This window comes from Artibeus jamaicensis, unplaced genomic scaffold, assembly GCF_021234435.1.
Source record: "Artibeus jamaicensis isolate MK-2021 breed Jamaican fruit bat unplaced genomic scaffold, CSHL_Jam_final contig_2259, whole genome shotgun sequence".
Lineage (NCBI taxonomy): Eukaryota > Metazoa > Chordata > Mammalia > Chiroptera > Phyllostomidae > Artibeus > Artibeus jamaicensis.
The window spans coordinates 7477977-7547995 of NW_026521468.1; positions in this window are offsets into that span (position 1 = coordinate 7477977).

The window sequence follows — 70019 nt, forward strand, 5'->3', positions numbered from 1 at the left end:
GCGAGAGAGATGCGTGTCTTGCTCTCTGCACCGTGACCCATCTCCGCTCCCCGAAACCGGATGATAAATTACTCTGGCCGAGCGGAACACGCCTGGACAAGCCTCCTCTCCAACTGTAATTAATACCCCGGGGAAACAGACCGGGGCTTACACTTTCGCACACACACAGGCGAGTGCACGGGCCCTGCCGTCCTCCCAACCCGGCTCAGGTGCCTCCCGTCTTGCTGCTTCCGTGGGCGGCGCCTACCACCCCACTGGGGAGACCCTGAAGGCCACACACGGGAGGCCTTGGGGCCCCTTTCCCCGTCCTTGGGATGCAGAACTAACCGTCCTGGAGCTGACTTTTCAGCAAGCTGGTGCAATGGAGTGTACCCTCAGAGGAAATGGCTGTGGGTCTGGGTGCCGTCTTGGTGGTCAATATTTTGGGGCACCTCCCCACCAGGACAGCCTGGCTGATGCACTAGTCCAGACACACCTGTGCACAGGTACCAGCGCACTCCTGGCGTCTGACACTCCTTAAAAAGCTGTGCAGTGAGTCACAGGGTCCATGAAGCAGGACGGCCGACCACCCTGACAACGGACATGATCTCTCAGGGGACAGGAGAGCCGTACCAGGCCAGGAAGAGTCCAGTCCCTGCGTCCTGTGCTGGTCAGCCAGCCCCTTCGGTGTGGCAGGTGGAGGCATGGATGGGAAGGGCTCAGAAGGTCAAGCTCCACCCAGACAGGGACACCTCCCAGTCCCTGGAGCAACGGGGCGAGGGCTCTGGGGTCTTGCCTCAGCTGTGGGACCATCAGACCCGGATGGAGCACGGCCCAGGTCCCATCTAACAAATCCCAGACATGAGACTGGAGATGATGAAGCGGCTTCACTGCATCCCGGAACACAGTAGGACAACACAGGAGTGAGAGTACCCAGCGCCCGACGAGGTAGCACGCACTATGTCCAGCACCCAACCAAAGACACACGAGAAGCAGGGAAACGCCCCCAAAGTGAGGAGGGAAAGGCACCCTCTGAAACTGACCCGGACCCGACGCACAGTCGGGGTTAGCAGAGGAGGCTTGTTCCCCAAGTTAAGTGGGGACCAGGGAGGCCCGAAACGGCGTGCCCTCGGAACTCACAGACACGAACACGCCAACGTCCGAGGTGAAAACGTGCCCGGGACGGGGTCCGTGGCAGAGTCAGCGTTGCAAGTCCCTGAAATGTCAACGGACTTGAAGACACAAATGGATCATTTTCTCTATTTTAAGGCCCCAACACAGAAAAACAAGAACAAAAAAACCCCAACAATTTAAGAAGAAGAAAAGAACACCCGTGAGCTGTGGAAGGACTTGGAGCCTCTGAAGGTGGCGGGGAACGGAGGGACGTTTGGGAAAATGACGGGTGAAGTGTCTCCAAACCTGACGGGAACAGCAAACCCGGCGATCCAAAGAGTTCGACGAGCCCACGGAACGTGAAGAAAGCGACACCCACACAAATCGAAATCAGACGGCTCGAAATGAGTAACAACGAGAGAACATTCCTGCTCAGGCACGTGAGTTGTGTTCAGTAAATACATAAACTCCTGAGGCAGCAGCTCAACGATAAGGAGATGAACAACCCAATAAACACACACTGAAAGGTTTGAACAGACACGTCACCAAAGAAGACGTGTGGACACCAAACGGCCCGTGGAGCTGCGATCACCGTCCCTTGTCATCGGGGAAACCACACCAGAACACTGCACTCGGACAATGGCTCACGCGATACGCGATGGAGACCGCAGCCCCCAGAGCCGGTGATGACGCAGACCCGGCTTCCCACACCGGGCCGGCGGGAGCACAGAGTGGTGCCACCACTTCGGAACAGAGTTTGGCGTCGGCTTGGAAAGCTAAGCGCTCTTACCACAGGACCCAGCCATCTCACGGCCGGGCGCTTCGCCCCAGAGAAGGCCAGCAGGCGGCCGCGAGCAGACCTGGGTGTGAACACTGCGCGGCTTCCTCAGTGCCGGGCCCAAACTGGACACGACCCAAACCCCCTCCCAGGAGCAAACGGGAGACAGACCCCAGTGAGTTCCTAGCACGGAAACAACTGAGCAGAAAAGGGAAGGAGCTGTGGACGGACCTGAACCCGGAGGACTCGGGAAACAACGGTGTAAGTGAAGGCGGCCAAAGGAGTGTGTGCGGCCGATCCACGTGTACAGAACTCCTGGGAAGGCGACAGTTCTGCAGGGACAGACGCCGAGCGGGGCTCGCCTGGGACGCCGGGGTTGGGTCCAGGGGACAGGAAACTGTGCAGGGTGACAGACACTTCAGTGTCTTGATGGCGGCAATGATGTCGCCGGGCACAGTACGTCGTCATTTATCCGATTCTACGCTGAGCTGTGCACAGGGGGCTGTATGAGCGCTGTGGCCCCTCCCCCACGAGCTGTCTGAAAACAGGAGCGCACGAAATCCGAGCCAGCCTGTCCCTGCATCACTTCTTACAGCACAGGGGACCCCTTTATCCCACAGACGCATGGGCGGAGGGCCCCCGGGGCTGCCTCCCCGTAAATGGAGCTCACTTTACAAAAAGGGCGCGATGCCAGCTGCGATGCGTGGACCCCCTCGTGGTTCAGTGCTCAGATCTGAGTGGGCTGCCAATGCACACTGTCTGCGCTTCCTTTGTCCCCTTGCACAGCAACAGAGACGGGACGGCCACTCCCTGCGGACCCTGTCCTGCATGGCCCGCTGTGGGCACCCACGGCCACCTGCAGGGGCCCCCAGAGCTCCACCTCGTGTCCCCAATGAGCGGGACCTGAGTGTCCTCTGCACACAGCCCCTGTGGCCCTGTGGTGACCAGCTGCCAGGTCAATGCCCGCTTCCGAGCCCGGGGGAGCTTGCAACAGAAACAATACAAAAGACGTCACCAAACGAAGTCTCCAGGGTCTGGCCCAGGAACAGGCCGGGCGCCCCATCCAACCGGCTGTTTGGGACACGAGGCCCAGAGACCCGGGAGCCCAGAGGAGAAGGTCCCCGGGCACCTGAGTTCCAAAGACACGGCCAGCCTACCCTTTCTAATTTGTTCCCAACAAACATACATCAGTCCTTTAACATGTTTTTCCCCCACAGTACAACTGCAAGTGAATCTGTGAGGAAGGTCAGGTGCCGCAGCAGACAGCGGGTGGGCGTCAAGGAGCAAGGCAGGGACGGCTCGGGTCAGAGAGGCCCAGTCCCCCGTGAGGGTCAGCACTGGCGACAGAGCCGCTGCCCATGGCCCCCTCCCCGAGGAGACTCGGCCACAACGGGAGTCTGACCACCTGACCCAGCTGGACCAGGGAGCCGGATGCCCTTGAGTTCTTATGGCCTTATAGTTCCGGGGTGCACACCTGGGCACCCAGTACCTGGCACAGGGGGCAGGGACAGGAGGGCAAAGGGGGGAGGAGGTGGGAGGAGGGGCAGAGGCCAACAGGGAACCAGCCCACACTGCTTCTCTGTCTGCAGACGCACCCCTGTCCCTTCATTTCCCCCCAGGCCCCTCCGGCCCCCAGGCCCGCCTTCCCGCACAGGCTGGGCCGGCCCACTGGGGGCCACGGACTAGATGCCTCCCGGTACTAAGTGAGCAAAACCTTCGCTCTTTGCCCCGTCTCCCCCTGTGAATGGGACCCCCAGGAACCACACATTCATTGTCAACATCCCCCCAGATGCCCATCGTACTGGCATCCGTCAGAAACTACTCAGGAGAGAAAAAGAAGAAGTCCTTTACCTTTTATTCAGCCAATGTTCCCCGAGGCACTGCGGGTTCTCTGGGAAAAGAAAGAGGAGCAGAGTTACGGTCAGCTCGGGGCTCCCCTCCCCGGGAGACCTGCCCCCCGTGCTGTCCGCACGGGGTGTGGCCGGGGCTGGGGGCAAACACAGAGGGGAAGAGGAGGCCCGGGCTTGTCACCCAGGTTTGCCAGCTCGTTTCCTCTGGGACGTGGGGTTGTCCTTGGCCCCAAACTCTGAGTGACCCCTTTGCTCTTCCTCCCTGTCAGTTTTGAGGTGACCCTCTTGTGGGGAATTAGCAGGCTGCTGATGGTGGCGTTCAGTCCCCAAATGGCCACCCTTCAGGGCTTGTTCCCACCCCCAGGGGCCATCATGTAAATCGCACATCAGTCAAAGGGGGAGCAAGCGATGTTGCTCACCGAGAAGCAGCTCCCAAGCCCCAAACGTAGTGTTTCGGGGTTCTCACAGCCTCCGGGAGCAGCTCGGGGACAATGACACCTGGCAGGGACCAGGCATCCAGGTGTTTCACAGCCCAGGGACCAGGGGCCAGAGAGACCATGGCACCTGCCCGAAGTCACAGCGCTGATTCGGGGACGGGGACCGCACACAGGTGTCTGGACCCCATCCTGCCCTTTTCTTGCAGGGCCCATGGAGATCAGAAGTGTGTGTGTGTGTGTGCGCGTGCGCCCGTGCCCTCTGTCTGCACTTCACTCAGCTCCACAACCTTAGGTTCACACGCCTGCGCATCTTGTTTACTGTGGTAAAGTACATGTTAACACAAATGTACCGTTTTAACCATGTTCGAGTGTACAGTCCCGGGGCAGCGAGTACAGGCACCGGGTTGGGCGACCCTCACCACCACTCTCTGGTTCTAGAACTTTCTCATCACCCCGAAAGGAGACTGCGGACTCATGAAGCAGTTGCCCCCCCCGGCCCCCCTCCGAGCTGTGTCGGTTTTTGAGCATAGTGTAAACAGGACATGGAAAGGGCCTGTTTCCTGAGGTGCGGGAAAGTCACCGTCATCGTCACCATTGATGTCACCCTCAAGAGCAGGTTGCCGCCATCATAGATTTTGCACCTTTTCACGTGCCAGGCACTTGGGGACAGTGGCCTCATCCACCCTCACACTCCCGAGAGGTGGGCGTGGTGCTGACCACCCCCACTTTCCAGGAGAAAACACCGAGGCCAGGGTGGGTGAAGCCGGGGCGGCCAGATTTCCGGGGGCGGCACCCACGGCTCGGCACCCCCTTACCACGGTTGGGGGCAGTGAGGACTGACACCTGCAGGCGACGCCTGGCTCGCAGAGCCTGCTGGCAGTCTGTGCAGACCCCGCCCCCACTGTCCGCCCGACAGTGGGCACCCACCACCGTTTTCAGCTGATTTGCGGTGTTTCCTTCTTGTTGACTTTTTTCTTGGTTTCTTTTCTTGTAGTGAGTTTTCCTTCCAACTCAATTCAACTTAGCTCCCTGGCAATCGACCCAGCCAGCTCCAGGGAACGGACACGCAGCGGGGACTGCAGACTCCCATCAGGCCAGGCAGGGGGCCGGTTGCTGTCTCGATGCCTCTGCCCACCCCCACAGGCAGGGAGGGGACAGGAGGGCCCTGAGGTCCTGATCCTGAGTCACTCCCAATGCATGATTCCCGGAATGGTCCCAAGTGTCTTTACTTGGTCAGAGCAAAATACTCGGTGTGAACACAGGGGGCGCTGTGCTCTGGATACCGTGGGGGACTGGGAGGCCAGGACCACGTCCAGCTCCCAAGAGCCTCTGCTTTGGAGAAGGCCCCGGACCTCAGGTCAGGCAGAAGGGCCGGGCAAGCCGGATGCCCCCGCTGTGCCTGGCACTCGTGGTCCAGCCTGTTCTAGGGCTTCAGGCCAGCGGGCTCCCACCCTTCCTGGACAGGGCTGCCAGAGGACCTGCCGGCCTGGGCTGGAGCTTGCCTGGCGTGTTCCAGAGGAACAGCGACTCTCCCCACCTCCTTCCTGTCCCCAGCATCTCCCACCTTCCCTTTGTCCACCTGGCACACAGGCCCGCTGCCCAGTGTGGGGGAGGGGAGGAGGCTCCCAGGGCTCACAGCCCACAGGCACAGCTGAGTGCCTCCGCCTGTCCCTCCGTCTGTGGGCACGTGGGCAGCCCGGTGGGGCAGGAGGAAGCAGGGAGCTGATTCTTGGTCTGGCGGTCAGCAAACACGGCTCCCAGCTGCACCCGGGACAACCCATCATGGTGACTTTTGCTGCCATGACCAGGTTTCTGGAGCTCAGCTCCCGAGGCGTGGGTGCTGGCGTTGAGTGTCCCTGGGGAGGACACTTCAGCAAGGGCCAAGGCCAGCGAGATGCACTCACCAAGCTAGGGGTGGGGTCTCTGCCCAGACTACCCTCCACCACTGCAGCCTGGAGGGGAATCTGCTGAGTGGCAAGACGGCAGCCCATGGGAAGGAGGGGGAGGGGGGGCTTGCTGGGGAGGGAGCTACCTGGGGCAGAGTGAGTCTCCATCGGCTATGGCCAGAACCCCCCATTGTCTGGCTCTAGTCACCTACCCCCGAGATGGTGGCCCCCCCCACCGGTGCAGGTGTGTCTTAGAGACCCCATGCTCCAGAGCCAGCTGGGGCCAACTCAATGGGGGCCGGGAAATTTGCAGAAGGAGTGAACCAGCCAGGAAACGTTTGCCTCGAGGGATGGGAACCTGACTCCTGTTTGGAAGAGCGTACTTGGGTCTTCCCAGAGTGACATTCACTCCCGGGGTCCCTGGTCCCCTAGCAGGCCCTTTCTTGCCGCCTCCCTGATGCTCAGTCCTCCTCTGCACCGCACTCTCCCCAGCTCGCACCCTCACCCCAGTCCCCGCTGAGGCTCAGGTCCTTGCATGTTTCTCTATGACCCTCCTCCGGAGCCTGCTTCCGTCCTTATTCGACTCCATCCAAGTGACGGAGGCCGCCTCCTTCAACCCTGTTCTTTTCTGTCCACAAAACGCTCTGTTCTTCAGACAGTAAACCGCCGGCTGCACTGCCGTGGAGGCATACACACTCATCAGGCATACACACTCATCAGGGCTTCGCAGAACCACTTGCCAGAAAAAACGCGCCCATGGCGGCGACCCAGACCACCCCCTCGGCAGCGGCTCTTCGTTTCCACCACACGAGGCAGCTGGACTTTCTCTCCAGTCGGGGCCGAGTCACCTGACCCTGCAGCAGGGATGGAAAGGTATGGCGGAGGTGGACCGCGCAGCCCTCCTTTACAACCCGAGCACAGTTATTTGGTGGCTCACAAGTTGATGCTCTCTAGTCGTCATCACCGGGAAGGATCCTGGGGCCCCTAGGCCACGTGGTCACGCTGCTCTGGGGAGTCTGCTCAGCGGACCTGGCCCCGCCCCGTGGAGACCCCGCCCCTGCCACGGAGGCCCCGCCCCTGCTGCGGCCCCACCCCCATGGAGGCCACGCGGAGGGCACAAGGCAGCTTTAAAAGCTTTAAAAGCCTCGCCTGCCCTGCTCTTGAGTTACTGCTTCGTGGTCTCTCTTTAAGGGGAACTGGAGGTGAAGGGCGCAATTTTATACATAAAAAATTAACCGTGGGTGGCTTAAACACGATATTTGATAGTGATCGTGACAGCAGAACCATTTCGATTTCAAGGGCTTTTTTTTTCCTTTCTTCTGAAAAGAAATTCACCTTTGGAGGGCAGAGCAGAGCAGGGGAGGGGGCCCTTGATTTCAGGCTCTCGTCTCCGGCCCGCGGGAGAGCACATTTCAGCTGCTTGCAGCCCCCGTGTGTGGGAGTTGGCTGCCGCAGCCCTGGGACTTAACCCACTGGGGGGCCTTTATCCCACCCTTGCCTGCACCCCTCTGGCCCGGGCCCTGTGCAGCCCAGTTCCCAGGCCTCGGGGGCCCCTTCTTCCCCCTGCTCACCGACCCTCCGACCTCGCCCTCCCAGAGCCGACCTTCCTAGCGCCAACTAGGGGCCGCGGGGCCGCAGCTGCTGGCCTGGAGCAGAGCACTGCGCCCCCTAGTGTCACACGGATGGACCCTGAGGACCACCCCAGGAAAACTGCTCTTCCCTGGTTGGAGTTCTTGTTTGTTTGAGTTCTCGTTGTCGTAAAATATATGTATCAAAAATTCCCAATTTTCACCATTTCTAGGAGTGCAGTTCAGTGCTTCAAGCACATTCACAGTTACTGGCCCCCGTTGCCACTGCCCACCTCCAGGACTTTCTCCTCTTCTTAGAGTCGAACCATCGCCACTAAACACCAACTCCCCACCCCCTGCCCCAGCTCTGAAGCGCGCGAAGCCTCAACCTTCTGTCCCTATGCATTTGATGACTCTAGGGACCCCCTGTGAGTGGAGCCACTCAGGGCTTCGTCCAGGTGTGGCTGGCTCATTTCGCTGCGCATAGCGCCCTCCAGCGGGTGTCGGAATTCCCTCTCCTTTCAGGGCTGAGTAACGCTGTGCCGCAGGGATGGGCTGCACCACGTGCGCCCCTTGTCTGCTCCACATCCGGGTTCTAGGCCACGCTTTAAGGCCACGGGAACCATCTGACTGGCCACCTTCCCATTTGGCTGTGGCCGCCAGCAAGTCTGGGAGAAGGACCCCGGCCCAGCCCACAGCCGCCGCAGTCCCGAGCACCAGGGCCGCAGGCCCGTCTGCCTTTTCCATTCCCTGATCTCCTAACCGTCAATGCGTTTCCTCTTATTTTATGCGGTGGTGGCAGTGGACGCAAAACCGCCTCCAGAAGATACTGGGGACACACTGCCCAGTCTCATCTCGCACTGTTCCCCCAGTAGCTCCGCAGGCAGTGTGCCCCCCTCCGCTCCAGAGCACACGACGTTACAACTTGCTTGTCGCGGTTCGTTTGTTCGATCATTCATTCATTCAACAAACAATTCATGTGTCTGGCTGGAGGGGCACAGGGCTGCCGTCCTGCCCACTTTGACCACCTGGCCCCCAGTCACCCTCCTTGCCAGTGTCTGATTGCACTGAGGAGGCTGTTCCTTCTCAAGCGAACCAAAGGGCCCCCCAGGCCTCTCCTGGTGGGCAGCCCTCCCGAAGCCCCCTCCCCGTCCGCCATGTTCTCGAAAACACTCAGCTGAAACGGGGCTCAGGGGTGGCGATATCTGGGGGGCCATTCAGTCTCCATTTGGCTGCCGTCCCTCCTGCTTCTTTAACAGCTGGCTGCCGCTGTGGACAGAGAGGCAGCCCGGACGGCGTTCTAGAGCCACCGCTGAGATGTGTGTCCTTGGCCGTGGGACTTTAAGACCCATTCCGCATCCCTCATAGGGTGTCTCCTAAAACGTGAAGCTGGACCACCTCTGGAGGAGGGGACAAGGCCCTGGGCAGAGGCTGCGGGTGGACACTGCCCGGGAGTGACTGAGAGCTGCACCAGTTCAGGGGCAGGGGTGTCGGAGAGGGCGGGCACTGAGACGGCACACAGGACACGCAGCACCACGCAGCACCATGCAGCACGCAGACGATCCGCATGCTGGCTTCTTAGAAGAGCGTGTTTTGCCATCAATAATTTAGACATGCCCTTTCTCCTCTGGGAAATGGGCAAAATCTCATTTCCTGAGCAAATCCCCTAAGAAGCCAACCTGTTCATTCCTCTAAGACTTTCAGAAATCTGTCTCCATCAACCTCCTTGCAAAATAAAAGCAGATAAGAGGCCAAGAGGGCTGGAGGCGGGTGCCGGGAGAGCTGCCTGCGAAGCCAGGAGCGGGTGAGAGGTGCTGGCCGAATCCCGAATCCCAGGACCGTGGGGAAGCCCAGCCCGCCCCTTCGGCCTCCCCTGCGGGCCTCTGCGAAGGGGCCGACTCTCAGAGAGCAGGGCTATGCTGTTTGCATTCAACACAACGCCTGGAGAATCACTGGGAGAAACAGAGAAACGCACTGCAGAGATTTCCATTTTGGGAAAAATCGTGGGTCCGGGTGTGTGTGGCTTCTGCCAGCCCCTGTTCCAGGGAGGAGGAGATCCTGAGAGAAGGCAGGGGGTTCACGCACCGCCCCTGGCCAGCCTGGCACGGTCTCACACCTCCCGGGAGCTACGCACCCTCCAAGCGCCTTGGGTCACTCATCTGCACAGTGGAGTGATAACCGCACCTTCCTCTTGGTGCCCTTGTGAGGACGACAGGGGATGAGGCCTTAGCGTGATGCCCGGCGTGTTTCGGGGAGGGTCTCACCCAGTCGAGGCGTAAAGGGTGAATCTTACATCCGGACCAAGAGGGTCCTGTTCACTGAGCCTGTGCTGTGCTCTCTGAGCGTTGGAAGCCCCTTCTCAGAAATGATTGAAAGTTCAGCCCACAAGCCTCATGGATGGGGGCACCTGCGACCCTGGGTGCAGTCCTACATGGCTGGGGCCTCAAGTGGCTGGCAGGGGTGTCCCCGTCACTTTCTTTGGAGAAAGAGGTTGGAAAGGAGTGAGGTGTGTTGATACGCTGAGCAATTCAGCATCCGGCCCCATTAACCAGCCAGACCAGGCTCTGCAGGCCTTCGTCTCTGGCCCCAGGGCTCGGTGGGCAGGCGGCCGGCCCAGGGGCTGTGCCCACTGCCCTGTCTCCCGCAGGCAGACGACCCCTGCCAGCCGGGTCCTACTTCTGAGCTGGGAGCTAACACTACAGACTGGAGGCGGCCTTCCCACTGGCCCAGCCCCGGCCCCTAGATCAGCAGAGTCGCTGGCCTCCTGCTTCCTGCCGCTGACGAAGGGCCCCAAGACCTCGAAACCACCCAAGCCCCTGGAAACCCACGTGCGGAACGCGGAGAAGCAGGGGGACTCGGCACAGCCGCTGCCGCCCGCTGGAGCGGCACGCCGAGATCTCCGAGGCCGCCATTTGTGCTTGGGCTGCAGATCCGCATGCTAAGCCCGGCGAACACAGTCGGAGCCTACTCTGTGCCCCAGGCAGCCCTGCTCAGCCTTGGCCGCAGAGCCTCGTCTCTCGCTTTCTGCCACTCACATCTGGGGCCTCCTGACCCTGGAGGGAGGGACCCCCAGCCTCAGGGGCTGGCTAATTCCTAGAGGTAGTGACAACTCCCAGGAGTCTGCCTCTCATAGACGGACCATCCCCGCCTCCTCTGCGAAGCTCTCACGCTGCAGGTCCCGAAGCCCCGCCCGGTCACCCCGGGCCGGCGTCAGCGCGCAGGGAGGCCCCTCCACTCCAGGGCCGCAGCGGCTTCCAGACCAGCGGGTCAGAAGCCTGCTCGCCCCCTGCCCCCCACCTCTTCCCACGGAAGCCATAGCAAAGGCTCGTGCCCCCATCTTCCTCTGTTCCCTCGTCTTCCTCCCTGGCCCCGGTGCTGCCATGTGCGGCCCTGCGTGGCAAGTCTCCTGTGTCTGGGAACGGTGATAAATGCCTTTTGTCACCAGAGTCATTTCCGTGTCTTATCACACCTAAGACAAACGCTGGGTCCCCTACCAGGGGTGTCCAACCTTCTGGCGTCTCTGGGCCGCACTGGAAGAAGTCTTAGACCACACATGGAATACACTGTGATGTGTAGTAAAAAAATCTCATCATGTTTTAAGTAAATTTACGGTTTTGTGCGGGGCCGAGTTCATAGCTATCCTGGGCTGCGTGCCGCCTGCCGGCCACAGGTTGGACACCACTGCACACCCGCCCGTCTCCCTGCCTCGCTGCGCCTGCCGCTGTGCTCTTGCAGTCTCCGTTCTTGCAGGAGGCCCCTAAGGGGTGACACCGAGTGCTTTCCCCGGGGGAAGGGACGCGGCCACAGCTGAGACGCTGCCAGCTCAGCCGGGAGCCACCTGACAGAGCCTGCTACCTCTCGGCCGTGACCTCTAGGAACGAACACACCTCTACTCATGTTATCAGTTCCGGAGCCTTCTGCTGGAGACGGCCTCGGGAAGCAGAGCGGGAGCACGGGCTCCCAGCACACCCAAGTCCGGGCCCGTGTCCGCCAGCAACGAGCCGGCGCTGGCTCGCGGCTCATTTGCAGATTGTGGCTGTATCGGCAGGTCGGCTTACTTAATGACAGGTCGCGCTGTCTTCTGTTAGCACTGAGAGTCTTTGCTGAGATGGAAAACATGATAAATGGTGAATCTGTTTGCGCTCACAGCCCCGAGGCCCTGAGGCTGACGGTCGGGACTCTAAATAATAATAACAAAAATGGCTTTTGTCATAGGAAGGGTCCCCACGAGCCCAGTTAAGCTGGCGCATCGCGCGGTCTGGACAGACATGTCGGGGCGGGCGCACTGGCTTCGGTGCTGGCTGGATGCCCGCTGCGGTGGACCAGCGCGTCTGCACGCGAGAGGCTGGTGCTCTCGGCCGGCTCTTGGATGGCATCGACTTATGAAAACAACAGAGCGAAGGAAGGCGTCCCCCGAGAGGCCCCTTGGACACCCACCCCGTCCCGAGTCCCGATGCTTCCCTGCTGCTGGCTCGGCCTCCTCAGCCGGCCCCCGCCCCCAGGCTTCCCTCCGTGTGGCCCTTTGTCCTCCTGGAAACAGGACCCAGACCACCTGCCTGTGCCTCAGCTCCACCCACCATTCGTCCTCCAAGAATCTCCACGTGGGGGCCGCCAGCCCAGTGTGTCCAGGTCCCTTTGGGCATCGTGCTGTGGTCACCCGCACCAGGGTCACTGCCAACTCGACACGTGGGACAGAGACCTGGCAGTCACCCCTCCTGAGACGCCCCAGGCCCTGCGGTTCCTCCTTCAGCCCACGGCGTTGACCTGGGCCTGGCACCACAGACCCAGAACCTTCCGGCATCCTCGCTTGTCCCCTCCCTCGTCCCTGGTGCCCTACCCAAACTGTCTCCCTGAGTGCCATCCATTCTCCCTCCGCAACACCTTTGCACCTGACTGACCCTCGCCACCGCCACCTGGCCAAGGCCCCTGCTCTCCCCAGAGCCCCGAGCACCCTCCGACTCGCTCTTGGCCAGGTGGGCCCGCTGCGTGGGCCCCAGGTGGGCCCCGTCACACGCGGGGATAGCAGCCCATGAGCTCGGAGACGGTGCAGGACCGTGGCTACTCACACCAACTCGCCTCCCCACCCCTGCTGCCCTGTAACCCCCGCCCCATAGATCTGCTCTCTGGCCAAGGAGAGAATCTTCTGGTTCCCCAATGTACCTGTTCATGCTTTTGGATCTTCCCTCCCCCCCCTTCCCGGCCTGGAAAGACCAGCTCAGGCGTTGATGTTCTTCAAGAGCAGGAGGCAGGGCGGGCCCAGCCTCTCCAACACGGCGCGGGCACAAGGCATTCATTCAGGGAGCGGGGCTGAAGCTCTCAAAACCGCACAGACACCGGTTCCTCCCTCCCAGGGCCCCGCCCTCCCAAAGGGGGAGACCCCAGGCCTTCTTCCACCACACCCGGCACTCCTGGAGCTGGGAGCTCAGCGGCACTGCTCTGCGGGCAGCCTGGGCCTCGGGGTGGGGTCAGGCTGCGGACCAGCCACAGGGTGCTGTTGTGGAGGAGAGCTGGGAACCAGGGACACCGAAGTGTGGGACAGGCCTAAGCAGGACCTGGCGGCTGACAGACACCCCGGACGGTGACCCTATGTCTCCTCCAGACCAGCACTAAGCATTTCCCAAAGACTGTTAAAGCCCAGGGCGGCCAACTTCCTCCTTCCCTAAGTGCCCCGCCCCCGCCCCACCCCATCGGAGCCAGGGGGACCCGAGGAGTAATTTAACTTTTAATTACAGTCACTTAACAAGATTATCCAGCTGAGGTTAAAGAAGTCTGTCTCCCACATGAAAAAAGCCCTCTCTTTATCTATTTATATCCAGTATATACATAACCAGAAACGAATATTTCTTTATGGACCATTAGAGATTTAATGTTTAATTTATAGCCACTTTCTCTGGCGGGGTGTCCAGGCACAATGTCAACATTTTTAATTAAATGAAATTTCTTTTTATCGCAAAGAAGGTTATATATTTTAAAAGCCACATCTGAACCAGTTAGCCGCAGCCCTGGGAAGCGGCACCGCTGGGAGAGGGGCGGGGAGGAGGGCACAGCCCTGGAAAGCCAGGTCGCAGGCTGCTGGAGTCCGGCTGGGGACGCAGCTGCCACCGGGCAGGCCGGGTGGCGTGGCCCATCGAGGGAGGCTCCCGGCAGTTTGCTGGGCGCCTCCTACCTGCCAGCCGCTGTCCCAGTGTCCTCACTGTGTCAGGCAGGGCGTGGCTGTTGAGGACACAGCTCTGACGGGTGGAGCCCCCGCACGAGGCTGCTCAGCAGAAGCGGGTGGACAAGGAGCTCACATGTGAGTCGGGCCGGACCCCCAGACCCACGCGGCCTGCTGAGACAGTGTGTGTGGGGGGGCGGTCAGTTCTCCTTGGGGAGGAGAGCGCAGCCCCAGATGCGGCCTTTGACACACCTCGCCCTGCGCTCGGCCCTGCCTGCCGAGGGACAGAGAATTGACAAGGGACAGAGAGTTCTGACATTTCTGGTTTTGAGCAGGGAGCGGGCGCTCGCGTGGCCAGGGCGGCCGCGGCCGCGCAGGAAGAGCAGGCTTCGCCCAGGCGTGGCGCTGGGAATGCGGGGTCTGGGGGGCTGCACTTGATGGAAGAGGGTCTTTGGATGTGGTGTGGAGTGGCAGCTGTCACCGTCCCCAGAAGGTAGGCTGTGCTAGCCCGGTCGGCTTGGTCAAGTTCAAGGTAGTCCAGTGTCAGCCTTCTGGTTCAGGCAGAGTTCACACTTAGACTGTCAAGGTCTTGAGAGGCCCGAGGACGGTCACTTCCCGGGACGCAGAGTCGGCGAAGCGTGTGTGGCTGCGTCTTGGTTTCCCCTCGAGTGCCCTCTCGCAGTGGAAGGAGGGCGTGGGCCCCTGGGGTGGCGGGGTGGCATCAGGGCACCCCTCTGGACCGCCAGCTGGATGACAGAGCAGAGGGCGGGGACACCCCACGCTGCTCCCACCCCCGTGAGAACTTCTCCTCCTTGGGGGGGGGCAGATGACACGGCGGCTTCCACCCAGAGACTTTCTCCTCCCCACGGCCACGGTTCTGCGATTTACATCAGGGCTGCAGCAGGTCGGAGTAAATGGAGCAGGTTTGCAATTAGTTTTCAAAGTACTTATCTCATTAAAGTAAATGAATTATTGATTTAGTGACACTCCTGCTTTTAGTGAGTGGCGTGGTGCCATCCCCGCCGTGTGCCTCGGCTCCGGGAGCCGGTGGCCGGCACAGGCAAACTCGCTCTGTGCAGGGTTTGGGTTTGTGTTTTTGTTTTTTTAATTTTAACATTTCCCTCTCGTTATTTAGCTTTGTAATTAGAGTGGGTTCACATGAGTAATGAAGGGCTGGTTTATGGGAACAGAAGCTCCAGGGACAGTGGGCTCGGCTCCCTGCAGGGAAGGGCGGAGTGACAGAGGTGGAGGGAGTGGGGGAGCAGGGGAGCGGAGCCCCCCTTGGGGCCGGGGAGGGGCGGAAGGCTCCGCTGTTGCCAGCCCGTCCACCAGGGCCTTTTCTTTGGGAGCTCGGCCCAGACTTGGTGTCAATCCGGGCTGCGTCACGGCCCCCAGGGTGCCCGGCAGGGGCTTCCTATCCTGGGGTCCTCTGGGTTAGGTGTGGGAGAGGGGAAGGAGCCACCTGGTGGTGCTGCCCCTGAGCCTTCGGGCCCCCGGAGGCCAAGCCAAGTGCTGGTTTCGGAACGCGAGGCCCCGGCCCTCGGGTGCTGACTCAGCATCTTCTGGAGTCCTCCTCCTCCCCAGCCTCGATCTCCGGGGAGATGAAGCGGCCCATTAAAGGCCGCTGGCTCACGCTGGCCGCACTTCTGGCCGCCTCTAGTTCCCGCCCCTGGTTCAAGCGCACAAGGCCTTGCCCCTGAGTGCAGCTGGCGGGGACAGCGCTCTGGAGCAGAGAGTGGGGGGCGTGGGCTGCGTCCTGCGAGGCTCCTTCTTTAACGGCTGTGGCGGGACAGATGGCAAAGTGTCCGCATGTCACTCCCGGTGTCACGAGTGTCTGACCCCTGGCTGTGGCTCTGTCACCCGGACTCCCCCCTGGCACTGCCCTGTGCTCCTCTTGCCCCACCCCCAACACGCATGCTCCTGTGACCACTGCTAGTTCCTCTCCCGGGTCAGGACCAGGACCAGGACCAAGACCAAGACCAGGACCAGACTGGCTGGGAGGGATGAGGGCTTGGGCAGGACCTGCCGGAAAGTCCTGGTGAGAGGTCAAGGTTGGAGGTGGGTCAGCTAAGGTAGGGAGCTGAGCAGTGGGGCGGGGAGTTCGGCAGAGTCCACAACGGGCTCTCGCAAAAGGCATCCACTCTATGGCCCACTGACCGTCTCTGCTCAGTGAGAGCAGACAGCCCCGGGGGCACAGGGCTGGTCCAGACCCTTCCTAGCGCTACAGCAGGGGTGGGCAGGGCCCCGGGGTAGGTGTTACCCCACCCCCTCATCCCCCACAAGTGCAGCTGTCTCCCCAGAATGGCCAGCCTGTGGTGAGACCTCAAGTGGCCGTGACCCAGACCATCCAATACATCCGGCTCTCTGGCCCAGCCAGACCCTGTCCCCGTATACACAGGAGGGACACCTGAGCCTCACCTGGGACATCATAGCCGCTCTCGTGAACATCAATTTACCAAATGATTCCCGGGAGCCCCCGGGGCCCAGGTGCCAGGGACCCGACAGAGAGAGACCCCGAAACCAGGGGGCCGGGCCACTTCCTTGCGCCACAGACGGCCTGGGAAACAGGGGGGCACGTGGCCGGGGAGAGGGCTGTCCCAAGCTGGGGCCAAGGCTCCTTGGGGCAGGTGGCCCACATGGCCACAGGCTTTGGGAGGGAGCAAACCCTCCAAGCTGGGCAGCCTCGGGGCCAGTCCGCAAGAGCTCCGGCCGACGGCTGCCAGCTCCGAAGAGTTCATTAGCGGGAGGAAGGCTGCCAGCTGAGCTGGTGGCTGCTGGAGGCGGTGACAAGAGCCAGATGGATTACCCCGACCTCAGCCCTTTGGCTGAGCTGTGAGTGTCAGAGGCTGGAGACCTGAGCAAGCAGGTGAACCCTCGCCCTCCTGTCCCCGCCAGCACCCGGGGCGGAGGTCACTCTGAGAAGCTGACCGAGGCCCGAGCGCAAAGCCGCCCTTGGGCAAGGTCTCAGGACAGCGAGACCTTGGCCACAAAGCACCCACTCTGGCCCCTTTCTCATCCCTTCATCTCAGGGGTCCTGGCTGCTGAAGCTGGGGGAGCAGCCCAGTGGGACAGGGGGGCCCTGCAGGTGAGGCTGGTGCAGGTGGGGCATCAGCAGCCACACCCCGAGAGCGTGCCCTTGGCTGAGCTCGGGTAGGGCGACATATCCCGGGCGAAGGAAGCACTCCAGAGTCTCAAGGGCCATCCCCTGATGGGCCTTCCCCGCACTGTGCCCCGCAGGCCTGGAAACGTTCGGGCCGGCGTGAGGACCGCAGCAGAGGCGGGCTGTTTTGCAGTTTCTTTCCTGCATCTCTCTCCCAGCTCAGCATTTTGGAAGGGGGCCAGCGCCTTTAAGGAGCAATCCAAGCGAATGTGAGGATTTTATAGGCACTTTGTAAATTCTGTGGCTCTTTAAATTTATGTTATTTGCTTGGAGCCCTGGAAAGGCATACGGACTTGTCGTCGACTCAGGCCGAGTTCTCTGGGTTCCTAGCAGGGCCCTGCGCCCGGGAGGACCCGCAGGCTCTGCGCAGCCCTGCCTGTAGCTGCCGGGGGGGAGGCCGGGGGCAGAGCCACTCTGAGTCCCTGTGAGCTCCCGCTGCCTTCCTTCCAGGCTGCTCAAGTCGGGTCCACCTGGGGGACAGATCGAGGACGCCAAACGCTGCCCTCCCCCGCCCGGAACGAAAACTCCCAGGAGATGCAGACAGTCCGATTGTCGCCCACACCTCCAGCGCCTAGATTGGTGCCCCACACACGGTGGAACCAGTTTTGTAAGATGAACGTACGCTCCAGTACTCTGTGGGGGGGGGTGGCGGTCCCCACAAAATGTGTCCAAGGAGATCTAGGCGCGGGGGGTGCACCCCCCTGTGCACCACGTGGAGACAGGCAGAGATGGGGCGATGCGGCCGCAAAGGGCAGGGCACCTGGGCCGCTGGAGGCTGGAAGGAGCGGGGAAGGAGCCTCCGCTACAACAGGGAGGACGGGGTGGTGGTGGGGGCAGCGGCCCAGCGCGCACGTTGCTTTCGGACTCCTGGTCTCCAGAACTGCGAGAGGGGAAGTCCCCGTTGTAAGCCACCCAGCTGGTGACGATCTGCTATAGCAGCCACAGGAAACACACACGCTCTGAGCCGAAGCTAATCCTGCAAAGGCCGCTTCTCCGTGGGTCTTCCCCAGCCCGCCCCGCCCCGCCTCTGGGCCCTGCTCCGCAGCCCTCCGCAAACCCAGGCCCCGGGGACGGCTCTCCAGCTGGTAAGTTACACGCACACCTCTGGAGCGGGCAAGCTCTCAGGACAAGCGGGGCTGGCTGTCACCACTGCCCTGGGGGACCCTCGTCCAGGACGTGGCAGATCCGTGGCAATAAGTAACAACGGCAGTGACCCCACAAAGCAGACGGCCACCCAGTTCTCCTGGACCGAGCAACGGCCCTTCGCCCGTAGGAAGGCTCCCAGCAGAACCGGATCCCTGGCTGGATGTGAAGCTTTTGAATTGAGTGGCGGCTTCCTCCCCACAGCCAGCCCTGGGGAGACAACTGTTCACTGGCCTCAGTTCTGGGGAGCCGCTGGCCCCAGGCCTCGGAGCCTCTCGCTTAACGAGGGCTTCAGCTGCAGCTGCACTGTCCGCTCTCCCCGGTCCCCTCCCCAAGGCGTCTCAGGAGCGACTCATCAAAAGCGTTTTGAAAGCTCGGGTAAATGATGTCCGCCGGGTTGCCGGGATGCCTGCCATTCTAGGAACTTTCCAGAGTGCGCTAGTGAGTTCCAGAGCCCGGTTTCCTTTTAGACACGAGAGCAGGGTGACCTCACTGCCTCCTGGCATACGGCTGTGTCATTCCCAGGGTGCCCCAGGCCGATGCTAGCCACTTTCCAATTCCCCAAAGGGCTCACGTTCCGAATCCCTGTCAAGACCCCCTCTGTTTTCTACCCCCTACCTCCACCAGGTGGATCCGCTCCCACTCTGGGGACTGCCTGGGCTGGGACCTCACAGGTAAACCTATAAACCGCTTCCCCAGGGGCCTCGGGCGGCCCCGACAGCCTGCCGACCCCAGGGAAGTCACGTGCACCCAAGCCTCCAGCTGACTCCGGACAGGTGACTCCAGGACTGGCCGGAGGTGGGGGCGCCCACAGGGCTCAGCGTCCAGATTGCTGAGCCAGCTGGAGCTTGAAGTTGCTGTCACACAGGTACTGTGTCCGTCAGGGAGCTCCAGAGCAGAGTCCCCGGAGCAGAGTCCCCGGAGAGGCGTCTCCAGCGGGGCCACTGTCTGTGAGGACTACCTGCCCCTGCAGCGCTGACTTTCGTGCGGCTGCAGGAAGTGCCCGGGACAGCCCTGGGGGCAGGAGCAACCAGCCGACACTCGGGCTGCCCTCCTCTCTCTCGAGGACACCTCGGCCCTTTAAGGGACGTGTCTTGAGCATCTGGCCAGCGTCTTGTTTTGCTGTCCTCGGTTTCTGGTGGTGGCCTGCAAAGTTGGCCTCAGCTCAGGGACTTCGTGGTTTGGTGGAACTGAATCTTCTGGTCGTTTCCTTAAGGGACAGCATTCGGCATCCATGGTGTCCCAGCCGGATGGCTCTGTCCCAGCTCCGTGTCCAGAGAGCCACACTGGCAAGTCACTTAAGCCTTCCGGCCCCATTGCTGTGTGTCTAAGCTAATGGGGTAGGAATGGTCACCTCCACAGTCTCTGGGTTCTGAAACCTGTGCCCCAAGTCACCTGTCCCTCTGTGACTCCTTTTGGGGGAAGACAAGGCCTTGCCTCATGGTCTTGCTGCTTGGGACCTTGGGCCCTGGAGAAGCCTGGGAAAGGCCAGGTGGGCAAGCCCAGGGGCACCTGGCAGGTGAGGCGGAGGAGACGCTGGGGCACCCGAGAGCAGCTGTGGGTCCTGGCGGGTCTGGGGTCCACCCACACAGGGTCCTAATGCTCTCCCCACTTTTCCCCGCCCGGTTACAGGTCCGTCATTGACCCCTTTGCTCCAGGCGGCTTCTATCCTCCCTTCTCTGCTGCTCCGTCACCCATTCTTCCTGCTCTTGGAAAGCCGGGAAACGCATGTTCTGGCCGCGTGTGACTTACAAACAGATGAACACTCGGAATCTCTGCTTCTGGGGCAGGGGGTGCATGGGCCCCCACCTGGCCGCTGGGTGACCCCAGTGTCCCCAGTACCTCCCCCGACATCTGGTCCCAGAAACCTCCCCTGTCAGGAAGTCCTTCCCCCAAAACACTGAAAAGGGCCCCCTGATGGTTTCCCCATTGGACTGACCTCTGCCCTCTGGACTACAAAGGTCAAGTTTAACCCTTTCTCCAAGATAGACCTCTGGCCTTTTATCCAGATGGGAGCTGGCCGCTTGTCTTCCCCGTCCCTGTTCCTGCAGGGGCAGGAGTGTCGTGGCCCCCCAAGCTCACCCCCGCAGCCTCTGCCTCCGCCTCCTCCACCTCCGCGAGGACCGGGAACCAGCCTGCCCTTCTGTGACTGGGACCGCTGGCGACGCCCTGGACCACATCTCTTCCTCCTCCTCCTCAGTCGGCCCCGCTGGGCACCAGGCCACACCCCCAGCCTGGACGACTCTAGCCACTGGGATGACCCACTCGGTGGCCCTCGCTACCTGCACAGGCCCACCCCGAACCAGGAGCCCCCAGGGCAGGGGCACAGAGGAACGCCCGGTTTCTGGGGCTCTGCCTCCAGGAGGTAGGAGGGACTCCCCTGGGGGCTAGGGGCCGAGCAACAGACTGGCGACAGATGGCCGCTGTCCCTGGCAAGGCACCCCTGACCCACGGGGGCTGGGCACGAAGTGCTGGCTGGCTGGGTGGGCAGGGGCTCCCTGGCCTGTGACATCAGGTCCAGAATGGTCTCTGAGCCTGTCTGCTGTGGCTCGGGCCGAGCTCTCCACAACTGGCCGGCAAAGCCACCAGCAGAGGCCGAGGGCCACTGCACTTGTGGCCTTTTTCATTGGTCATGGGATGGGCAGGGCCAGGAGACGTCCGTGTTCGGAGCACCTGCCTAGAACCCCGCAGGGTAAGAACATTCCTGCTCGCTGGGCTCCCGGGCCCTGGGAGAGGCGCAGCCCATGGCATCGCGGGAGGACCTGCAGGAAGCCAGGCTCACTGGGCAGGGCCGGGCAGGGCAGGGGGATGGAGCAGCGCGAGGGCCGGCTGCGGTGGCCAGGGCACGGGCCGTGGCCACAAGAGGACTGAGGCTGGCTGCAGAGCCCCGGCCCTGGGAACTGGCTTCAGAGCAATGACAGTTCAGGTGACAGGTCCAGAGACCGACGGAGGGAGGCTGCGGGGTCCCACGCTTCCCAGGGCAGAGAGAGGCCCCCTCCCCGGCCAGTGCGGAGCTGACCCCGGTCTCCCAGCCACAAAGCGTTCCTGTGGACACACCTCTTCCAGGGCTGGTGACTCAGCACAGGTGTGCCCCAGATTAGGGTCCAGCACTGTGGTGGCCTGGAGAGGGACAGTTGGGTGTCAGCAGGACTGCTGAGCTGGGGGGTTCCAGCCATGCTGGCCCCGGCTTTCCTCACCAGCCCTGGGAAGTGGGGGGCACCGGGGCACCCCCATCCCTACCCTCCAATCCCCTGACAGCTGTCCCTGGTCCCTGCTCCCAGGCTGCCTTGGAGGAAAGAGGGTCTCCATCCCCCTCCTCAGAAGAGCCAAGGGCCCAGTTTTTGGTGCCCAAGTGTGGGGACAAGGCCCCAGCGCAGAGCCATCGGCATCACCCTACGAGGTGGCCCCAGTGCCTGCCACATACTGCTTGTCTCCACAGGGTGAGGTCACACCTTCCTGCCCCCGCCTCCCGCTGCTCCAGGCTGCGGGAGCCCCGTGGTCCCCAGGGTCCGCCTGGGAAGTCAGCGGGGGCCTCTTCCTGTGTGCGGTGGGTGTTGCCCCTGCACCGCCCGGCCTGAACCTCAGCTCGGGCTCTGCCAACGATAGCCCTCGGGCCGAACACACTGCTCAACAAAGCCCCGTCCCTGCCTGGACGGCCACCACTCCGGCCCTGGGGCAGGTGGCCCAGGGCTGCTTGGCTGGAACGGGGGTAGGGGGAAGCCATCCCCGGGCCCAGCCCCTCCGGGACGGATGAGGAGGCAGAAGCCTGGAGAGGGCAGGGCCAACCCAGGTCACAGGGCCGGTCGGTGCAGGGCCAGCCCCCGGGCCCCCTCCAGGCACTGTCATGTCGAGGAGAGGTGGCACCTTGAACCCCTGGCTCTGAGGGAGTGTTTTCACGATGGCGGTACCTGCCCTCACACGACCTCCCGCGCATTTCTCACGGACGGTGCCCCCAATGCTCTGAGCTACTGATACAGCCATTGCACAGATTAGGAAACCGAGGCTCAAGGGGCAGAGCTGGGGCAAGAGTCCTGCTCTACCAAGATGTAGCCCACACTGCGCAAGGGGGGAGATGAAGGGGGGAGATGAAGGGTGGCATGGGGCAGCTGCTGGGGGGCGGGTGGGTGTGGGAGGGGGCCCCAGATCTGGGGACTGAGCAGGAAAAAGACACAGAATCCAGTTAGCAGGACACGTGTCTCAGCTCCTCCAGGTCGGGCACTGGGGACATGAGACCGGGCACAATATTCACGGAGAGAGCTGCAGAGCGCTTGGCCCATCTACTTCCTCCTCCGACCCCTGGGTCCTGGGACCCCGATTATGCTGCTCGGGGGTGGAGCCGGCGTCTGTCCCACAGCAGGGACACAGAACCCGGCGTGGTGGGGGTTTGGAGACACTCGGGGCAGAGCGAATGAATGAGCGGGTCACCCTCCGGACACCTCCGGGGCGTCACCACCAGCCACCTCTGACCAGCCGCTCTCCTGTCCAGCTAGTGTTTGCTGCCCCAGGTCCCAGGCCCAGGTGCAGACCAGCAGGGTGGCCTTGGGGACTGACTCCCAGTCACCTGACCTGGGCCTCCCCGTGTGCGCGTGACCACAGCCTGGCAGGGTTCCGCGTGGGGGGCGGGGACGGGTGTCAGCAGGGCCTGGGCCCAGAGGGGCCCCGGGGCTGTGCGGCCGGTGCTGGGACAGCCCTCCTGTGTCTGCTGTGGCCCTGCCCAGCGACCAGCACGCTGGGGGATTGTGCTGGGCAGGGTTCACACCGAGTGGTTGTGGGTTAACCGCCCTCCTCAAGGGCTTTTAACAGCCAAAGGACGTTAAAGTCAGTACGTGGCCTCCAGCGGTCTTCTCCGAGTAAACGCGTGTGCAAGCTTCCGCCCGCCTGGTCCAGCCCACCGCCTCTCGCCCCCCGGGGCTGGCAGCGTGGCGCGCCAGGCCCCGATGAGGGGAGCCATCGCCTGGGAAATAAACAGCCACTGGGCTGAAACAGTCGTGTCGACGCAGGCACGACCCATTAATTCGATCGCCGATGAGCTGGTCCGTGGACTTTGCTGAGACAAATACATCCGGAAGGAGAACAGGGGCGGGGCGGGGCGTCGGGAGAACGGCATGGGGCCCAGGTCGAGCTGCTGCTTCATTTGTTTCTTAAGATAGTGCTGACCCAACACCCCCGCAGCCCACGACGAACCCGCAGTCTGGAGGGGGACGTCCGGGACACGGGAGGTGGGGGGTCTTCCCCACAAGCACACGGAGGGGAAGGCAACCCAGATGGGGAGTGTGGGGTGGGTGGGGGCCGAGCTGTGCCGGCTGAATGAAGTCGGGACAGCTTCCAAGTGGCAATGTTCCCCCCCAAGGAGATTGGAGGAGGCGTTTCCTCTCAGAGAACGGCTCTTTTCTGCTCTCGGAGCTCAATTTCCCTCGGAATGAAAAATGGCTGAGTGGCCGGGACCAGTGGCCTGGGACCAGGCTGGTCTGCTGGCCTGGCGCATTCCTCGTCCATTCAGCTGAAAGCTGGACTCACCTGGACCAGAGTGGAGCGGAGCAGAGAGGTGTGGAGGCCGGAGGGTCCCCCACTGTCCGAGTGTGTGGGTGCTGGTGTGGGTGCTGAGCCGGGGGCTCCGGCCAAACATCACTGGCTGCCTGGACCCGCCTGGGCGACCCAGCACGGAGGGGAGGGCCGGCCCGCACCTGCTGCCCAGGCCTCTGCCCCGGAGGCAGCACCCTGCCCCCGCCTCCTTCCAAAGCTTGTTCCCAGAGGCACCCAAGCTGCTGCGTGGAACAAGCCGTGAGCAGGGGGACCCTGCCCTGACCCGTGGTAGCTGTGTGGTGTGGGCGTGTCCCAGGCCGGTGCCCCCGACAGGTGACGGAGCTTCCCGGGCTGCCGTTTCCTGCCTCGGCAGGTGCCCCAGAGCCACAGCCTCGCACCTTTTCTAGTCCCTCCTGCTGGGTGACTGGGTGGCTTTCTGGTCCCTCTCCCGGTGCTGAGAACAGAAAAGGGTGGGGACATAAAGCCACCGGATCCAGGCTGCCCGCGTGTGAGAACAGGCGCTGGAGTGGGAGCCCACCCCGCTGACCAGCCCGCCTGGGGCCTCGGTGCCCAGCAGAGGGGGCGCGGCGCCCCAAGGACACCCTGGGTCCTGGTCCCTCCACAGGCACCGGGAGACAGAGCTAAGTAAGGCCTCGGGCGGAGTGGCCCAGCTGATCTCGTACCCAGAGGCACCAAGCCCTGCCCCCACAAACAGCATCCCCCCCCACAGGAGACCCCAGGGTGTGCAGCATCTGTGCTGGGAAGGAAGGAAATTCGGTTTCAATCGACTTGGTTTTCCTCAAGCTTAGGTTTGCTCCAAGTGGGGGAGGGGTGGGCCAGCAGGGGTGCAGGGCCCCTTTGTACCCCAGCTCAGTGGTCTCGCTCTCTGCTCTCCGGGGGCTCTGTGCCGTGCTTGGCAAAACCCACAGGGTGGAACCCCCGCAACGGGGACCCTGGGCAGGGTCAGCTCCACCCACGGGAAGCCCAGGGAACAGCAGGGAGCTGGGCCAGGCCAGGTCACCTGGGTCCCTTCCCACAGTGAGAAGCAGCGGCTCTCAGGTGTGCTCTGTGCCGGTGCAGTGGGGGTGGGCGGGGAGCAGGAAAGAGGGGGGAAGGCCCTTGCTGGGGGCAGGCCCCACCGCGCCCTCCCATCCGCTCTGAGAAGCCCCCCTGCTGGGGGCGCAGGGCGTGCAGACCACCGGCTGCCTCTGTTCCTCGGAGCCACACGCTTCTGTGGTGGGGTCACTGGGGGGCAGGAGAAGCCTCCATGTTTCATGGCACCTGTGTCCAGGGGGTCCCCGCTCACGTGCTCACGGCAGGCGGACACAGCGCCACGTCTGCCCGTGGCGGAGCAGATCAACAAAACTCAGCCCGTCCCTGCAGCTGGACCTCACTCGGCACCCGCTGCTGCCCGCGGGGACCCTGGACGCGTGGTGGTGGAAGAGGCCAGACCACACGGCGGGTGAAATTGCACGGTAGTTCAGTCGACAGGGACAGAACACCGACTGGGGCTTGAGGGGGCTGAGGGCTGCCTGATGGGCACGGGGTTTCCTGTTGGGGGACTAGGCTGGGAACGCCACTGTAAAATGGCTAACTTTGCATCGTGTGAATTTCATTTCAGTGTCTTTTTTAAACAATTTGAATTAAAAGAGGAAATGCACTGTAGAAATCAGACCAAGACACAGAGGGGGAGGGTGGGCGGCGGGGGTCTGGGGCAGAGGTCTTGGATTTTTCCAGCCCGGTGACATTCTCTTGTCTCCATCTGGCGGGGAATGGGGGGCAATCGGCAGTTTTGTTTTTCTGCCTTCCTCGGCTCCTTCCCGCCCCGCCCCCGCTTGCAGGCATCAGCAACTCCGGTGCGCCCCAACTTGCTGACACCACTCGGCAATCTGCTGGGCTCCAAGAGGCGGAGACACCGGATCCGCCTGCCAGCGCCGACATTTTCCTGGGTGGGCGTTCACCAGGACACACCCAGGGGAAGCGGGACGCTGCGGACCTCCCTCAGCCCTGCCCCTGGCGCCGGGTACAGCGTGGGGAGCGCCTGTCCCTGGACCCCAGGCAGGTGTTTCCACCTGTTGGCCAGCTTCCCTGCCTTCAGGTATCTCGGACCCAACGCGTTCAAACCAGATAAATCCCTGGCAGCCGGCCTCTCCTGACCTGCTGCTTCCGATACCCTCCTCGAGCTACTTCCACTTGCTCAGACCCATGGCCTCCTCTCCCACCACCTGCCCGATCCACCGGCAAATACTTGGGGGTCCACCCCTGAAACAGACCGTGATGTCCACGCACCCCCACTTCCACGGTGACCACCATGGGCCAAGCAAGACCTTCCACCTGGCCCAGCGCTCCTGCTCTGGCCCGTGACTCCCCATCTCTTTGAAACAGGGCTGCCAGCCCGATCGCTTTCCCCGAGAGCTGGGTTGCTCCACTGGGTCACACCACGGCCTTGCTGTGACCGGGCCCCAGAGGCCTGTTTTACTCACTCAGAACAAAGGCGAGGTCCTCAGCCCGTCCCCTGCTCTGTCCCATCCTCCCCCCTCGCCCATCCTGCTCCAGCATGCGGGGTCCTCCCCGCACCATCCACTCCCCGCCTTATTCCACCTCCCCTCACTCCCCACCCTCTCTGCCCCCGCCCAGCTCCCACCAGCACAGGACCTAGCTCTACCCCTGGCCCCTCTCGGTGCCTGGGAGCCCCCAGAGCCGCCCTCTGTGTCTTGTTCTCCGAACCCTCAGCCCCTAGAGGGGTGCCCGACAGGAGTTGGGAATCAGCGAACAAGCAGAACTGATAGAAAGGGAATTGGAAAAGGTCTCCCGGCGCCGCAGGCCTCCTGAGAGCACAGGCAAGTAAATGAACACCCTCAAAGCGGAGAGGAGCAGCGCCGTGCCCATCTGTCGACCGAAGCGAGTCCTCCGTGGCTCCGGTGGTCCCACCCTGTCCCCGGCCCCAGGCCCAGCTCCTCGAAAGGACGGTCCCGCACCCACAACCACTGCTTCCCCCACCCACCTGCCTGCAGCCTGGCTTCTGGCCCCCCACTCTGCTTTGACTGCTGTCCCGAGACTCCCCGGCCTCAGCCCTCATCCGTGGCGCCTCTCGCATTACTGGCCCCTCCGTATCCCGGAAGCCCCACCCTCCGCACCGTGTCTGATGGCCGGTCCCAGTCCTGTTTCCTGGCCCGTCCTCACCTCCCCAGTCTCCCCAGTCCAGGGCTACACCCAACCAGATGGCCTTATTCTCCTCCTGGTTTCAGGTCCTCTGCACACACTGACCCCAACCCGGTACATGTGACCCAGCAGCTTCCCAGATGTCGGGGTTCACCGGGCAGTAGGAGGACAGAAGACAGGAGCCACGCCTTGTGAAACGCACAGATAGAGCAACTGGCTGGTGCCGTTCGCTGCAGCTGGATCACGGCCGTGGGGAGCAAGGCGCGGTGGGGCCTGGGACGGGGTGGGTGCCGGGAGGGTGTCCACCCTGGAAAACAGCTGGAGAACCAGTCGCGAGCCCCTTCCTGTTACCTGCACACCTGGGAAATGATGCCATCAGAACCCCCAATCCCCGTCCCTCTGCCCCCTCACACCCCCAAAAGAAACCTTCACTGGAGGCCGAGGAAGGGCCCGCGCTTCTCTGGAGGCCTGGTGCGGCCTCTGCCACGTCGGGGTCTCCAGCCCACGTTGGCACTTTCCGTGGAGGGGAGGGGGAGGGGAGGCTTCTGGTCACTGGAGGCTCCGACCGCCCCCCTCGGGGCTCTGAAGCTGAAGGAAGGGGTGCACAGGGGCACAGTGAGTACCCCTTCCTGAAGTCCCGATCCCACCTCTCCCCAGAGGTTAGCGGAGGTGCCAGGGCGTTTTGCTGACCGCCGGGCGTGAGACTCAGCAGACTCCCTGACCTGCAGAAGCCAGGCAGCCGAGCCCCCGCCACCCGGAGGCGAGGACCCCAAACACACCCTCTCTGTGGAGCCCACGGTTTCCTTCCTCACAGTGTGGGTGACAGTCGAGGGGAGGGACCGTTCATCCCCAGGTACAATTTTGACCCCCAGACCCGGCTTCTGGGCTCAGAGGACAGGCCCTCGGACCCCACTCTGAAATCATCTGTGAAGCTGCTCCCAGCTCTCAGCCTCTGGTTCAGAGCTTCCCCCAGAAAGGGTGTATTTTATCTTTATGTGTCGGGATTTATATAAAAAGGGGATAGTTCAACTCGAAGCGTAATGAGTGGGAAGAACAGCTCTCTCGTGGCCCACTCCTGTGAACACCGCATCAATAACATCGATCACTGAAAATAACCAATAACACTGGGCGGGGTGGGTGGCCAGGGACAGTGCAACCTGGCCTGTAAGAGGAAGCCGGAGAGCAGGCGCCAGTCACAGGTGCCTCCAGCAGGTGAGGCCCTGCAGGTTTTCGGGCAGCATGAGTAGGAGGGGCAAGCACCCAGGGGGGCCAGGGCCTTCGGAGGCACTGGAGGCCAGGCGGGGGCGAGCCTCGGTTTCCTGGAAAACAGACGTTTGTGATTCTCACACTGAGCCAGTTTCCTAGGACTCTTGAGCGGATGCCAGCCCGTGGCCCAGGGGCAAGTCTCAGCCTCCGGCCTGGCACATAGGAAGCAGTTCCATACACGCCGGTCATCACCGGGCCCATTCCTGATACAGTCACGGCGGGCATTCCGGGCCCGGCAGTTAGCGGTGGAGTCTGGGGTTGACGCAAGTGACCCCGGCAGAGGGCCTTCGGAGGCGGGGCCCAGGGAGGTCAGTGATGTTCAGGATTGAGGTTTGCCCCAACTGGGGAAGCTATGGGTTTGGACAAGGCAGATGGACAAGCATAGATTCGGTGCATCTTCTGGAGACTTCTTCTCTTCCTGGTGCCTGGTGGGGGAAAGGCTGTCCCGTGCCTGCAAAATCAACCCTCCCAGGGCCTCAGAGCTGGTCACTCTGCCCCCAACGCTGCTGGCCATCTTCCCCCCGAAACAGCCCCTGTGCTCGGGGAGGGATCTCCGCCAGGGCGGGTCGGCTCCGCCTGTGTGGCTTTCCGGACGGATTCACTTGCCTACCCCCTCCTCAGGCTTCCCGCCCCTCCCTGGGGGAGGTCCGGAGAAGAAAAGCGAATTAAAGATGCGGTGTTGAGGCCTGCGGGAGGGAAGGACGCGGTCCAGCGGCCAGCCTGCCGTTCAGGGGAGGGCCGTTTCTCTGGCCCGAGCCGAGTCCGAGTGAGTGGAGAAGAAACACGTGTTTTACAACGAGCGGCATGAACGTGTCCCTGGTGGCCGGGCATTCGAGCGTGCGGTCACCGAGTTCCCTCTGCAGGGCTGTTTTCTGTCCTGCCAGTGCCCTGGGTGAGTGGGAAGAGCCACGGCTCTCCCTGCAGGGCCACGGCCTGGGTTCTGGGTGGCTCTGCGGGCTGAGCGGGAGCGTGGGAGACCAGAAAGTCGCTGTGGGGCTGCGGGAAGTGGGCTGGCCCGGGGTGGGGGGGGCTCTCGAGTAAACGCAGGAGGCACCTGCAGCCCCCGCTTCCAGTGCGGGGTTTGCCGACAGGCCAAGCCATCACTCTCGGGGTGGGGGACAGGCTCCCTCTGTGCAGGAGGAAGGGGCTCAGGGCAGACCTGGCGCCCTGTGCCATCTGCCCAACCTCGAACCGAAGACCCCCTGCTGCCTCCGTGGCAGGCCCTCGGCGCCAGGACGGCCCACTGCCCGGAGGCAGCCACACACACAGGGCGTCCTCTGAAGCCTCCCTGCCTGGATCTCTGCTGTCAGGGACGTCCCTGTCCTCACGGAGCACAGTGGGACCTCAGCCCTTTCTGCTCACATTTATGTCACTCCCCAGCGCCTGTCTGGGGGCTCCCGGTAGCCCCTCCTTGGTCAGGAGGAAGAAGGGGACTGTCACGGCGGGCTGGCTCCGGAAGCCTGGGCAGTATGCGACTTAGCCAGTCTGACGCGGACACGGCCACGGAGCGAAACCTTGACTTTGGCAAGGTACAAGTCTCTTGGCGGGCTGGGGATGCACTCGGGCCACAGCTGGTGCCACCTGGAGACCCAGAGCCCATCCCCCACCATTGGTTGGAGGCTCTCACTGGCCACTGGTGTTCCAGGGTTGCTCTGAGCTGTTAGACTCTCCCAATGATCACACCAAGGTCCCGGGGTGCCTGTCTCACAGCCAGAGGAAGCCACAGGTGCCACAAACACCAGACTGAGCAGAGGCCAGGCGCATGCACGTTGGGGGGCGGTGAGCGGGGACAGAGGGGAGATGAGGGGCTTACAGGGGCGTGGCGAGACGGCCCACACTCTCTCGCTAGGCCAGAGCTGGATGGTCCGTGCCCCACTGCACCCACACCAACCCAACGACGCGGAAACGGTCACCTCCAGCACAGCCTGAGTTACACCAACACCGCTGGCACGTAGACGGTGCTAATGAACACTGGTTGAAGGAAGGAATTCAGGTGGTCGTCTGGAGTGGTAACATTCACATCTGCATGCTCAGCTCCGTGCACACACACACACACACAGCCGTGCACTGCCCCCGAAGCCGTTGGTGCGGCAGAGGGTGACGCTGGGAGCACCCGCTGCATAACGAGGGAACAGCAGTGTGCCGGGCGCTCGCAACAGATCCTTCCCTTTCTGTCCTCCGCTCAAGGCCACCACCAGAGGCCCCTGCCTGTTGTGTTCCGACTCTGCCCACGCGAAGCGGCACCAGGCGGGGGACCACCCGCCCCCTTTACATCAGGAAGGTCAGAAGCAAACAGACTTCAGCTGGAATGCAGGCCTTCTTCTGGGAGTGAGTATGAAGGACGGCTCTTCCCCGAGGGCCTCGCTTTGGCTTTCACGGGGCTTTAGGTCTGCCCTCTTCCTCCTGTAAAGAGGCCCTGGAAGCGCTGGCTTGGCCGGGACAGGAGAGGCGGACGTCTCAGAAGCCTCGTCTTTTTACAATGCAGCTACGATTAATGCCTTACGTTTATATTAAATTCCGCAGGGTTTCAAAGCCGCTTACAGGTATTGCCTCGTCTGATCCTCCGACAGCCCCCTGAGGTTGGTAGGGCAGGTCTCATCTCCCCCGCTGAACAGGCGAGGAAACCGAGGACCCGGGGAGGCAGGGACAGGCCCGAAGTCACACGGGGATCAGCAGGACCTGTCCCAGGTTCTTGTCTGCGGCTCCCCCCAAGTCGCCCTTTCGCTCGTTCGTCTGCTGCTTCGGGGGATGGCAGAGAAGCCGGAGGACAACCAGTAGCGGCGGCGGGGGCCAGACGCAGGAGACACACAGCGAGGGAGACCGGAGGGCACCCTGGCCGGAGGGTTTCAGCCCAGGGCTGTTCCAGGAGGAGGCGCGGTAGCCGGGCTGGCGGACGGAGGGCCCTCCGCTGGCACGGGGCCAGCCCGCCCTCGGGAAGCAACGTCCTAGACTCACACGCAGTCACCCACAGGGCCACCAGGACAGGTGGACAGACACGGTGCAGGCCGCCGGGCTGTCCGCCGTGGCCGCGTGACTGGCTCGTTTAGTCAGGACAGCAAGGCCAACTGAACTTGTCCTGGACTCGTGCACAAGTCACCGCTTGTTCGTAACACTTTCCCCACGCTGGGGGCCCCTGGGCAGAATCGTGGGCTGGAGGGCAGTTTAGCAGATTAGATCAGACACACCTGTCACCAGACCCTGCCATCAAATAGCTGTGCCCCACTCCAGGAGACGCCCTCACTTCTCAGAGAAGCGGGAGAGACACCAGGTGTGGAGGACAGGCGATCAGCACCGTGGACAGCGGCTGTGGGCACCTCCAGGCTCCTGGGTTGAGGGCTGGTGACCCGGCCTCCGCTCCTCCCCGAAGCACCGTGCACTCCCTTGTCACCTGGGACCAGCAGCCAGGGCTTAGGAAGGCTGGAGTCACTGCTAATCTGCCTCCCTCCCATCTGAAACGTGATCACTTGTCACTGGTTTCCGTCCATCTCCGCACCGGCCCTCTGTCAGAGTGACGTCCTCCAGGTTTGTTCATCCAGAGGCAGAGTCGCCCCTGGAGGTGGTGACACCCAGGTCTGTCACAGAAGTGACCTGCGCCCAGCTCAGCCCCACGTCCCACGGGACAGCGCTGTGCCTGAGCCTTGCTTCCTGGCAGCACGTGGTCCTCGCCAGGGGCTCAGGTGGGCCAGAGGGGCCACCGCGGACGTGCCCAGCGCGGGAATCTTCTCAAGGCTGCGGTTTTCCCGCACCGGTGGCGCAGGGTGAGCAGTGTGCGGCTGAGTTCTGCCCCGTGGGCTCGCCAAAGCCACCACGCTGCAAAGGCACTCGGGCCGTTCAGCCCGCCCGCAGATTTTCCAGATCCTGGCAACTGGAGCATGTTAAGGACCAGCTACAGCTGCCAGGTCTGATTTCTTAAATCAAGATTCGTCTCGTGGGGAGGGCAGGAGGGGAAAACTAATGCGCGGCCTGGCAAGGTGGGAGAGATACGGAGTGGGAGGGAGCCCTGCTGCCCCGGCTTCTCTGTGCATTACGGGTGGGAGCCAGTTCCTTTCCTACAAGTGACGCCCAGCTCAGGGGAGGGGGTGCTGCCCGTGGGCGCCCTGCGATGAGCTTTGCCGAACTCCAGGCTCAAAACTGCGGGGCCTCCGTGAGAGGGGTGGTGCGGGGCGGAGGTCAGGAGCTGTTGGCTTATCTTTTGTGTTCATCGTTTATCCCCACATTTTCAGTCATTCCTGCCACTGCACACTGGGTTTCCTGCCCTGCCCCCGCCCCTGGCCTCTCCATTGCACAAGACCCCACAGGGAAACCGTGGGCTGTGAGGCTGCCCCGGGCGTGACCTGCCCTCCCACACCCTGGCCAAGGGCGGTGGAGGGTGTGTGAGGACCGCGGGCAGGTCTGGGTGGGCCGGGCAACATCCCTTTATCAGACTGTTGGGGGTTGCAGGGCATGTCTGTCGGTCTGTCTGTCTGTTGGGGCCGGGCAGTGGGGTAGTGCAGCTATTTGTAAATAATCCTCGGTTAATGAGCCGTTGCCTAATAAGCGAGCCCGCCTCATTGCCAGGTGGGGCAGCCATCTCCGTCTTCCCCCTTTCCCATTACAGCTTGGGGGGCGCGTGAGGGGCTGGGAGGCAGCGGAGGCTGAAACGAGGGGACTCAGAGACTTCTTTTGTGTTTAAACCAGCTCCTTCCGCAGACGGCGGACACAGCCGGATCCCTCAGCTCCAAATTACGGCGCATGGGCTCCAACGGAAAATACAAAAGAACTTCTCAAAAAATGACCTGCCTTCAGCAAGATATTTTTTAAAATGCGAACCGCCCCCCGCACTGAAAGTCACCATTGTCAACACACACACACACACCCCCGACTCTGATTTTCTCACTCGCTCTAGGGCAGTCAGCCCTGTTACGTAACAGTCACGCCGGGGCCAGCGTCATGCCGAGTTTCATTCCCCTTAGAGCCGACTTTACGCCGGTTCCACACACGCTGGATTCGGGTCCTGAGAGTGTCGGGAAGAGGCGCTCCCTGGAGAAGGGCCCAGCCCCCGGACCTGGAAGAAGACAGGTCCTCTGTGTGTCCCCTGCCCAGGGAGCCGGGCTCCCAGGAAAGTGCCCGAGGACGACGCTGGGCCCTGGCCAGGTGCTGCACCTCTTCGAGAACCACGTTGCCCTCGGCCCTCCTCGTCCTCCTGCAAACTCAGCAGGGTGGTGCCCGGCTCCCCCGGGCACCAGGCCGGACCTTCTCAGGCTCTGCTGTGGGCTGCACTGTGTTCCCCAAATTCAAGAGGCGGGAGTCACGCCCGTGTCCCCCGAGAGGTGGTGGACAAACTGAGACATGGTCTGTGGCCAGCTCTGCAATAGAATTCCACCCAGCCAGCCACCGAAGGACAGACCCTGCGTGAGTCCACCCTGTGTGAGGTCCCTTGCGGAGTCACATCCCTGGAGACAGAAAGTAGACAGTGGGTGCCAGGGGCTGGGGGGGGGTGAGTGTTTCATGGGGACAGAGTTTCTGTTTTGCGAGAGGAGCGTTCTTGGGACGGCGGGGTGACAGCTGCCTACAGTGTGGACGCGCGAGATGTCACCTGACAGTTCGCGCAGAAATGGCTGAAACGGCACGCTTTGTTCTCTGGGTTTTTTCCCACAATTAAACATCAGTTCGAAGGAGGTGCGCACACCCCCCGAGCTCTGACCTCTCGCCGTGTGCCAGGCACTGCCCCGCTCCTGCACACGCAGTCGGGTTTCTGCCCCGCTGTCCACAGCCCCGCTGTCCACAGCCCACTGTCCACAGCCCCGCTGTCCACAGCCCCGAGGGCAGGTGGTTGCTGCCCCTTCCTTCAGACACGGCCTAGAGGTTAAGTTCATGGGAAAGGTCTCCTGCCAATAAGAAGCAGAGCCGGGTTCAGACTGGGTGTTCCTGGCACCTGGTGGACACCCCGAAACCAGCTGCCCGGAGGGTGACCGAATGGGCGATGGCAACCCCGTGACTCGACCCCCGGCCGAATTTGCCCTGGTTTCCCTGGTTTTGTCCACAGAGAAGCATGAGCAGAGGGCTTTGACAGCAAAGTGACGACGCAGGACTGAAAGCACACCTGAGCGAGGGCTGCGCAGGGGGGGCGGGCGCGTTTCGGACCTGGAGGGAGGGTCGTGCACGCTCTGAACGCCGCCGACTCGCTCGGTTCTGCACCAGGCACACTTCAACGCGATAAATTATTCAAGCCGATATATCCCAGAAACTGAATACAAACGTACCAGCAATGTGTTTACCGCCGGGTTAGTTGGTATCAGACTATGTAGACATACACACACACACTTTGCCAATGGCCAGACCTCAGCCAGCTCCTCCCCGGGCTCTGGAGGGGCAGTAGGTCTGGGGGGGCCGGCCGGACTGGTTCAGCATGGGTTGCAGGTGTGTTTTCTCCCTTCCTTTTTCTCATCTGTGTTTCTCCCTCCGGCACCTGCTGCTTAAGTCGTAAGGAACAAGTACTAGGGCTCTGACCCTGCGTTTTCCATGCAGCTCCGCTGTTGCTACCCCATCATCAGCCTTTCCCCAGACAGGCAAGGCTCTCGGCCTCTGACCTTACCCACGTCTCCAGGGCCACGTGGGCCCCTGTGAAATCGGTTCATGCCTCACCTGTTTGGTCCCAGGTAAGCCAGGCGGCCAGGACTGCTAATCATGGACAAAGCCACCTCGATCTGGTAGCTTGGAAACAGTGAGACAATCCCTGGTCAGAGTGACCAGCTGCTCTGACAGCAGCTGGGGTACAATGACACCTTCTCCCTGCTCCCCCACATTCCAGGGACTGGGGGACAGAAAGCGCTGGCCAGCTTGGACCCCTGTCCCCAACCCTGTCCCCCCAGTGCCACAGCTCAACCCCATGAAAGGCCTGCAAAGCAAGGACACTGGTGCTCCGAGGACGGCAGCAGCCTCGGCCCCCACCCCTGGGGCCCCCACCTCAAGGTCTCCCCCGCCCTGCCCCGCATGAGCCCCTGTACCAGAAGGCCTGTCGGGGCCAACCCTCCGGCAGCCAGACCCAGCGCTCCTTCAAGGAGGTGGACAGACAAACTGCGTCTGCACGGCTGGCATTGAGCAAAGGGTCAGAAGACGTGAGTCCCCTCCCAGCCCGTCCCCTGGTCCCCAGGGGCCTCACCTGCCAGGCGAGGGTTCACGCCACAGTGGGTGTGAGCGCACGCACAGTGACCGAGTCCCTGAGCTCTGGGCTCACCCGCAGGAACCCTGCAGCGCAGCACCCCCCTCCCCTCGTCTCACGTTGGAGCAGCAGGTGGGGGGGGCAGCGGGCCGGCTGCCGTTGCCCATTGCCCAACACGGCTGGTCCCCGAGCGCGGGGTCAGCAGCAAGATGGCCTCACTGGGCCCTGCTGTGATGCCATCACTTGGGGGAAGGGACACTGGGTCACCACTTTAGTCCTGTCTCTCATCCATGATTGTTTTCTGCTCCGCCCACCCCCGATTCCCCAAAACAGAAACAGATGAGAAGCCCTGGAAATGTCCACAAGACAGCCCGGAAAGCCGTGATGCAAGGCTGTCGCCACGGGAAAGGGCTTTCGTAGGTCTCCACGTCCTGACAAAGGCACGAGCCCGTCCCCTCGCCCGCCCACCCTGGACACAGCACTGCACCGCGCTCAGCGGCCATCCTCCCGAGCGGGCACCCTGAACCGAGCAGACTCGGGGAGCGCCTGGAAAAGCCACCTGCCGGCCCCTTCTGCCCCCCGCCCGGCCTGTCTGCCTCCCACTCGGCCTCCGGCCGACCAGCGCGGGGCTGTGTCCTGCAGCTCGGCCAGGGGCTGTCTCACGTGGAGACGCTGCAACTCCACGGCCACCGGGCAGCACCCGGAGGGGGACCGGACCCAGCACCTGAGGGGAACTCTCTGAGCCGGGCTTGCACGCAGCGGGCTGCTGCGGCCACGCACCCAGCGGTGAGCTGTCACCCTGCCACCTGGGGCTGAGGGCAGTGACCTCTCGCACCTGCTCCCCACAGAAGATGGACAGATCTCAGAGTGTCCCCTCTCAGCCCCACGGCGACAGTAAACCAGGCAGGGACTGAACCATTCCCGGTACGAGGTGCTCAGCCGTGGTGGTTGGTAAAACCTGCCAGCCCTGGGCCGGCTCCCACACCGTGCAGAACGCCAGCCACGGCCTCACACAGCCAACACTCTCACGACTCCGCCGTGAGCAGAGCCTGGCCACCCCGTCCTCAGAGGCTCCCCGGGCCACCCCACTCTGCGCCCCGGGCTCCGCCCTCCCTGCACACCTGTTTCTGACTCAGGCTGAACTGCTCCTGCCACAGGGCCCAAGTGGGGCAGCCAGGGGTGGGGCAGCGTGGGGAGGGAGGGCTCTTGCCTGGTGACCAACCCCGAAGCCTCGTCCCCTGTTCTCTGTGCTGACAAGGAGGCGCAGCAGGTTGGGGACGGAGCCCAGGGAGAAAGGGTGTGGTGGGAGGGGTGAGGCAGGAGAGACCGGGGTCCCCGCCGCCCACACCTGCGCCTCCTCCGTCCTCCAGGGAAGCCAGGAGTCACCTCTGGTCCTGGGACCTGCCGGCTGGGCACTGGCCTCAGGGAGCAGCGGGAGAGGTGGGGGTGGAGGGCGCCGCGCCCCATCCCGCCAGCCACACTCTTGGAGAGTCTGGGACAGAGTTTGGCCCCAGGCCCTCTCGAGAGACTTTTCTTTGATATTTATTAACCCACTTTCTCTCTTGGCATTCGTTCGGAGCAAGGAGGGAACCTTGGCCAAGGCTAGGAATAGGCCAGGCCATCCCTGGGGAGGGTGGGGAGCTCATATCCACAGCTCAGGTGCCAAGCATAATGAGGTTTTTTGCGTCCACCTAAATAGAGGCTGGGCCCGGCCAGGGGCAGGGGCGGCCCCGGGGAGCTGAGCAGGCTGAGCAGGCTGAGCAGGCTCCGCCCCCACGCGGCCAGCCCGGACGCCCAGGCCGAGGTCTTCGCCTCTGCGCCCCAGTCCGCTCTGCTGGGAAAAGGCCCGGCAGGGCCACTCGGAGTGACCAGCCTGGGTCAGACCTGGCGGGAGCCGCCGAAGGAGCAGGGGAGGGATTCGCAAAAGTGACACGTAGGGGGTAAACGACTTCTGTAAACAGAGAGTTTAATAAAAAGGCAGCAAGGGGATTTATGGGCAACCAAGGATAATTAAAATTATTTATCTACTCACCTCCCTTGTGGGCTGATTGGTCTATTAATTATCCATCGTACACTCGCTGATTTGCATTTTAGCGAAGGGGCCGGGGAAGGGCAAGGGAAAAGCACAAAGGTCCAGGAACCAAGGAGGGGCCAGGCATGGACCCCCTCTGTCCCAGCAGGGCCCCTCACACGCCTCCAGGACACATTCCTGCCCCTGCTCGGCCTCTGAGAAGCCCCAGTCTCAGAGGGCACTCACCTGTCCTCGGAGCAGCTCCCAGGACGGGCCCGGCTGAGGGGCCTGCAGACCGGCTCCAGGGAACTCGGCAGAGCCTCCCCCCGGCGGTTCGGACTCAACGCCGCGCTGCGAAGAGAAGGCAAGAGAACAAAACCACTTCAGTCCCGGCTGTCTGGGGGCCTCGGCGCCCGCTCTCCCGCACAATTAAAAATATCACAGGACGGAGTGCCATGGGAACCGTGCCTTTGAACGCGGCACAGGAGAAGGCATCAGGCGCCCCGCTCACCACTCGCGGGAACAGACGCCCCGGCTCTGCCGCCCACTATCTCGCTCTCGGGATGGGTGTGGGGACACCAGGGGCGGGCACCCGCGGGCCCTGGGGTGCGACCAGACCCACGGCGGGAGCCCCTCACTCTTCTCTCCAGTCGGTGGAGCCCTGCTGGGGCTAAAGCGCAGCCTCACCCCATGACCATTCCGGGGTCCCCGGCACCCTGCTGGGTTCCAGGCATGAGGGGCTGACCGTGGCTTCCCGACCTGCGGCAGGTGCACCGGGCTGTTTATCTAGAGGCTTAACCTCCCCCATCAGAGCCTGTCGGCCTCCCCTCACAAGCCGTGAGTGCCAGCTCCTTAAAACACACCCCTTCTATCCATCTGCCTACCTGGGTACCTGCCTGCCTGGTTGGCCCACCCACCCACCTGTCTGATCCACTCATCTACCGACTACCGAACCTGTCTCATCTATCTGCCTGCGTATTCCACGTACGGCCTACCTGAGCACCACAAGACACACGGCTGTGTGTCTGCAGGCGGACAGAAAGACCCTACGGGTCCAGCGGCCCTGAGAGCCCTGCTGACTCGGGGTCCCCCTGGCCCGCAGTCCACACGCAGAACCACCAATGCCCTTGTCCCCCCCTCCACCCCCCGCAGGGCTCTGCCCAGCACAGAGTTCCTGCTCTGGGGGAGCGGCTCAGCCTCCACAGTGACATCGCAGAGATGAGAAAGGAGGCAGCGAGGGGCCAGCCATCGGCTTGGGGACAGTGACTGCACGGTCACAAGTGAGGAGCGCATCACAGCCCCACCCCCGAGACTGTGCACACACACCCTGTCCCCAGCCGAACTTCTGAAGCTCGGGCCTCAAAATTCGTCTCTCGCTGGGAGACCCCCCACTCCCTGACACAGCAGGACCGTCGTCCCCACCCCTCCCCGTCTGCCTGTCACTTCTCAGTTCTGATGATGGGTCACTAACTGCAGAGCGAAAGGCCCAATGAGCAGGCTGCTGTGCTGTGGCCAACGGCTCTTAGAGTTGGCTCCGGGGTGCATGTGTGCAGCGAGGCGGGCCGCGCCCCAGCATCCACGGTGGCCTCGGGGACCCGCATGGCAGGCAGAGCCCCAGGGGACAGCGAAGTGGGTGGGGGCCGAGGGAGGGAAGGGGAGCCCAGGAGCAGAGCGGACTTTGGGAAGGTGGGGGAGTGGAGACCCTCAGTGACACAGAGGACGAGGAACAGCGAGCGTGTCCTGGGTCCCGGCCGGGCGAGGACACAGAGGGACCGCACGGACCTCAGCCACAGAGCCGTGGATGGGGAGCAGAGGGCAGGAGGTCACGTTCAGGGACAGTGTGAGGGCAGGTGCAGGCGTCACAGGCCCTCAGGAGACAGGACCCTTCCCGGGATGGGAACAGGCCCCAGCCCCCATCCCAGGCAGCACATGGAGGCTTGGGCCACAAAACCCACGGCCCCTCTGGACCCAGGGAGACCTCAGGGGCCTGCAGGGCGGGCGCACGTAAGCTTAACAACCCAGGTGGGGGGGCGCCCCAGGGCCCCCCATCCCAGGACCCCATGGGAGGATGGGGGTGGGAGCAGAAGTCCAGGAGCTCGGGGTAACAATGTCTCCGAGAACCTCCTTCTGTGCTGTGGCTCATTAGCCCTCCTGGGGACACTGGAGGGAAACCGAGGCACGGAACACCCGAAATCCTGCCCGTAGGCAGAGCCCAGGTCCCCTGGCTCCACGGCCCGGCTCCTGACCACCACGCTGCCCTCACCCTCGGGGAGGACAGCCAGTGGGGCTGACTCAGTTTCCCCACCCCCAATGTGAGCACTAGCACAGCCCTGGGAAACCCCCAGCAGCCCTAGTCGGGCAGGGTCACCAACCGGAGCAGCAGGTCGGGCCAGGGACGCTGGACCTCATGCCAGGGGCTTTCAGGAAAGTGTCAGAGTGGGCGCGGGCCCCTGGGCGCCTCCCGAGAGTCCCAGGACAGCCTGGGGGGCCCAGGGCCCTATTCCACACACCACTCATTCACTGGCTTGTTCCCCACCCAGGCCGTCACCTCAGAGGACCCCCCGCGTCTGGGTTTGGGCAGCGAGGGTGCCGGCCTCCGCGCTGACGGCCCACAGTCATACTTCCGGCGTTACAAGCTAATAAACACTGTGCGATCAAACTCCAGGTCATCACTCGAGGAAAGGGACCCCTCTGTGGTGGACAGCGACCGTTTCAAACCAATTAAAAGAAGCCCGGCATTTCTGCGGGCGGCCACTGCGCCCGCCACCCCGGAGGCCCCAGGGGGCCCGTGTGCGCCTCGAGCAAGATGCAGGAAATGTTAATGGAGATGCTTAAACGCCACGCCAAGGGGATTCTGGTAAATAAGGCCACGCGGAAGGGGCTGGAGGAGTCTCCTGAGCTAACCCTGGAGGAAACTTCAATAAAAATGAGATTGGATTGAAGACAATTCACGCTGCAAGGAGTGGGTCTGCTGGCAGGGCTGGGGGGTGGGTCAGTCTGCAGGGGAGGAAGCCTCTTACTCCGGTTGGTTTCTTTGCTGAAATGTGCCGGCTGCTGGCACCAGAACCCACCACAGCCGCCGCGCCCGCCGAGCAGCCCGGGGGAACCGGGGTGGAATTTTCCAAGTCAAAATCGAAGAGGGCTGGGGCGCCCGACAAATGAGGGGGCGGGGTGATTTGGGGCTAGTGGAGTTAGGGGGGCCAGGACAGCGCTGTGGGGGTGCTGGGGCTGCAAAGGAGGCAGCGGCCACCTGGCGGGTTCCCAGCTGCCTGGCAGCTGCTCTCAGTTCTGCCGCATCCCGTTTTGGGGAGATCAGCTGCCACCCTGGAACGGATGAGGCTCGGAGAACACCGCCAGCACCCGGTCGGGGAGGAGGCCGTGTGGACTCGGGGCATCGCCGTGGCGCCGAGGCTGGGGCTGCGTCTCCGTTCCCAGCCAGGACCGCCTGCGTGTGGCTCACCGGGCTGCCTGCACAATCGGGGGGCCCACGGAAGTGAGAAGAGGAGAAAGGGTGACCCCCCAGGCCACCCCGGCCCGGGGCCCTGCCTCCTCCAACCTCGCATGACACCTGAGATGACAGGCCTCGTTCCAGCTGGGCCTGGCCGGTTTAGCAAATGAAGTGAGCAGATGCCAGGTAAAGCTCGCCGTTCAGACAGCAGGCGAGAGCCCACGCGCTCCTAGTGTGCGCCACGCGGTGTTCGGATCTGCTCGTACTGACGCTTATTCACGGTTTCTCTGGAACTAGAATCGGACCAGGAGCCCTGTGTCTTCACTCGGCAAGCCTGGCTCCTGGCTGCCCTGTGGCCCGACGTAAACACACACGCACATACACGCACACGCATGCACGCACGGGCACACCATACGTGTGCACAAACTGTCACGCATCTCCTTCCCAGGAAAGGAAGAAGCTAACTCTTCCCAGGGACCAGCTGGGCGCCTGCCCCCCCCCCCGCCTCCCCGCCCCCGGCCCTCTCCCAGCAACCCCCCTGCCGCCGCATTGCACAGACAACGGCCGGGGCTGCCCCCCCCCGCCCGAGGCTGCCCAGTCAGCACGCGGCCCGGCTGATACTGCAGATCCGGGCGTTTGCATTCCGGCGTCTGCGCTTTTTCCACCGAACCAGACCCGATGCATCACATTGTAGATGTTTATTTCCAAACAAAATGGCCACAAGGAAGTCGCTATTGATTCTGCAGTCAGTGGACGGACAAGCCTGGAGGCCCTGGCTCAGGCCCGCGGTGGCCGGAAGGAGAGGGGGCTGGAGCGGCTCGAGGGCCCGCCCGCCCGGCCGGCGTGGGGGAGGCACAACCAGCTCTCACTCCAAGGGGCGGCGTCCTCCTGGCAGCCAAGTCCAGAGCCAGTGTGCAAAACACACCGGGGCCTGTGGCAGGGCGTGCTAGAAAAGAGGGCTTTTCTCCCCGGACACCCAGCGGGGCACCACACCTGTGCCTTCCTGGGCCGAGAAGGTGACGCTGGGACGGCAGACTGGCCCTGGGCCTTGCCTTACCAACTACTTGCTTCCCAGGTAACCAGCAGGTGGTTTGCAAGCTTGCTATGTGGTTAGAGTCACAATCTTTGAAACAATAAAACCAGAAAGAGCTGCCGAGTCTGAGGAGTTCCAGGGGGTCTCGGGGCATCCTGCCTCATCATCCCCCGGCCAGCCTCCTGGCCGGGGGGAGCTTGGATCCGGCCCAGGGATCTTGCCCTTTATGTCGACGAGAGAGTTGTTACGCCACATGCCGCCTTTGTGTCTCACCCAGGGGACGGGTGACGCCTCGGTAGGAGCGAAAGTGAAGCTCACCACTTTGTCCCCTCAGGAAAAGCCCCCCTGCTTTACAAAGTCTCCTGGACGGGAAAAGCCCCCGGCATATCACACGTGCGTCCGCACCTCGCCGACCGCTGGCCAAGTTTCTAAGTAGCCAGAGCTCCTGCCTGGGCTGCCGGTGGGGCCTTGTGAGGATGGCGGCTACTTCCTGCCCAGGGTGAGACGGCAGCGTCCTGGGCCTGACGGTGGCCCTGGTGTCAACGGCTTGCCCAGTACCCCAGGAATGGAGGAAGCCACAAGGAAGGGGAGGAGGCCAGCTCGGACCCCCCAAAACTACCGGGGACCAGGCAGGCGCGACTGCTACTTCCCACACTGCCTTCCCAGGCTGCGGGGCTCCTTGAAGCCCGGTACCTGCTCAGCCCCTTTGTCACTGGATTGAAAATGCTGTGTGTGACAGTCACCTAGCACGGGCAGGTCCCTGCAGACCTGCTCTCGTGTCCTGTAACATCAAGATCTCGATGAGGCTCCAGGGTGTGCGGAGTCGGTCTCCGGGGGCCGAATGTCTGCTGGTGTCTGCACCGTCGGCACTGCAGCCCAGAGCGGGCTTGGCCGAGTTCACTGTAGACTTTCATCTCACGGAGCCCAGGGGCCGCCGCTTGCACCTCAGCCCCATGTGGGCAGTGGTGCGGCAGCAGGCTTTGCAGCAAGAGAAGGCCCGAAACGGCAGCCTCCAACAGACACTGGACGCCCCAGGCCGCGCCTGGTCCCTCGCCCACCTGGACTCCTCCCCGACCTCCCTGCTGGGGGCGGGCGGGGGCTGGCCCCTCACTGTCCTCCTGTGCCCAGTGCAGCGGGGACGGCAGAAGAGGCAGGGCCCCTGCGTGGTTCTCCTGGGCCCCCACCAGCGATGACCACTTGCTGAGAGCTGGCGAGAGAGGCGGGCCCTGCCCTTGGCCGGCCGAGCGTGGCGCAATGCTCCTACCTGAGCCCAGAGCAAGCTCACTACAGACGCAGGCGGTGGAGGGGGACCAATCGCTTGGGCACACGGCCTGTGGTAGGATGAGATGGGAACTCAGGGTGTGAGATCCCGACACCCTCTCTGGCTGCCCTGCGGGGGAGAGAGCTGGGAGGAGAGGGGGCTGGGAAGGAGCTGGCTGAGGGGCTGGGTGGCTGTCGCACCCGGGAAGGAAGCGCGTCCTCTGCTTCCAGTGTGATCTGCCGCGGCCAGTGGAGGCCCTGGAGCTGGCTGACACCTGGCAGATGATGGATGGACACTGCTTGACCTTCCAGGACACGCGTGCTCTGCTCTGGGGGCCCCCTGGGAAGCCTCTGAGGTGACCCCATTTTCAAGGGCTCGTGAGGAGGTGCAGCTGCCCGCCCCCCAGACTGCTCCCCCTTCTCGGAGGAGTGGACAAGCTGGCTGGTGTCTGGCCCGTGACGTCTCCCCACCCCCCTCCCCGGCTCCGCTGCTCAGAAAGCCTCCCCGTCTGGAGTCGGAGGAGCCGTTCCTGCAGACGGGCGGGGGGCCGTGGTGGGGAGGCAGGCGGCCTTCTGCCGCAGCCAGCCACAGGGCTCCACCTGGCAGGTAAGCCCCACCTGCAGGAGGCAGACGCCCATTCATCAACCTTGCGGTCCGGCCTTCACTTCCGCTCCTCTGAGCAAGGACAGCAGACGGGCGAGGGCTGGACGGCCATTCAGTGCTGCCTGCAGGCCCAGGAGGGGGTCCGGGCCCCAGGACTGCCCTCTGGCTGTCGGGGCTTTATTTAGGCCAGTGAGCAGGGCAGGAAGAAAGCCAGGCGTGCCGGCGAGGGCTCCCACGAGTGGGAGGCGGAGTGCGGTCAGCACGCTGGACAGGTGCCAGGCCCTTGGCAGTGCCAGGGAGGCCTGGGCCGACCCCCCGACCCGGGGGCCACACCCTCACGGTTCCTGCCCTGCGCGACTTCACAGGAGGGGCCCTGGGGGGGGCTGCTGTCACCTGAGCCTCTCCTGGGAAGGCAGTCACGGGGATTCCACAGGCGGGGCTGGCATCCTGGGCCCGGCGGGGCAGGAATCTGGGGGACAGTGTGGTCCCTTTCATCACAGCGCACAGCGTTAGCCTCAGAGGGGTGCACCCAAGGGGCCCAGTGAGACTGGGGACTCTCTTCACCCTGAGAACTTGCTGCCCTCCTGAGGGCAGCCCCACCCACGTGGCCCCTTGACCTCAATCCACCACTTGCCCTTGGGGTGGAGGCAGCGCCTTAGAAAGATCGCACGACACCCATCCCCAGGATGTCACCACCTGCTGTCCCTCGGAAACAAAAAAGGGAAGGAATAGCAGAAGTGTAACCACAGCTCCGCGCTTGCTCCTCAGCGCCTCCCTGCTCTGAGCTCCAACCTCGTGGAGATTTATCGGGCATCCCCTCCCGAATCCCCCGGCAGCTGGACTGCGCAGGCTACGCCCAGGAGCGTCCGCCGCGCAGCCGGATCCCTGCGTCGTGCAGGAGAAGGGGCCTCGGAGGGGAAAGCCTGCCCGGGAGCTGCCCGGCGCCGGGCTCTGTGTGATGGACGATTATGGACCATCTGCACTTTCAGAGCCGGTCAGATTTACGAGCGGCAGGGCGGCTCGAAGAGGGCCCGTCACTATAACTCATGGTCCTCTCCGGAGGCCTTCTCATCAGGCGCCTGTGCTCCTGCCGAAGCCCCGGCCAAGACCGGCAAGAAGGGGTGCAGTGGCGGTTTTCTGGGGTGGTTCTCCCAGGGCAGGGCTGTCTCAGGTGTTGGGGGAAAGGACACGAGGGTCCCTCTGCCTGGCTGAGCAGGGTCCCCATCACTACTACACCCCGGTGCTCCTGGCCCGCCCGGGGGTGCCTTCCGCAACGGGTGCTGAGCGGGTAGAGCCTGCTGCTACCTCCCTGCCTTCTCTGCCCCGGGCCGCATCCAGCCGAGACTGCTGACGACCGGAATCCTGCAGCGGATGCGGCGAACACATCCGAGTGTTCCCGGGAGGCCGTGCGGGGTGGCACCTGTGTGCACGGGGGAGGGGCCCTCTCGGGCGGGCAGGCCGGCCGGGGGCAGGGGCCGCGTGGGAGGCCGCCTGCACAGCGCATCTCAGGGATCTTTTCTTGTTTCTCGGGGGGACCGAGGCCCACCCAGGCGTGTGGCAGGGCCGGGCTTCCAGCCCAGGTCCTGCTGACCCTCTCTGGCTGCTGCCTCCAGGCCCAGATGGCCACACAGAGGGAGCCTGTCCCCCTGCCAGAGGCGGCCAGCCCTCTCCCCGCTGGGACCCAGCAGGGACTCAGGACACTTGTCCAGCGGGCCCCCCCCCGACACGGCCCTGGGGTGAAGCAGCAAACAGGGGGTGCCCAAGCTCTGACCCCCTGGCCTCCCCTACCTAATCCAGCCACAGCCCCCGCAGCAGATAAAACTGGTTTTCTTGTCGCTGCTTTGAAGACGAGAAAACAGAGGCCTGGTGAGGTCAGGATGCTTTGAGGCCACACAGCTGACCAGGTGGAGCCGGGGCCCGCCTGTGTCCCCTGCTCTGTGCACAGGGCCTGTCCCGCTGAGACAGGGACCAGGGACTTGAGAGGCGATGCCCAGCACCATGGCCCGGACTCGGCTGTCGAGGGCCCTGCAGCTGGGTCTTAACTGGGCTGCCACGGACAACCTCGAAAGTTCAGTGAAATGGTTTCTTATTGCTTTTATTTATTTTACCTTTTTCTTTAAAAACCCCAGTCCTACCTGCCTCACCTCGGGAGCTCACCTGTGACTTTTTCACCTGGAAACCTTCTGGCCCCACCCACGCCCTCCCAGTCACTCTCTCACTGGTGCCAACCTGCAGGACGGGACCCTGCCTCACCTCAGCTGGGCTGGGACCGTGGGGCTGGGAAGGCAGCCAGGTGAGGAAGGAGGTGGGCGGGCTTCATGCAGACCTGAGCAGGGCGCAGGCTCGCCCTCCCAGGTGTTTGCGGGGGGTGGGGGGGGGAGGCTGGATTGGAGAGCAGCGGCGTGCACCCTGTTTTGTAAACCTGCCTCTGGCCCTGCAGAACTGGCTCTGTCTGCCGGGCGGGCCACACTGCTCATCACAGCAGGTGGGGGGGGAGCACCTCTCCTCTGGACCTGCGTGTGCACTGGATGGCTGGTCCCACAGACGGTCTGCAGCCGAGCCATCTGCTTGTGGTGGGTTCTGAGTCCCCGGAAGGCGGTCGGTGTGAGGAACGGAACTTTCCAGGTTAATTCATGGAAGCTCAATCGGCCTTGGTTTCGGAGAGCCCAGCTCTGGACAGCGAGCTGCCGGGACAGCCTCGGGGCCTCGGCTGCCTGAGCCCGCTGGCCGCTGGCTGAGTGCAGGTCTCCACAAGACCCTCCGGTCCCACAGCTTCGAAACCTGAGCAGGCCCCGGGCCCCTGCCCCGTGGGAGGGGGTGCCCCTCATCTGCCTCCAGCCCGAGACATGTAGCTACCCCGTGAAAGCACCGCGGACTTGTGAAATTGAATTCTCGGAGTGGGCGGAGCAGCACAGGGATAGCGGCACGGCCCAGGCACGCGGAGGGAGCTTATGCAGCAAAAGGCCCAGGCCCTGGGGCTGCCACACGTGGGGGGGGAGGACAGGGTGGGCGGGGAGCTGAGCCAGCAGGCGCCCAGGGCACCGGCACCGGCCATGGCTGGAGAGGAGCAGGGAGAAGTCGGAGCTGCAGGGGACCCTGCGGGGGGGACCCCTCCCTGTCCCCTTCCCTCCAGCTTGGACCTCCCCACGGAGCAAGTGAGAATTTAAGGACCCCTCTCTTATTTCCAGCCCAGCTAGCTCTGCTCCCTGTGGAAACCAATGCCTCTCCTGCTTTATTACTATCATTACTATCTTCATTAGTGCCTGATAGAGTGTAGCCCCTACAACCATCCCAGGGGCTCCTGGGAAGGGCGGTTTCCCCAAACCCGCCCTCCACCCGGTGGCGCCCCTGCTGGCAATGGTCAGCCTCCGGGGAGGCCGGGCGCTAGGCACCACCCTGTGCGTCCCTTCTCACTCCGTAAGGATTACCGCCGAGGGTGTCGTGTGGTCTCACCACAGGCGGGCGTCCCCGTGAGGACACCTTCGTCACAACGCCCTGCCCAGCCCGGCAGCTGCTCCGAACTCACTCCTTCTCCCCTGGGGAGGAGGCTCACGGTCCCCTGGGTGCTCCCAAACCCCGGGGAAGCCAGGGGCCACCCCGCCCAATGGCCACCCCCTGGGTGCGAGTTCAGGAAATGCAGAGAATCCCAGGACCTGTCCTGGGCGCCCTCCCACCCCGTTCCCCTTCCCCTGGTTCCAGCAGCAGCTGAGGGGACCGGGGCTCCACCCCACAGTCCACTCCCTCATGCTGACCAGGAGAGGGAGCCCCCAAGCTCGGGGCTTCGGCAGGGTCCCGGCTCACACCCTCTACCCCGGAGTCAGAACCAGAAGACGCCCCCCCCACTAGGGGGCGCTGCATTCCCTCCGTCTACTGCTAAGGGGCTAGGTTGTCCTGAGCTACAGACCCGTCAGGTGAACCCCAGAAACTGCGTGGGGTGCCTGTGGGGGCACACACGTGTGCAGGGGGCTTGCCGCTCCCCCGCCCGAGGTCGGTGCTGCCTGGGGATGGGCTGAGCCTTCCCTTTCCACTGCGCCCCCAATGGAGGAGCCAGGAAGTGGACCCCTGGCCCAGGATGGGTCTGGGGTTGCCTCGGGGCCCCCTTCCGGGGTAGAGTCCTCCGGGTGGAAGGAGGGAGTCTCCAGGTCCCCAGCCGCTGACACTCAGCAGTTCCTGTCCCCGGAAAGACAGGAGGGACGGACGGGAAACCCAGATGGGGGGCGGGGGGCGGAGTCTCAGAGCAGGTTTGCACCTGTGGGGTCTTTCCGGGCCCAGAGAGGCTGCCACCCCGGCCACCGAGGCCCCAGGAGCTCCCCGCCTCAGAGCCCTGGCCTCGGGGACGGCCACGCTGGCTTCCTCCTGCTCTGAGCGCTGCCCTCGGGGGCTTCTGCGTGATTTCAACCTCGAGTTTGTGTTCCTTTTCTTGGTTTTAGTTAGAGATTTTATTTATCTCAGAGAGAGGAGAAGAAAGGGAGAAAAACATGGATGGGTTGCCTCTGCCATGCACCCTGACCAGGGACCAAACCCGCAACCTGGGCACGTGCCCAACCAGGAACCGAACTGTGACCTTTGCCTCACAGGTCGCCGCCCAACCCGCGGAGTCTCACCGGTTAGGGCTCAGGGTCTGTTTGCACGAGTGTGTGTCTCACCTCACTAACTGACCTGTGTACTGACACACACATTTTTCTCATTAAACCTGTACGCCAACCCTCTGCAGCCTCTGGCCCTGGGCCCCCATGTCCAACCGGGCCCCGGGCCTCCCGCCCGCCCCCATCCCAGACGTTGCCGCTGGACACATTCACAAGGCAGGGGCCACAACCCCGTGAGTCCCCACGTCACCCCGCCCCTCGCCTCGGGGCCTTGGAGTTTCGCCCGCACATCTGCCTCCTCCTGTGCTCCGCCTCAGTCTCCCCCTCGCACGGCTGCCTTCCTCTCAGGCCCACGGTCCTCCTCACTGCCGAGCCCTGGCCCCACAGTGCCCCCCGCTCCGCCTCTGACCACCCCTCATCGCCCGGCATCAGCAAGGTCCCCACCAGGGCCTCTCTGGAGGGATTCCCCCCTGAGTCGGAGCCAGAGATCTCCGAGTGGGTTCAAGGCCCCCCTCCCCAGCTGGCCCCCATGGGCCCCGTGCAAATGTCTTCCCGCCCCCTCCCCGGGCCCGGAGGGGACGCTGCCTGCAGCCGAGGAGCCACCCCACACCAGCTCAGCTCGCAGGGGCGTCTCCACAGGTCGAAGATCCCTGGTCTCCAAAGAGACCAGATGCTCCTGGAAGCCACGTTCTTCCTGAACCCAGTTCCGGCCGTCACCTGCCCCGCTGGTCCCAGGGCGCCCCAGTCTGCACGGCAGGGACCACACCTGTCCGGGCCCAGGCCCGCACAGGCCGTGCAGGGAGTTTGCAGAATCCGATTTCACTCCGACGGGTTCCCCAATGCGGGTGGGGGCGGTCCTCAGTCTGGACAGCTCCCCCCCACCTCCCACCCCTGTGGCTGGCGTCCACCCCACCATCCTGGACTGCGGTGTTTTCAGTCCCAGCTCACGCAAACGGGCCTGAGACCCATCTGTCCCCCATCCCCACCGCCTCGGGTCCCTCCACTGCTCCCAGGGAGGACTCTGGTGCCAGGGGTCGCTCACCGTTCCTGCCCCTGGAGCTTCAGAACCAACCCAGCACACTGAAGGCCATGTGGCCAAAGCCGACCCTGGACTTGCCCCCTCCCCCGGAGCCTCCGTTCCCCTGGGCTGCGTCATGCAGGCAAACAGCCCCACTAGGCACCTGGGCGGTGGGGCGCACCGCTGCGCAAGGGCAGCCTTCTGCCCTCCCCTCTCCTCCCGCCCTCCACGAGGCTGTTCTGGGCTCTGTGCCTCCGCCTGCCGAGCACCCTGCTGCCTGGGGCCCAGGCAGTTGCTACGCCCCTGTCACCCTGCCCACCCCCCAGGTCTCTGCTGACACTGGTCATTCTCAGGGTGGCCCTCCGGCCCAGGCACACCCATGACCCCCTGCACGCCCCTTGCACATCTCGCCATTCACCATTCCCTGGTGTTTCTACTCGTTTTGTGTCTGTCCACTGTCTGTCCATCCCCCTGGACCAGGCACTGCTGTCCCTGCTGCTCTGCCCCCAGCGCCCAGCGCAGCCCCGGAATTCAGCGCCTGCTCTGCAAGGCCGGGCCTCCTGACTCAGAAACGGGTGGGGGAGCCACGGGGCCGGGGAATGGAGGCCGCCAGGGTTTCCTTCCCGGAGCCCGAGTGTCGCTGGACAGGCACTCTGCGTGTCTGCCCGTGTCTCCTCCGTCCTTCGAAAGTGGAGTGGAGGGCTACGGTCACCTCCGTGAGTGGGGTCGGACCTGGTGCGCCCCCACCTGCTGGCTCCCTCCCTGCAGGACGATTAGTGGGTGATATTGCTGACAGCCCACCCTGTTGATGAGGGGGCTTCCGGGCCGACCCCCCCCACTTCAAGTCCCCAAATGGGGTCATTCTGCTGCATGGCGTCACTTTCTCACGAACTCCCACGGGCTTAAAACGGGACCCTGTGGGGGATGGAGCGTATTTCTCAGGTGGAAATGCACAGAGTGGCAATGCCAGGAACACAGGGCAGGGAAGCCGTGCTGGCGTGGGGGAGGGGGAGGGGGCAGGGGGGAGGGGGGAGGGAAGGGCCCTGTCTGGACCCGGCCCATCCGGAGGAGAATGTGGCACCAACAGAGAGTGCTGGCCGTGGGAGCACGCGCCTCCTTCCACACGCACAGAGCGCTTCGGCCGGTGCCGTCTGCAGAGCAGGTGGGGCCCTGTCTGCAGGCACCGCCTCTCTGCTTGGGCCCCCCTTTCTCTCCCCCTGAACCCAAACCCAGGGGCCCTGCGGGCTGCAGAGGAGGGAGGCTGGGCCTTCCCCCACGTCTCCCTGGACGCCGCTGTGCAGCGAGGCTCCCGGACCACTGATTTCAACGCAGGATGGAAACGAAAAAGCTGAATATGCCCGAGTGCGCTATTTATTTTTCAATCCCGGTTCTGGGGAGTGCAGGAAAATTCCAGCGCCGCTCAGTGTCGGACGGGCCACCCCAGCACCAGTTACATAACCCGGGTGCTGGGCGGCTTCGCGTCCTCTGACGCCTGGCTCCCGCCCAGCTGCAGCGTCCCCGAGGCAGTAACCCCCCCTCCCAGCCCACGCTGCGGCGTAAACTGGGGGATACAGCTTTGGGGTGCTGCCCCAGCTGGTGGGCTCCAGACTCAAGCACTCCTGCCTTCTTGACTTTCTGTGAGAGCTGGAGCGCAGCACCTGTCTGGTCTGCGGCCCAAATGTCCCTGTCGTCCTGCTGGGAGCTCTGTCCCTCAGGCGTGGGGAGGGCCAGCCACCCCCGACCCGGGGCAGGTGACGCAGCCCACTGCGGGCACCGGGGCCCTCTCTAGCAAGTCACGAGCTCGCTCACCACCAAACAAGGATGTGTTCATGACTTCCACGCCACCATATGGAGACTTAGTATAGTGGTAGGTTTGAACAGCGATTTAAAAAATACCGACTGGTTTCCTGAAACGTGTTCAGAGGGAGGAAGACTCGGTTGGGAATCAGCTGAGACGGAGGCGCTCACAGGTGTTAGAAGAGCAGCGAGTGCATGTGGGCAGGGCTCCCAGGCCTGGCCGCCACTCCCGTCACGGGTCGAGCCCCTCCCCGGCCTGCTCCGGCCTGGCTGAGGGGCCCTCCGCCACTCGCCGCTGGGAGAGGCTAGCATCTGAGGTGTTCATCCCAGAGCTCAGAACGCAGGCATGACCGTGACACCCCTGCCCTGCACCAGCCCCACCTCGGCCCCAGACACTTTGACACGCAGCCGCCACGAACAAACACAGCCACCCTGCTGCTGCCCCAGAAAACTGTGCACACGGCACCTTGAAGCTCAAACGCAGCGGGGTGGAAACTATGCAACGTGGCGGGAGGGGGCGGTGTGCGCGTGTGGGCCTGCGTGTGTGCATGCGGGCACACGACCTCTAAACCCAGAGGGGCCACTTGCTGGCAACCTGACCCAAACAAAACAAAACTCTCGCTAAGATATTTTTAAAACTACGAAAGATACTTAAAGCCATGTGTTGAATCGGAAAGAATTAAGAGGGGGAAGAATACAGGTGTTTTTCCACTTGCTGTTTTCCAATTTGGTAAAAGTATTTAGCAACTTCCAGTCAAGATGGCACATAGGTAAAGACAGCTTGCCTCCCTGCACAACCACATCAAAACTACAACGAAACCGTAGAGCAACTCTCTCTCGGAACCGTCAGAAATCAGGCGGAACAGAAGTCTGATAGCTATGGAATTCAAGACACCACACCCGTCCAGACTCGTAGGAGGAATGGAGACTCGGAAAGAGGCTGGTCCCACACCCACGAGTGGTGGGTACAAATTTGGGAGTGATGTCTTGGGAATGAGCGGTCCCAGCCCAGGGTTCCAGTGCTAGGAAGATAAGCCCCCACAATTTCTGGCTGTAAAAACCAGTGGGGACTGAGTTCGTGGAAGAAACTTCTGGAGCCCCAGGCAGTTCCCCTTAAAGAGCCCACACACAGACTTACTCAGACTCACGCCCTCTGAGCTCCAGCTCTGGGGCAGCAGCTTGAAAGGCACCAGTGACACACAGGGAGGAACCGAAGTTCTGTCATCAAGGCAGGAGCTGGGGGACAGTTTTCTCCCAGACAAAAGGCAGGCAGAGCCCATTGTTCCTTTTCTGAACTTCCCCCATGGTGTCGGTAGGTGGGCACCACATCTGAGACTTCACCTACCTGGCTAACACTGCTTGCTCCACCCTGAAGATCCCCCGAGACTCTGCCCCACCCAACTTACAGGCCCACCCAAACAGGTAACAGGGACTTTTCCACGGGAATGGCTGGTCTTGGCTCATGCTTCACAACTTCCTAAATCCTCTCAAACAAGCACAGCCAGTCTCAGTGAGCCTCAAGCCCTGGTACCTCTTGCTAAATGGCCGTAGGCCCGGCACTAGCAGCAGCCAGACTAGGTTCAAAGTTTGCCTTTGCCTGGGAATCTCGAGGCCAGCACGAGTAGCAGCCACCTCAGATGGCTTTATAGCCCAGGTAGGATGGCCCTGGGAAAAACACAGGGAGGGGCTGACCTCGGCCTGCACCAGGGAACTCCAGAGCTGGTGCACCCAGTTGACAGCTACAGACCATGTCAGAGCACCACCACCCTGACCCTGCAGAGCTGATCCTCCATGGAGGGTGGACGCTGGTGGTCAATGGTCACAGCCAGTCCTTGCAGCTGACTGGCCTGGGTGAATCCCTCCCATTGATCTGCCTACAGCAACCAAGGCTCAACTACAAGAGGACCGAGTACTCAGCCCACACAAAGGGCGCACCTCAAGTACCCAGCTTGAGTGATCGTGGAGGCGGTGCCACTGGACCCTACGGGACACCTACTACACTGGCCACACGACCAAGACACATAGTCAAAGCAGTTTTGTGTCTACCTAATACACAGACACAAATGCAGGGAGGCTTCCAAAATAGAGAGACAGAGAAACACGGCCCAAATGAAAGAACAGAACAAAACTCCAGAAACAGAACTAAACAAAAGGGAGGTAAGCAATCTATCAGATGCAGAGTTCAAAGCCCTGGTTAGAAAGATGCTCAAGGAAATTAATTAGTGGGGACCTCAGCAGCATAAAAAATCCAGGCAGAAACAGAGGTTCACTAATTGAAATACAGAACAATTTACAGAGAAACAACAGTACAGTGGATGAAGCCAAGAATCAGATCAATGATTTGGAACATGAGGAGACAAACAAACAAACAAAAGCAATCAGAACACCCAAAGAAAAAGGAATCTGAAAAAACAAGAATGGAGTAAGCAGCCTCTGGGAGTGTAACAGGGTGCAGCCAAGGAGGGGCGGGCAAGTAGGGATTTGTAATGGGGTCCAGAACTCGGCATCCAGGAAATATTAGAAAGATATATATGTATATAAGATGTCCTCACCCCCACAAGTCTGAGCTGGGGGATGGGACACAGGGAGCAGGGCCATTGAGAGCTGTTTTGCATAGCGACAACTCAGTTTTGCCAATAACCTCTAACATGGTCATTTAACATATCTGTAACCTTTAACTGGTTCCATGTAGATGTTAAACAGCTGTGGCCATGCTTTGAGCCAGGGGGATGGGAGTGACTTCAACCCATGAGGTAACTGGGAGGCAACTCCCCCCTGGTTACGGAGCCTGCGTAAGAGATTGGAGATGACTGGCTCTACATCACAGGGCCACACCTGCCTGGACTTACTATGGCAGCAGCCCAGTAAAACTGGAAGGATATGGGAATGCTGGCAGCTGTGGCCAATTGTGGGCGGAGTCAGAAATGGTGCAGCAGAGGAAGATTGGCGCTGGGATTTAAAGCCAGGCAAGGCAGCCACGCGGGGGCTTTTGGGGACTATGCGGCTTGGGCAGAGAAGAACCATGAACTTCTGTTTCTTTTTCTGAGATACAGCACCCTGGACTGGGCAGAGGGGAAATGGAGAACTGTGCATTTTTAGATATTCTAAAGGACTTTGGGATCTCAATGAAGATGTTAAGTTATTACTCTTAAGTTTGTATAACTCTTTAAATAAATAATCCCTTTCCTTTTCACCAATCTCTGGCACAGAGGCAAGGCAGCAGGCAAGGCAAACCTAGTACGGGGTTGGAGACCCTCCGGAGCACAAGGGTGGGTCCATTCAGTAATAGTATATCGTTCACCACCCCAATCCCAGGTCTCTTCTGTAACAGGAGAACTTCAAGTGTTCCAATATTCACATCATGGGGTGCCAGAGGAGAAGAGAAAGAGCAAGAAATTGGAAATCTGTTTGAAAAAATGATGAAAGAAAACTTCCCTGATTTGGTGAAGGAAATAGACAGACAAGTGCGGGAAGCACAGAGAGTCCCAAATGAGATGAACCCAAAGAGGCCCACAGCAGGACACATCGTAATTAAAATGTCAAAGGTTAAAGATAAAGAGAGAATCTTAAAAGCAGCAAGAGAAAAGCATTAGTTACCTACAGGGAGTTCCCCTAGGACCATCAGCTGATTTCTCAAAAGAAACTTTGCAGGCTGGAAGGGACTGGCAAGAAATATTCCAAGTCATGAAGAGCAGGGACCTACAGCCAAGATTGCTCCACCCAGCAAAGCTATCACTTAGAATCAAAGGGCAGATAAAGAGCTTCCCAGACAAGAAAAACTAATGGATTCATCATCACCCAACCACTATTATATGAAATATTACAAGGACCTATTTAAGAAAAGAAGATCAAAACTATGAACAACAGAAAGGCAATAAACACATATCTATCAACAGCCGAATCTAAAAACAAACTGAGCAAACGAGAAGAACAGGCAGAATCGTGAATACAGAGAGCAGTTTGAAGGTTGCCAGATGGGAGGGGGGTGTGGAGAGAATGGGCAAGGAGTCGAGGGGATTCAGAAGTACAAGCAGGTGGTCACAGAATAGCCACGGGGACGTAAAGTCCAGTGTAGGACATGGAGCAGCCCATGAACTTACACGTATGACCCGTGGACATGAACGGTGGTGTGGGGACTGCCTGAGGGAGTGGGGGTGCAGGGGGCGAAGGGAGAAAATGTAGGACAATGCAACAGCATAATCACTAAAGTATAATTTAAAAAAGTAAAAGAAACTTAAACTGACACCAAAAAAAGTATTTAGCGACTCATCTCATTTTAAAACTTGCTAAATCAAGAGTTTTTTTCCTTCTTTATTGTAGCGACTTCCACTTGCCAGATCCCAAATGAGCTCTTTTCCTCCATCTGGGATTCAAGGACAGACCAGGGTGGGGAGTTCGGAGCTGAACTGTCTCCCCTCCCACTGGGTGGGCGGCTCTGTTTACATGTCCCGCCCCCACACTCAGCCCCCCACCTCCTCCACGAAATTGGCTCTGGTCCCTCTGGTTTTCGTGGCTCCCTTTCAGGGTTCCATTCACACGTGGTTCCCACCACGCGGTTTGGCCCCCGAGTCCTGGGTCAGCCCCACCCCTCACCAAGGCTCAGGAGACACTCGGAGACCAGGAAAGGGTCTCCCTGCTGCCCACCTCTCCCACCCCGCCCGGAGCCCTGCGAGCCCTGCAAGCCCTGCAGACCTTGCCCAGCGTGCTGGAAACCCCCAGAAATGGGCCCGTCTCTTTAGACCAGGCCGACACACAGCCCACACCCAACCCTTTCAGCTGCTTTGGGTTCTGAGAAAACTGAGGTTCAGATGAGTTAGATGGGCTGCAACTCACCCCGAATTCACCTCCTACCATGAGGCTTGGGGCAGGGGGGGCTGGCTGACTGCAGGGACCTCCCCCAGGGCTACCAGATGCAGCAAATAAAAATCCCAGTGAGATGTGGATTTCAAATGACCAACAAAGACTTTTTAGTACAAGTGTATGCCAAACACTAAAATGTATTTGTTACTTATCTGTACGTCAAATTGAACTGTATTTCATCCAGCAGCCTCTCGCCCCTACCTCCCCCAGGGAGAGGGGTTCGCTGTGGCTGCCGGAGGCGAGGGGTCGCCCTGCAGGAGGGGGGCACCCTCCGCTGGGGCCGGCCAGCCCACCGAGCCTGGCATTCCGGCTGACACTCCTGGACGGAGATGGAGTCCCCACTCCCCCTCGGACCACCGCAGGCCCCACAGCCTGGGTTCCAGCAAGCTCTGCCAGGTCGGACCACCTACTGCATCGGGCTCTTCGCGGGCGGGGGGTGTTGTTTTTATTTCTTGATTTCTCCCATGTGGGCAGCCAGCGTGCTACTGACCGGGCGTCTCACCCTTCCTCGCCTTCCTGACCCCCACGCACCTTAGCTGATCGGTATTTTAGGCGCACTGAGCCCAAGAAGCCCAGCGTTTAGGGATACTGCACACTTCTAAGGGGCATCTGCAGACACACAGGCAGAGGCCCTGAGCACTAAGCAGACACTCAAACAACCCCACAAAGGCAGCAAGCCAGGGAGCTGGGAAACACACTGGCCGGTCAGCCCCAGCCTGTGACCGCCTGGGCACCCCCAAAAGACCGCAACCTGGCCACCAAGAGGGCACTGCTGGCACCTCCTTGCCGGCCGGGACAGTGCCAGCCCAGACGATCCCGAGCCCGGGGCTCTCCTGGGTCAGGCTCTGCAAGGGTCCAGTGCTGAACCAGGAGGTGGGAAGCCCCCAGGGCCGCATCCCCAGGTAACGAAATCCTTCCACAGGATTCAGAGCCGCAGCGGGACCGGCTGGCAGCCGAGGGATCCTGGCCGGGACTCGAAGCCCCTGCTACAAAACCAAACTGTTTCCGAGTCACGAGGAAGAAGCCGGGAGGTTCCCTTCCACCATCTGTGTTAATTTGTGGGGTCACTGGTGCCGGCAATTTAGGCAGCGTTCAATTCTGTCACGGCGCCCTCAGAACTCGGCCGTGGAGACTCAGAAACGTGATCACAAACGTTAATTGAGAAAAATCGCTCTGGATCAAATTCCTCGACTTTTCTTTTTTAAGAAACAAATCACGTGGGGGGAGGGTGGCGGCCACGTGAGTTTTAAATTGGCTGCGGTGCAATTGAGGCCTGGTGGCCCACGGACTGGTGGGTCGTGGGCGATCGCCAGGAGCGGGCGGCCTGGCCGGGTTGTCCCTGCTGTCCGCGTGTCAGCTTTCGGCCACCGAGGCGCATTTCTCGGGGGAAGGCAAGGAACAGGCAAAGGGACAGACGCCCCCCCACGTCAGCAGACACCCACATTTGGCCCCGCGGGTTTGGAAGAGAGTAGCCACGGTGCTGTCCGTCTGACCCACCCCCGCCCCCTCTCACTGGACACTGCCCTGCAGACAGGGGTCCCGTCCGCCCGCCTGCCCTCTCCCCGCTGTCTGTGGTCAGAGCACGGACCACCTGCCGACGGGTTCACCCGTGATGTCACCAGTGGGCTCAGCCAACGAGCCGCCCCCTCAGCTCCCACAGGCTGACTCCCTCCACCTTGCCCCTCCTGCCCTGCAGACGTCCCCAGGGCGATCGGCAGGCCCCGTGGCCTCGGCAGGCCCCCGTGCCCAGTGGGGTCAGGAGGATCCCCAGGACACCCCCAAGCCCCTCGGCCACCACCTCCCATCACCAGAGCCCAGCGGGCCTCGGTGCTCCCCCCGGGAGGGCGCCTCGAGGCCAGGGGCCCTCTCCCTGCTTCCTCCCTGTCACACCCTGCCCCCCCTTGGTGGCTGGTGTCCTCGCTCAGTTATCTGTCCCCAGAGGCAGGGCGCGTGGCGGTGAGGCTGCTTCCTGACACCTCCCATCCTCATGAAGATGATTTAGTCACCTTTATCTGGCTCACAAGGCATACGCAGGTTTCTGTTTTTTTATTTGTTCATTAAAACTTCAATAAAAACGTTATAAAAATGTCGTTAATTGCTACTTCCACCATAACACGCAAGAGGCTCTGGCTGTCCTTTGAGGGTCCCCGAGTCCGTAAATACTGCGGCCGCCCCGGACGCGGTTCCCTGCGGGCAGTGTGCTCAGTGGTCGGGGCACAGAGGCGGCCAACAACGCGTCACCCCCTCCAAGGGAACCTGCTCTGTCACCAGCCTGCTCTCCCGCCGAGCCAAGCGGCACCGCAGCATCTCACCCTGGAACATTCCGTGCTGAGACGGTCCACAGGCAAAGGTTCACCGTGGACGAGCTCCTGCCTCCCGCCACCTGAAGGGGGCGCTGAGCGTGGGCTCTCAGCGGCAGGTGGGAGGCCTGGGTTCCAGACCTCAGGCTCCCGGGGGGCCGGGTCCCTCGTGTTCTTGGTGACCGGCCCATCCTGCTGCCTTCGGAGGTCACACGTCTGCTGACGGTCCCCCACAAGCTCCCTCCTCCCTTCCCGCCTCCACAGCCCCCCATCTCCGTCTGGAGGGAACAAGGCCCAGGGAGGACAGGGCTGGCCCAGGTCCCGGCCTCCAGCCCGGCTGCCGCGGGCACTGGGCTGTCGGGGAGAGGAGGCACCGCCCGGAGCCCCTGCGTGGCGAGCAGCAGGCCAGCGGGAGCCCGTCGCCTCCACACCACGCCCTGGGGGAGCAGTGTCCACATGAGGGAGAGTGGCCAGACCAGGCCAGGGGGCGGGAGGGGAAACTCTGCAGGCCCCGGGGACAACTGGCACCTGTCAGTTCATCAGGCCTGGTGTCCCCTCCGCCCAAGCCCCCGGGCCACCTGGAGGGACACGCCTGGGAGAGGGCACTGCCTCCTCCCTCCTCCAGGGGAGCCCGGATTCCCGGGGCTCTGTGACCAGCTCTAAGCACGTGCTGGGGACACGTCCTCTGGAGCAGGTCCCGGAGGGAGGAGGGACTCTGCGGAGTCAGAGGGAGGGGCCTCGGGCAGGTGACAGGAGAGGAGCCTCCAGCCTCACCCTCGGTGGGTGGGGGTGGGGGAGGGGACGGCGGGCGGAGGGTGGGCGGGGGTTGCCTCCGCTTCGGGGTAGGAAGGGCCCAGCCCTCTCCTGAGGACCGAGGACCGGCTCCCCCGCGCAGAAACAGGGCTCTGTAATAGATGAGAACGAAGAAAACTCATTAAGCTAATTGGTTGCTGCGGGAGACGATGCCAGCAAATGGAAACTGGAGGGGGTGGGGCTTTTAACCGTTTGCTTTAATTTAAATTGAGCTGAGTGAATTCTAGCTGGCTGGCCCCGGGCACGATTGCACAACCAAGGGGTCATGCGTGAGCAAGGGGTCACACACATGAGCAAGGGGTCACACACACGCACAGTCTGCCTTTCCCGTGTCCACAGCCGCTTGCATCCTCCTGTTCAGGAGCGCCTGCTTTAAGCCACCGAACACACAGGAGTCAGAGAACCGCACTTTGCATCTGGGCCGGGTTTTGGCACAGTCGGCGGAGCCTCTCCCGGTGCCGCACAGGGGATTCGGTTCAAAGCAACGGTTCCCAGGCTCCATTCCACAGCCCAACACCTCCTTCCTGGGGAGTCCCCCACCCCCCAACCCCTGCCTGGAGGGAGAGACACCCTGGTGCCCTCGGTGACGTCATGTCCTGGGGCACACACTTCCCTCCTTTCCGCCGGCAGCCCGCCCAGCAGCCCCCCGGCCAGTCCTCAGGGCTGACCTGGGTCCCTGGCCTGTCCCCATGCCCTGTCCCCACGTTTTATGTTGGGAGGAGAGAAAGGTCCAGGGTCCATTCCTGAAGCCACCTTCCTGGTCCCTGCAGCAAGCCAGGCAGCGAGGCGAGGGTTTGGACAAGCGCAGAGGCTGGGGTAGCTGCGGTGGGGTGCCCAGGCCAGCGGGACCCCGTCTTGGCTCTGACCGGGGAGACCGGCACAGCCAACAGGGGAAAATGCCAGGCCTTGGGGGGCAGGAGCCCCTGCCCCCAGCACATACTCCAAGCCCAGTGCTCAGCTGAATTCCTGTCAAACTCCCGTCAGGCAGAGGACACTGCCCTGTGAACATATTGGCTCGGTTAAGTCACCGGCGGTGGCCTCGGTGGCCCGGCCTGGGGTGCGTCCACGGCAGCCAGGAGCCCGGCTGAGCGGCAGGAGCTGCTGGGGGTGGGGCGGGGGGAGGGGCACGCGGGGACAGACTGCGGCGGGTGAGGAGGGCTGCTCGGAGCAGGGCCCTGCATGTCCAGCCTCTGTCCCTCCGCCTCTAGGAGAAATCTGGGGTGCTGCGCACCGGCCCACGGTCCACGGGTCTATTCCCACGTCCCGGGCCCACAGTTGGAGCTTTCTCGTGACCACAGTGGCCTCGCTCCCAGGTCCTCGTCCCCCTCGCCCAGCCCCCTCCCCAAACCTCGAGCCCACACACCTGCCCCCCCCCCAGGGTGCCATGGAGGTGAACGTCACCCGCCCTCCAGCCAGGCTGTTCAGGTGTGGGAGTGTTTCGTGTCATTTTCCTGATGGTTTTAAAGAGACCATGTGGGGTCGGGGGGTGCCCTGAGCCAGCACAAAATCCTTCCCTTCCTGTAAAACGCATTTCCCTGGCTGGGCTCCAGCCTGCAGCACTCGGCCGGGGTTGTCGGTGCCTGTCCGTGGACACTGGGACACAGGGCCTCTGTCTAGATAGTAAGTCGCAGTGAAACACCCTGCCCCTGACCGTGTGACCCACAGATAGAAGGCCAGAGCACCCCAACCTGCAAAATCACCCACTTTCCTCAAAGGGGCCTGGCGGGGAGTCTGGTCCCCCCCAGGCTGGTGGCCCCTGTTCCCCGTCCCTCTGGGCAAAGGGACCCTGTCTAGGCCACCCCAACCTCAGAAAGAACACCGGGTCTGACCGTCCCAGGCCCTCGGCCGGACCTCCAGGGTGCTGAGTTCTCGGGGTGGGACAGCCCCTCACCTGCATCAACCCCAGGGCAGCCCTGCCCACCACCCCCAGTGTGACAACCGCCCCCCACGCGCTGGGCTGGCAGGTCACAGCCAGGACTGCGGTCTCCCTGCCCGGCCTCGGGGACAGACGCCTTGGACCAGCTGCCTGTGCCCCAGAGATGACGAGGTCTCGATCGGAGAGGCCCGAGTTCCGATCCTACCCCCTGGTGCTTATTTCGTCTCATCTCCCGAGTCTCAGACATTCCTGGGTCCACACCCTCCCCAGTCTGCGGGCTCCGCAAGAAGCCTGTGTGGGGTTTGCAAGCAGACCAGCGGCCCTGTGGGGGGAGGCCGACGACCTGGGCCTGTGAGCAGGGACCCCGGCTCCATCCCTGCCCCGGGGGTGGGGGGCTCTGGAGGGTCCCGTTGGCTCCCATCCGAGACAGATGTCCAGGTCTCGCTGCGAGACATTTCCCGACTTCAGGCTGCAGATAGTCTTCCGCCTCCCGGGTGCCACCTCACTCCCCTCCCTCACCCTCCCAGGAGTCCTCGGGCCGACAGGGGTCAGGGCTCACGTCCTGGGCAAGCGGCCCCCAGAAGTGGCCTCTGTCCGCTCCCTCCCGCCCCCTGCACTCTCCTGCCCTGTCACTCGGCTCCTCTGTTTGAATTCTTGCCTTCGCCTCAACTGGGGCCCCTGAGCCATCCCACCCTCCACGACCCCTTCCTCTCCTCCCCGGACCCCTCCGAGGGCACCTGTAACTCCCCCCAGTGACGACACAGAGCAGCCCGTCCTCGGCCAGCACCCCGCGCCCCCGCCGCCGCCCCCGAGCCCGCCTGCAGCACGCGGGGCAGGTCTCACAGCAGAAGGATTTAATTGCATGTCAAAATTAAATCTCTTTTGATGAAGAACAATTCAGCTACTGCTCTGACTAATCAAATTAACAAAGTCTTTTTTGATTTTCAATTATCTCCTTCGCAGGCACACTTTATCCCAGGCTCCGCGACGCATTCACAATGCGGGCCCTCACCTGGACGCGCTGACCTTGCCCGAGCGGCTCCCCGCGCCCCCCACCCCGGGGGAGGGTGCAGGCCCTGCGGCTGCCAGGAGCCCACACTGGGCAGCTCAGAGCAGGGAGGGGTGGGCCGGGGAGACGATGCCCCCGGGGGAGTGGGAGAGAGCCCGGGAGGCTGGAGCCCGGGGGACAGAGGCTGGAGCCCAGGGGACAGAGGCTGGAAATTTAGTCCCGGGACGCCAGCACACCCGCCCCCCCCCCATTTTGCCCACACGCCCTGAGGGTCATATTCACTTCTTCCTCTGGACACACACTGCCCAACAGAAACACACCGGCACTCGCACCACGGTGGCCAGACTGGCCGGTGGCACTCTCTGGACCGTGACCCCCGGAGGCTGGGTCAGGAGGGCATCTTGGCGCCTGTATTCTCATCAGCCGGCCCAGGCTCGGTGTCCAGCGGTGCTTAATAAATGCTTGTTGTACGAATCAACGCACTGACCATCCCAGATATGGCTTGTTTTTGCAGGGGGCTGGGGGGTGGGGCAGGACTCTCCTCCCAAGGAATTAGTCCCCATTTCCCAAACTCTGGGGCCCCAGCCAGCCCCCCACGCTGGCCCCCTGGTTCTCCTTTCCGTCCCTAGACCTGTGTGTCCCTCCCGGATCCGCGGCCCCAGGAGGGGTCACCTGGAGATGCAGACAGCAGAGCCGGGCACAGCCTTTGCCTGGAAGCACAGCCGCCAGGCCCCCGCTCACGTCCTGTCTTCCTCCAGACACTTGTCACCCCCTTACACGTACGACGTCAGGTGGCAGCCCCCCCGCACGTCTCCCTCAGCATCCTAGGAAGGGCCCAGGAAGACCATCGCACTCGGGACCGGTGCCACACGAGACTGCCGGGGGCCACACGTCCTTGAGCCACTCTGGACACCCCCGGCCTCCAGATTCGCTTCCTGTGAGGCTGCAGCCGGGGGACGGGGCCACGGGGCACACGAGGGTGGACTTTGCAACACGCACAGACACGGGGGGCCTGTGGGGGTGCGGCGCCAGGCCTTCCTGCTGTTCGGGGTGCAGGGGGCTTCAGACCACGCGGGGCTGGGGGCTCGGCCCTCCCTGTCTGTGTCCCACCAGCCTCGCTCCAGGCCAGCCTCCATCTTGCCCACATGTTGGGGGCAGGGCTTTCCTGGGGCGCAGGACTTGCTGGCCGGGGAAGCGAACCCTCTGCAGCCCGAGCTCCCCTTCCCCAGCAGAGCCCCTCCCCAACAGGCCCGGGTCACCCGCACATGCACATGTACCCACCTCCGAAGTGGGGTCCTTGCAGACACTCTCAGGAGCCGCCTGCCCACAGCAGCCCCCGCAGGCCCAGGTGCTTCTGTCTCCTCCACGCTCCCTGCACCCCGAGGCCAAGGGAACTCGGGCGCTGCCGCCCCGGGGTCCTCAGGCACATGAAGGCAGACCCCGGGTTGGAGGGAGCAGGGGCCTGGGCCACACAGCGCATGTTCAGAGTCACTCTGAGCTTGTACTGAGGCTCAGAGGTGCACAGCCAAGGTCGGCCCTTCCGAGGGGCCGGTGGGAATGAACTTACGATGGCTTGGCTGCCGGGGCCATGCGGAGCCAGGTGGGCGCATTTCTAAATCAGCGCGACTCTCTCTCTCCCTCTCTCACACACACATACACACACACACACACACACGCACGCATGCACACATGCACGCACGGCACCAACCCCCCGCCCCTGTAGGGCTGCAGGATCTGATTACAGACGAGGAAGGGAAGGGGCTGTGCGGGGAGCTCGGCAGCACCAGCCTCTCCACGTGGTCTCTGGCCTTGTGGCTGGGAAGGACCGAGGGTGCCGCCCCCGCCCCCTGGGCCGACAGTCGGCTGTGCAGGTGGAAGGGAAAAGTTAGGTGCACCCCGCCTTCCGCGAGCAGGCCCACTTGGTCAGGGACTCTGCCATGTCCCCTCCCGCACAAAACCCCGGGCTTTCCCGACAGAGAAGCGACGGGATTGCTGCCGACGAACCCCAGGGCTGGAGGCGCACACTCCCCTCGGGAACCCTGACGGAGGGCGGTGGCTGCCCCACCTGCAGAAAGCTCCCGGTGCAATCGGGGTTCAGCCAGGCCTGGGGGCCCCACTGACCCATGACCAAGGATCAGACGGGGCTCAGAGCGCCACCAGCTCGGGTCCTTGGAGCAGAGAAGCTGCCAGAGGGGCCTTGATCGCCAAGCTGGGAAATCGCCGCTCCCAGCCTCTCATTTCAGGGGCGCAGTGCCCCTGTTCGGGAACCCCCATGCGAGGCCCATAGGGTCAGGAGTTGCGGGTCAGGCTGCGTGGCTGGGGGCAGGGTGAGACACCAGGACGTTCCAACCGGGCCCCCTTCCTCACTCTGGTCCAGACAGAGGGCAGGGCCTTGGCTGAAGCTGGGCCCAGGCCCCGGTCAGCTGCCCCATCACCCGGAGGCCGGGCACACCCCTGGTGGGAACCACTCTTATTCCCGAGAGCAATGTGGGGGGACCCTTCGAGGTCCTGGGACCCCGTCTCGGCCCCTCCTCTCCCCTCCCGCCTTCCTGCCTCCCCACCTGAGTCCCGCTTCCCCCAAAGCCTCTGGCACTGTCTCCTCGCGTGTCCTGCTCCCGCCCGAGCGTGACAGGCCCCGGCCGGGGGTCCGCACTCTTCCAGGCAGCTCTCGGCCTGGCTCCCTTCTCTCTGACGTGCCCAGGGTCGTCACCCCAAAGTGTCACTGAATCACACGACCCCTCCCCAGCTTCCACCGCCAGAGGCTTTGTCGTCACAGAAGAGGAAACCCATGCTCCCCAGCCCCTGGCCCTGACACCTGGCCACAAGCCACGCCTGGGGCACAGAGCCGGGGCTTTCGTCCCCTTTCCCTCGTGTGGGGGCTGGGCAAGTTACCAGCTCCTTCAAGCCTCGGTTTCCTCATCTCGACAATGGGTGTTCTAACCCCCTCTCACTGCTACTCAAGTCTCGTCTGCTCGACCGGACCGGCGCCACCTTTCTCACCTGGGCTCAAGGCCAGCCACACGGGGCTGGGTGAGGTTGGGAACACAGCCCAGGCTGCCAGCCACACGCGTGTGTCCACACACACGTGTGTGTGTGTGTGCGCGTGAGCGCAAGTGCATGCTTTTGGGGCCGCCAAGCTCCCTCCTGCACCTCAGTATCTTCGCCTGTAAAAGAAGGGGTGGGAGGGAAGCCCCCTGCTCCCCTGCTCCCCTCCCCTTCCTGGATCCCAAGATCATCAGGCAGGTGGCAGGTGGTTTTCCAGAGGACACGTGCTGCCACCTGGTGGAAGAAACACACATGGCAACACTCCCCACCAGGGGCCCATTGATCCTGGGCTTCCTGCTGTCATGGCAACGGAGCTGACCATCCACAAGGTGTTGGCCTCAGTTGGTTTACTTGTCCGCTGGCCTCCTCCTCCTCCTCCTTCCACATCCTGAGTCTCAGTCTCGGAGGACGCGCATGGCAGGGGGACAGATAAGTGAGGCAGCCTGGCCACTCCACCACCTTTCTCCTTGTCACCGATCCCCAACTTTGAACTCAGGCAGCAGGGGCGGTGGCTCTGTGCAGAGACATTGCAGCCTCGAGGCTGGAAATCCACCTCGGCCCCTGGCTCGCTGTGCTGCCACCGAGCAAGCCACTCCACCCTGTGTGTCCCCGAGGTTGCGGTGAAACCCCGAGACCAGGGCAGGCTGGTCCTGGGTGCTCGGAAGGGGCGGCCCCCTCCCCTGCAGGCCCCACACAGACCGGCCCTGCCTCCCATCTGGGGACTCGGCGTGGGCAGTGGCGTCAGGGGCTGGGGGCCCGTGGCACTCCTGGCAGGAGCATTCGGAAGCCTTGTGCCCGGGGCCTCCCTCTCTCTGCCGAGCGCCCAAGTCCTGGAGTTTGGTGACAGTGATGCAGACCCTCCCCGGCAACACACAACGCAGGGTGGGAGGGACACACTCCCAGGCTTGTCACAGAGCTTTGGCTCTGGCTCTCTGTTGCTTGCTGAGTGTGGCCCCGCTGGCGTGACAGGCTGGTGTGACGGTGCGTCATTGTGCCTCCGGGCTCCTGAGGTGAATGCACACGCCTCCTTTTCCAAAACCTAGAGTGCCAGGCAGCGGTGCCCACGAAATGTGCAATTCAGAGGCATTGTCAGGTGCAAGGGGACCAAGAGGGGGAACAGAACAGCCCCGCGGCAGTTTTCTCCAAAGCCTAAAGGCCCCTATGAAGACCGGCCTCGGCTTTCCTGATCCATCTGGGTGTCACCCCTGAGGTCCGCTGCCCACAGTGGGGGGAGAAGGCCCGGCTGCACATGCCTCTTCCACTGCCAGCACCCCCACCAGCCCACCTGACTGCCTTCTGCCAGGAGGGAGAGGCGAGGGGACAGGTCAGGAGAGCATCCCTGCCTCCTTGGCAGGACCGCTCTCCCTTCACTGCGGTTCACGCCGCCCCCTGGTGGTGCTGGCCGGTAGTGCAGAGCCAGCTCTGGGGTGCAGGGACTGGAGCAAGGGCAGGGCCACCCGCCTGCCTGCCTGCACCCCATCACAGAACCCTGAGTCCTCCACCTGTGGAACGTGGGGCTCTGGGCATCCAAGTGGAAATGACAAAGGCACAGGATGCAAAACCACAAGTGTCAAGCGGGACACCCCTGCCATGCATAGGGGGCCCTCCAAGAGCAGGTGGGGCTCCCCGGCCGCCTGGACGCAGAGCCTGACGCAATCTGGTGCTGGCCCCACCCCCAGCTGCAGGCCCGCGCAGGGCCCTCCTCAGCTGCCTGCTCCTCAAACACAGACCTCGAGACACATGTATAAAGGACACAGACTGGACACAGGTGCTCAGGGCCACCGGACGGTGCCACGCCAAATGGCCGTGTCCCGACTCCTCAGGCCATGACAAGGCCTCCTTCCTCCAAACCACTCTGCCCGCAGGCGGCACTGTCTCTCGAGGGCCAGCCCATGTGTCCACACTGGTCATCAGGGTGGTTGTAACCTGATGTGACCGGTGGCCTTACAAGAAGAGGGAAATGCATGTGAAGATGAGACACAGGGGGGAGAAGACTGTGTGAGGACAGAGGCACAGAGGTGAGGACCGGAGGGATGTGTCCACAAGCCCAGGAGCCCCGGGGATTGCCACCAGACACCAGAAGCCGGGGTGGGGGGCGGTGGCGAGGAAGGTCTCTACCCAGAGCCTCAGAGGGAGCTGGCCCCGAGACCCCGGATGTCAGACGTCCGGCCTCCAGGCCTGTGACAGGGTGGCTTGTTTCAAGGCCCCCATCTTGGACACTCACACGGGGTTGGGGGGAGTAACACTACCCTCACATTCCAAACGGGGACATAGAGACCCAGGGAGACTCGGGGTGTTTGCCGGCACTCACTGGGCCAGGAACGCGTCACAGGGCCGGCCAGAGTGAGGGTGCACTCAGCTCTCCTGAGGGCTTCCTGCCGGGACTGCCTCCCGGGGGTCGTGTGACTATCTGTCCTCACTGCACTGGTTCAGCCGGAGCCCTAGTCGCTGCAATCACCACCCCAGGACAACCCCACCCACATGGGGGCTGTGCCAGCGCCCAGCCAGCTGGGCAATCCCGGTGGCCACAAGGAGGAAGTGTTGTGGACGGACCAAGCGGCACCCAGGGCAAGAGACCGCCCGATCTCTGAGTTTCCGTCAGACGCCCACTTGGCTTTCTGGGGGACGCAGGCTCAAGCCCCTCCCTGGGCAAGCAGCCCAACCGGTAAGAGAGAATCTTCACTATTTTTACAATGTTGCCTTCTCTCCAGTGCCAGCTCCTGGGACACAGAAATCGGTCACCTGCGCTCAGACGTCCTGAGACCTCCAGGCCCACCCAGCGCTTGTCTGGGCCCACGGACGCCCACACAGCCCTGCCAATGACCAGGGACACCTGCTGTGGTCGATGTGACCAGGGGCATGAGGACCGGAGCAGGGGTTTCTGGGAACAGGGTGTGGGGTGGAGAAGTGTGACTCTGAAGGGATCAATCACGGGCCCCAAACTCAGCTGCCCAACCTGGGGCCCCCCAGGCCATGGGGGGGCACCAGGAAGGGGTACAGGGTACAGAGCACCAGAAGCCTCAGACAGACGGACGGCTGTGGGGGTTGCCCGGGGACTAGGCAGGCATCGTGGGATGGGGGTGTCCCAATTCTCTGAGTCCCCAAGCTGAGTGTGACACCCCACCTGGCCACGTCACAGACAGTCGAGCCACCCCACAGACACCTGTTGGGAAAGCCGGGGGGGGGGTCCCAAGACCACTGCCAGCAACCCTGACCCTGTCCGCCACCAAGGCCAAAGTCAAAGTCCACACACTCTCGAGCTGGCCAGATGCCCCACCAGCTGCCCCGACTCCTCCCCCCGAAGAGGCCACAGTCTCCTCCGCACCAAGGAGACCTCCTCCAGAGGCAGAAAAACCCGGATTTCGAAGCAGAGTGGGGGGTGGGGGCGTGGTTGCTCTCACACCTGCCACCAGGACGCCTCTTTAAGTGCCCTTTTCACAGCTGCCCCCCGACTGGGTTCGCCCCTCGCTGGTTCCTGGATGAGGGCGATTCACAGGGCAGATGTTTCCCAGGAGCCCAAACTTCCCACGTGAAAGTTCCAACGAAGATAAAAAACTTGGGGACCAGCCTCCTTGTGGTGGCTCACCTGCGCCACCAGGTGGCCAAGCCTGGGTACTACCGCTGAAAACAGGTAGCTTGTAACTAAAACGGAGAAATTTGGAAAGGACCCTGAGAAAAACCAGTGGGTCTCAAAGAAAAGACTCCTCCCGGGACCGTGGGCACATGTGGTCGGCCAATCACTGAGCCAGTCACAGACGCTGCCCTGAGAGAGTCAACCAAAAGCAGGCTTTTCCCCACAAAGGGCAGTTTTGTGTGACTCGGGCCCCACTCGGCCCCTGCGGGAGGAAGGGCCGGCTTTCGGGGCTGTACCTGGGGAGGCTGTCTTGGGGCCCCGCAGGTGCCCAGGTGTGGCCGCGGCTGGTGGCTGCGAAAGCCCAAAAGGAGGAGGTCTTGGCCCCATAGAGTCTCCGAGGACGTCATTTTTGTGAGGACCTTGGACCACCGCGGGGCCCGATCTCACGGCAGGGACATAGGAAGGTGGGGGACATGAGACACGTGCAGGCCACACGATGACAGAGGCAGACATCAAGGCCGTGTCTACAAGCCCAGGACGCCAAGGGGGGGGAAGGGCCCTTCCTGAGACCCTCAGAGGGATCATGGCCCTGCCCGCACCTTGAACTCAGAATCTCGGCGTCCGAAACTGAGAGATGCTTTTCCGTTGTTTTGAGACGCCCAGTGTGGGGTCATTCCATCAGCTCCAGAAAGCACTGACAGGCATCCCTTGGGTGACACCTTCTATATGACCTGGAAGCAAGGTGCCTAAGAAAGTCAGAAGCAGGTGTCACCTCTGTCCCTGCCTAGAGGCCTGGCGGAGGCCTTGTGTCCTGGGGGCTGCAGGGTGTGTCCTGGGGGCTGCAGGGTGTGTCCTGGGGGCTGTGCTGTGTCCTGGGGGCTGCAATGGGCACCGAGCAGCCTGCTCTGCTCAGCAGAGAGCAGCCTCAGGGGAGAGGTCGGACGGGGCAGGGGAGGCAGGGCGCACTTGGCAGCTGCTCAGGCTGCGTTCGCACCTCCTTCGCCAGCACAGGGAAAACAAACGACCTGAGAACCCAATGAGAAACGGCGATTCATTAGCCCTGATGTGCGATGATGGCTTAATTAGTTTTCTAACTGGGGAGAGCGCTTTCTGACAGCAGGTGCAAATGAGTTCTCCTCCGCTGTACGGAGCCACGGCCCGGGACAGCAGGGAGCGGAACCTAATCGCACAGGGGTCCTGGGGAAATAAGTGCAGTGGGGAGTTTGTTTGTGTGCACGGGCGGAACAGGTGACAAGGCTCCTGCCGGTGGGCGCGGGGCCCATGGAGGAGGCCCACGGAGAGGGGGGCACAGAGGGACGGCACCGGAGAAGGGGGTCTGGGGCCTGGATGGATCTGGCTGCCACTTCCTTGTCTGTGACGGGAGGCCAGACCAGGGGACCCGCAGAGGACGGCCAAGGGCCGGGGGTGGGACGGGCCCAGGAAGCACCTTCCACGTGAGTGCCATGCAGGTTTGGGGTCACGGCCCCAGGTGGGGTGGGGCGGACCGCTCGCTCTGACCTGGACCCGGCTTACTCAGCCTCTCTGAGCCTCAGGTGGCTCATCTGCAACACAGGGACAGGGGCAGCCCCCGCCCTGCAGGGTGTCACAGGGCTGCCACGAGGTGA